The sequence below is a fragment of the Lithobates pipiens genome, unplaced genomic scaffold, assembly GCF_037356315.1.
Source record: "Lithobates pipiens isolate NorthernLeopardFrog02 unplaced genomic scaffold, aLitPip1_a1.2 Scaffold_13, whole genome shotgun sequence".
NCBI classification, from domain to species: domain Eukaryota; kingdom Metazoa; phylum Chordata; class Amphibia; order Anura; family Ranidae; genus Lithobates; species Lithobates pipiens.
The window spans coordinates 285,042,577-285,114,665 of NW_027507718.1; the positions used below are offsets into that span (position 1 = coordinate 285,042,577).

At 41.3% G+C, this 72,089-nt stretch overlaps 1 long non-coding RNA gene across 1 annotated transcript; it reads left to right on the forward strand.

Moving 5' to 3' along the window:
- Positions 1-15,922: 15,922 nt before the first annotated feature.
- LOC143976103 (uncharacterized) lies at positions 15,923-54,991 on the forward strand. The gene is made up of 3 exons (XR_013272509.1): positions 15,923-16,003; positions 30,332-30,459; positions 54,324-54,991. It is a non-coding gene; the product is annotated as an uncharacterized LOC143976103 (long non-coding RNA).
- The last annotated feature ends 17,098 nt before the right edge of the window (positions 54,992-72,089 follow it).

Consider the following 72,089-nt stretch of genomic DNA (forward strand, 5'->3'; position numbering starts at 1 on the left):
AGGGAATACTAAAAAGTCTATTTTATGACGCCGCATCCCCTGGCCAAGTTTCAGCCACAAGGCCCTTCTTACTGAATTAGTCAGGGCGGCTGACCTGGCTGTCATGCGGACCAACTCAGCTGAGGCATCTGCAATATACGCAATTGTCGCTGACAGAGTAGAAAAGGAGTCTAATATCTCCTACTTTGGGGAAACAGCAGTAATGTGCGCTTTCAATTGGTTGACCCAATGATCTAGATTCCTTGCCACACAGGTTGTTGCCATGGTCCGTTTTAAACTAATCATTATCGACTGCCAGGCTCTCTTTAGAAGGAGGTCCATCTTTTTGTCCATTGGCTCTTTCAAAGTGCCCATGTCCTCAAAAGCCAAGTCCGTCGACTTCGAGACTTGAGAAAAGGCAGAATCTAACTTAGGGACCTTGTTCCAAATAAACTTTGGACTGTCTTCCAAAGGGAACCTTCTCTTGTGGGCCCTAGAAAAAAATGGCTTATTTTTGGGCTCTAACCATTCCTTCTTGATCATACCAGAGAATGGACCAGGAAGGTGCGACTTCTGGAAAACCCCGCATACATATGATCATGCAGGGAGAGTTCTTTATTTTCTTCCTCAATTCCTAAGGTTGCATAGATCACCTTAAGGAGACCTCCCACTTTTTCTAAGGATAACTTATACTTAGAGGCAGCCTCCAAATCAAATCATTTTCTTCTTCCTCTGAATCAGGCCAAAGAGACAGAATCCTGAAAGGTGTCTTGTCACATCCCGCCCCGTCATCAACTGAGAACACCCCTGGAGCTCCAAGGATGACTGCGGGGGTTCTAGGCTCTCCTGACGTTCCTGGTCCGGTAAATTAGATCTGGATGCCTGAAATGTAGATTTGAGCTCATCCTTAATGGTTGTTAGTAAATCACCACAAATGGATGGGGATTCTTCCCTAACCAGACTTGAAATACAATACTCACAGAGAGTTTTGATCCAGGTTTCACTTAGTTTCTCCTTAGACAGGGCATCTACTCTTAACTGGTTGGGCAGCACTTTTGGCCTGGACAAACAGAAAAGAGACAAGAAAAAACAAACCACGCATTTAAACCCTGCCAAACTAATGCAGGTGACACCCAGGTGCATCTAGGAAAAAAACACACAATTCCCAGTGCCCAAGCAAGTGCCCTACACCCTACACCTTCAGCCTCAGAGTTAACACCAAGCTTACAGGTAAACAGCAGAACCCCGGAATGGGGGGGGGGGGGGTGTGGTGAAATGGGGGGTGATCACTTCCCTCCCCTCCACAGGAGAAAAATGATCTGGACAATTAAGAGACACAGCTCCTACCTTCACCTTGCTGGCGCCTTGGCTTGCCCTCTTGTCTGCATCGCTCTCTATCTCTAGCCCAGCCGACACGTGGCATCTGTTTCACCGGCGGTCCCGGGATTCAAAAACACCGCTGCGCCGACCCGGAACCGCAAATAAGGCGCCAGGTGGCCCTCCTCTCTCCCCCTGCGCTCCAGCGTCCGGAAATGATGCCGCGCGCCGTTCTGAAGTCCCGCCCCTTTCCCAAAAGCCCCTCCTGGCCACCAGAATGATGGCGGCCGCCTAATCCCGTGATGCAGCGCGCACTGCATGCAGAAAAAACAAACCCTGCGGCCGCCAGCTCTGAGAAGAGAAGCAGGGGAAAGGACGACCGGGCGTACTGGCTCTCCACGAGCACTGAAGAGGAAGAGAGAGCCCATGACACCGTCCCAGCTAGGAGGCAGATGGGAGGACCAGCACCAGAAAAAAACTGAAAAAACAAGTGAGAACCCGCTCTCTCCCAGGACCAGCCTGAGAGATCATGGCTCCCACCAGAGGTGTTCCTCCCAGATAGAGGAAACACAAAAAACTCAGGAGGCTGCATGGAGGCTTTCCTTTAAAGCTCTGATGGAGGAGGTGTTTCCTTTTGGGAGGTGGAGCCATGATCCCTCGGGTGGCTGTCCTGAAAGTCATTTGGAAATACTGTTTAGTGTGTGAACTAGAGGTGAACAGGGTGTAAACCGTGCACATGACTAGAAGTCAGGACCGGCAGCAGACAAGAGAGGAATCCATTAAATGTAGCTAGAGGCAAGTAACAGAAACAGCTGAGATATGATGCAGGGTAACAGAATCAAGATACAGACTGCAGGTGTAGTAGCAAGGTAACTGTAGGCAGGTGGCATACTGTATTGTGTGTTAGGTAGCTACTTGGATGCCAATGTCAGGGGAAAGGCCACTGTTTTGCCACCTTCCCAGATCATGTTTGTGGGCCTTTTCTGGGGTCTAGCATTACTTCTATTTGTACTCAGAGTCAATCTGTGGATAGTATGGAAAGGAACAAAGAGCAACAAAGAACATAGACCTGAAGTGTTCCGGGGTCAAATGGTCAATATGCCTAAAAGGGGGCATACTCAAGTATTAAATGTAATGAATGAAATGAAAAGAAAAAGGGAATGGGTGGGACACGAGAGCCAGTGTCCACGAGAGGAGGAGGCAGAGGAGGGCAGGCTTTATGCAGCCTGACTCCTCCTACAAACACAGGCTGACCTGCAGTCAGCCTTAACCTTGAACTCGGAGTCAATCTGTGGATAGTATGTAAAGGAACAAAGAGCAACAAAGAACATAGACCTGAAGTGTGCCGGGGTCACGTGGTCAGTATGCCTAAAAGGGGGCAAAAATAACACAGTAGGATGAAAGCTTAACAACCAGATTACACAGTGAATTAAAGTCTAACCTGGGGTGGCGGCAACGAAGTATGTACCTCGCTGCAGAAAGGGGAGCGCCAGGAAAGGCAGTAGAGGACCATTCCAGGGTTTGACAAACGTAACAACTAACCAAGCTGGCATAAAACCAACCCCAAGCACCACAACTTGCCAGGCTCCCAGAACCTGTTAACAGTACAGCCCCCGAATGCTGCGTCTCGAGAACATGCAGATGTAACAGAGAAGGCCAGGGTGCCAACCAGTTGATTGGCTAAAGTAAGTGAGACCCTGGGCCAGAAGCACCACTCCCCTGGCCTTAAGGACCACAAAAAGCCAGCTATAGCACTGCCTTGAGCCCCAAGATGGTAACCAATGCAAAAGGAGACCTGAGAGTATGTCAGATAAGACACAAAAATAAGACCCACAATGGGAAGTCAGCTGAGCACATCAGGGGGTCTACTCTGCTGGAACCCTGAGGACGGCTTCAATCGAAAGTGCAGAAAATAAAAGAACCTGACGAGTCATCCAACATGAAATGCTGAGACTCAACTCGATATGCCCTGAAAGTGTTGTGGGCCGATATGAGTTGGAAGAGGCAAAAACAAAAAGAAAATAGGAACTGGATGTTAACCATCAGGACTGGAAACCTAGACCGGAAAGCCTGGAAAACATTCCAAGCAGTGTCATGAGCCTTCCTGGTATTCAAAATAAAACCTAATGATCAAGGCTGCTGCGTCAGCCAAATGGAAAACCAATCCACCAAGAAACTGGAACTGAAGAGAGAGTGCGACGCCGGTACCTGCTTCCGAGACCCGAGCCTACTGATACCGGCCCGGGCCCTGAGAGGGTCCCAGGATCCACTAAAGCCCCTGAGCCAGTAGAAGCTGCGGAGCTGCAATAGGCTGACTTGCCAATCGTTCCATACCATTGCGCAACTCCTGGCCGGACGCAGCTAGGAAATTAAAGGGTAGTGTGGAACGACACCCAACTGGTCAGGAACACAACTAGCGAGAGAACCGTGAGCAGACAAAGAAACCTGTGACAAGAATGTAACCTGCAAGAAGGAAATGTGACTGAATGAGAAACATGAATAGCGTGAGCTGCTAAACGTGAGCAGCATAAGAACCGAGGTTGCAAGAAAACACCACCCGCATAAGAAACGCAGGTTGCATGAGAACGTGAATTGATGAAACCACGATAAAAAAACCTGGGGGCACAAGAGAAAACCTGGGGGCACGAGAGAAAACCTGGGGACACGAGAGAAACCTGGGGGCACGAGAGAAACCTGGGGGCACGAGAGAAACCTGGGGGCACGAGAGAAACCTGAGGGCACGAGAGAAACCTGGGGACACGAGAGAAACGTAAAATTGCATGAGAAACTTAAAATTGCATGAAAAACGTAACATTGCATGAGAAACGTAACATTGCATGAGAAACGTAATACTGCATAAGAAACGTAGCATCGCCCGAAAAAAGAAACATTGCATGAGAAACCGTAACATTGCATGGGAAGCCGTAACATTGCATGAGAAACCATAATTTGCATGAGAACTTTAAATTGTATGAGAACTTTAAATTGCATGAGAAACGTAAATTGCATGAAAAACTTACCTGCATAAGAACTAACCGCATGAGAAACTAACTGCATGAGAGACATGAGTTAGAACAAAATGTGAGCGGTGTAAGAACAGATGAGGAGCCACCGAACAAGCCAATTAAAAACGATCACCTCAATCTGTTAAACCCATATGTATGATGGGTAACCCATGGTGGAAGAACATGGACAACCCAGCTGTGTGAAAAAACCAGAAAACCTAATAAACATGACATAAACAATCCTGACTCCTCCTACAAACACAGGCCCTTACACGTGTTAAAACAGGGAAGACGTTTGGGTCCAGGGGGGCTTGAGAGAGAGTGGGAACCATGCTGAAGTTTGCTGGGACCTGTGGTCCACCATTGGAGCACTGAATCATCGGGATCCCCGAGACCATGAAGACCTCTATGCAAGTTCTTCCAATAATGGACTTTACCCACAAATAACTGGGGCAACCACAGTTAGGTGTAGTTAGGAGAAGAACGTTTATTAATGTTATGCATGTTATGCTGAATTTTCAGTACAAATTGTTTCAACTGCTTTGAGCCTGGTCTGAAGTTATTCAAGGGGTGCATGTTGGGGCTTGGTGTATTCCTAAAGAACCTGGGTCTGTAATAGCACTAAGGGGTATGAGTAACGACACCACAAGGGTAAATCGTCAAGGTGAAGAAAAAGAGGTAGTTGCCATGGGTAACCAAAACGAAGAACAGCTACCGCAACCAACCATTTGGACTGGTACCTGGTAAGGTGACCGTTGCTCAGGTAGCGAAAGGGTCCGTGCACTGACTCCCTCCCTAGCTGTCCATCTCCTCTAGTACCCAGGAGCAGACTAGCGTTTGAGAGATCTAAGGCCTGATTACTAGGTATAGGAAGTAAAGAGTTACCTTAGGACATGCATGAAACACGCGTGTGTCCAGTGGAGACTTTATTCTGTTACTGGGAGTGATGTAACAGAGGCATAGCTCCCAACTGTCCTTGATTTTGAGGGACTGTCCCTCATTTGGACCAAAGTCCCTCTGTCCCTCTTTCTTCCTCATTTGTCACTCATTTTGGTCTGATCTATATAGGTATCTATACAATTCACTATTTATGAATAAGGTTTAGCAATGGGAAACACTTTTTTATAATTTCTAAATTGCTACAAGTGTAAATTCCAAAGGCCAATGTATACTTGTGGGTTTAACCAATCTTTTTTTGTATAATTCTCCTTTAAGGAGGGTGTGCGTCCTATGCCTACATACTTTTGCTAAGAGGTATCCCTCATTCATATCTCAGAAAGTTGGGAGATATTCAGAGGTAAGTTGCACTGGCAGAGTGGCCAATGGCTCTTCATGTCCCTCTAAATGCAACTCATACATCAATTACAAGTGTGTAGTTACCTGGGAGGAAACATCTTATGGAGGAACTCTGTACATTAATGCTGAACACAAGTGACTCATCTCTGAGCCGGGCGACTGCCTTCACATGACCACAGTCTCCGCCTGATTCTGAGCATTGGGGAGCATGTCTTCAGGCCAGGTGCAACTCCCCGCATGGATGCAGTTAGACCCCGCCCACATACTGAAAACAGGATAAGTACATGATACAGATAGAATACCAGATGCAGGTACATGGCACTGGGACAAGATCAGGATCAGAGACAAGATCCTTTGATGAAGTTGGTCAGCTTAAACAAATATTGCAATATGTGTGAACTAAAAATCTCTGTGTTTCATTGCATAGTTTTCTGGAAAGGCTATATAGCAGTGTGCAGAGGGTCCATCCAGAATTTGTAGGATCGGGATCAGGGTTCATAAGCACAGGAAAAGAAATAGAATACAGAACACAGACTTAAAGCGGGAGTCCGCCGGGACTCCGCGTTTTTTTATTTTTAAAAGTCAGCAGCTACAAATACTGCAGCTGCTGACTTTTAAAATAGTGACACTTACCTGTCCAGCGCGCCCGCGATGTCGGCACCCGAAGCCGATCTCTAGATCGACACTCGAGTGCTGCCGCCGCCATCTTGGGTATGGGAATCAGGAAATGGAGCCTTTCGGCTTCATTTCCCGGTTCCCTACTGCGCATGCGCGAGCCGCGCTGTGCAATGAGGACGGTCCCCGCTGCCTCTGGGATCTGTGTGTTTCCCAGCAGGCAGCGGGGCACTTGCGGAAGGGGGCGGGCACTTGCGGAAAGGGGCGTAATGTACGCCCCTTTCCGCAGAGAGCTAGCCCGGAAGTGGGTGCAGTTACCTGGATTATCCAGGTAACTGCACCCCCCTCCCCCCTGAAAGGTGCCAATTGTGGCACCGGAGGGGGGGAGGAATCCGATGAGCGGAAGGTCCATTTTAGGGTGGACCTCCGCTTTAAGCTGGATACACACTATACAGCTTTTGTTGTTCGATTTTGTTGTTAGATTTACCTTCAACTATGTAGTCAAGTGCCTACCTGATTGCATACAAATAATTGAAAGTGTTTAGGTTTGACCTCATATTATATGGTTTTGGTAAATCTAAAGGAAAAAATTTGAAAGAAAATTTTATAGTGTGTATCCAGCTTTAGGTGCTGGCATAGAAAGAACTATATATATTTTAATTATTTTGCACTTGCCCACCCAACAGTGCAAGTGATACCATAAAAAATGTTATGTGAAAAAGTGATATACTCAAAACATAAAAATATTAGATAGGTATATATGCTGCTATCTCCTGAAAAAAAATGAAATACTTTATAACATATATATATATATATATATATATATATATATATATATATATATATATATATATATATATATATATATAAACAAAGGAGATAGCAACTTTTGATGCTGCTCCTCACATTCTGCATTGGTAACTAATCAGATGCTTCAAATCTGAGTAGGAGAAGTGAGCTTTAATAAAGCCAGATATCCTCTTACGGAAATTGATGGACCCTAAAGTATAAGGTTCAAACTCGCCTGATATCAGCAGCACTCGGCAGTGACATTTCCTCCAGTCCGCTCCAAAAAGAGAGGCAGCCCCTCTCCCCTGTCAGGAACAGCAAGACAGATTAATGATTTTCTATTCACTCTGGTAACGACAGCAATCAGCAGTGATATTCCACCCAGTCTGCTCCAAAGGGGATAGCCGCTCTCCTCTGTCAGGAATAGCAAGATGATTTAATAACTTTCCTTTTGCTCTGCTCGGTGCTCCTCCAAGTAGGTATTTTAAAAAGTTTTAAAAGAAAACGAAGAGAAACTATCACGTACCTGGTAGAAGAACCTGATTGGACAAGGAAGGCTTCCCTTAGACCCCTTTCACACTGAGCTGTCTAGGGCTGCCTAGGGTATCAGCGGTAAGTGGGCGTCACTGGAGTGAATGGAGCCGCTTTTTCCAGGCACTATGCAGGTGCTATTTTTAGCGCTGTAGTGCCTGAAAAATGCTGGCAGTGTGAAAGGGGTCTTACACCTCTGACTCGGGGGCCCTGATAGTGTGAATAGATGATGCAGGAGTGCAGAGTCACACTAGTGCCAAAGAGTCTTGCTGGCAGCAGGGCGGATATCTTCAGCGGGCTGGTGTAGTCACCGGAAGGTCTCAGCAGACTGGCAGGCTGCTGCAGGAAAACATCAACAGAAAGCAAGGTCAGGCAGGCTGGGTCACACACGGCAGAGATAATCAGATACAAGGTACAGGCAGGAACGTAGTCAGGAGGCAAGCCAGGAACCAGATCAGTGCAAACAGGAGCCCAAGGAGAAAGCAGAAGATAGGTCACAGGACAAGCCAAGGTCAATGCAGGTGGAGTCCAGGTGGTGGTCAAGACAAGCTGGGTAGATAACAGAGATCAGGATACAGGTTTCACAGGTAACAGGATGCGCAGGAGCTGAAGACAAAGTAGCACTGGAGCTAGGCACTTGCTGTGTATAAATAGTCTGTCATGCGTTGGTGCACACGAGGATGCGTGACGGCTATTGTTTGCGTGCCAGTTCACTTCTATGCGCCAATGCCTGATTACTACAAACAAATGGAAAGAGTGTTCTTCTGCATCTCAGAGTTCTTCTAGGGGTGCAAACTTATTCGCTGGCATGTGCACCTTGACAGGAACTAGGACTAACAGGACATAGTGCAGAAAATCGTAAAAATTTATTCCAAAGATTTCTCATGCACAGCTGGTGCGTGGTGACATCACAAGATTCTCTCCAACCGACGCGTTTCCCTGTAACAAGCATCGACTGGGAACGGAGATACCTGAGACTTTAAGCACCACGTAATTTATACTAAGCAGGAGAGAAACCAGAGGTGCAGAAATAATATGCTTCTCTCCGGTGTCTCACACATTACAGATACTTTTGCACAATAAAAAGTTATTTTTTCATAAAAATGTCAATAATTATTTATAAAAGTTCAAAACTCACCATCCTAAACATGTCATAATAAGCTGAGTTTTGAAAAGCATTATAAAGAAAACATTCTAAAAATATATTCCTAATAATTTAGGATACATTTTATGACAAATTAGCTATCACATATCATTCTTTATATTATACTTAAGAACCTATTGATAAAATGTGTGTGCTGCCTTTACAGGCTAATTAAGTTATAGTTACTTATATAGAATGTGTAGTTTACCACTGCCATCTAGTGGCTAAAATCTGTAGTGGCTTTATCTTTAGTTATGTAAATTTATCAGACAGGAAGTGACGCTTGGTTTAGGAAGTTCTTCAACCATTTTAGATTGTCATTCTATATGGATGCAGCATGTCTGTTTCTCTCCTAAGGGGCTTGAGACATCATCACCTATAAGTGCCTTGCTGTTGTGTCATCTGTCATTTATGCCAGACTAGTTACTCTATGTGTACTGATATCTTGTCATTGTATCGTATTGCAGTTTCACAAAGAAGTAAAATAAAGTTTGATTACTTCGGTAGACAAATCAAGCATTGGGCTTCTGTTTACTGGAGTCTCTGACAAGTGTTTAGCTGTCTGTTTAGAACCACACGTAGTCAATGTTTTGAGAGTGGAACCGTGTAAAGGTGTAGCGCAACGAGCCTGGAGATATTAGTCTCTGCACAGACAGAATTAATCTGAGCCCTTGTACACACGGTCGGACTTTCCGACGGAAAATGTCCGATCGGACCATGTTGCCAGATAATTCGACTGTGTGTGGGCTCCATCGGACTGTTTCCGTCGGAATATCCGACCGACAACGTTTTAGAGCTGGGCTATAAAACTTTCCGACAACATGATCCGATCGGACTTTGTCCGATTGTGTGTAGAGAATTCCGATCGGACAAAGTGCCACGCATGCTCAGATCACATTCCTAGACCAAAGCTATTGGCTACTAGCCTGAACGTAGTCCCATCGTAACGAAATAACGTTACGTATGTTCGGATTTTCCGACAACTTTGTCCGACCATGTGTATGCAACACCAGTTTCGGACAAAATCCGTCGATATTGTTGTCGGAATGTCCGACCATGTGTACAAGGGCTAAGATCAGGAAGACGGTATAAGGCTGAAGATCAGCTACCCGGATCACATCAAGACAGGGAGAGCATGCCAAGTGTCCAGCAAGACCATACACGCTCACACTCGTCTAAATCAACAAGGTCCAGTCAGATTTCATCAGCAAGTGCCCTTTTAGTCAGAGCTTGCGCCAAAGCAGAGGCAGCTCGTGTTCAGCTAGAATTTGCTGAGAAAGAGCCTGCGATTATGAAAGAAAAACAGAGGCAGCTCGTGTTCAGCTAGAATTTGCTGAGAAAGAGCCTGCCATTATGAAAGAAAAATCAGAACAGGAAGCAAAGTTGCATATACTTCAGCGTCAGTCTGCAGCAGCAGAGGCCGCAGCTTATGCTGATATTGAGCGGTCTGGAAGTTGGCCTATCCACGAAGGCCCAGATGTGCCCAAGAAACCCTGTTGTTCACTAGAACGCACAAAGGAGTATGTCCAAGAGCTTTTAAACAGCAATGCAACAAAACTGTTTCCCAATCCATTGTGAGCTACAATTTAAACCAGAACCAGCAGAACCCCTGAGTGTACGAAACCAAACCCATGAAATCAGCAGTGCCAGAACAATTAAAGATGAACCATTAGAGACATATAGGAACAGGCCAAGTGAATCCATACTACAGCAATCCAAACACCAGAGCACACAAGATGTCAGTAAATATCGTATCCGTAAAGAAATGGTTAATTCAGGCTTTCTCAAGTTTGATGACTGCACCGAGAATTACTGGGCATGGAAGTCTTCTTTTCTGAATGCAGTCAAAAACTTAGACTTACCAGCAGCTGAGATGCTAGACCTGATGATAAAATGGCAGAGCATGCAAGAAGGATGTGCAGGATACACATATTTAACCCTTCAGCAGGATTTGATATGGCCTGGCAAAGGCGAGCGGAAAGATATGGATCACCAGAAGCAATTGAAGGTGCTCTAATGAAAAGACTGGAGTCTTTCCCTAAGCTAAACAGCAGAGACAATTTGAAACTGCAAGAGCTGGGTGATATTCTTTGGGAAGTCCAGTGTGCCAAAGAAGAAGGCTATTTAAGAGGACTTGCACATTTAGATACCGCTAGCGGTATTAAGTCTATAGTGGAGAAACTACCTCACAACCTACAAGAAAAATGGTTAAGTGTTGGGGCCAAATACAAAGAAGATCATGATGTCCCCTTTCCCCCATTATTTGTGTTTTCTAGGTGTGTGCAGCAGCAAGTTAAGATCAGGTGTGATCCCAGCTTTTCCTTTATCACCAACAGTCAACTGCCAAAAGCGGAAAAGCCACCTAGAGCCTACAGTAGGACTTCAGTGATCGCCTATAAGACAACTGTACCCTCTGTGGACCCAGACTGTCTAAGCAGCTACAAGGTAAACACCTCTGAAGGCCCTGACAGACTTTTCCCACTTCATAAAAAGCCCCATCTCCTAAACAAGTGCAAAGGGTTCAAAGGTAAACCTATCAAGGAAAGGATAGCCTTTCTTAGACAAAACGGCATCTGCTTCAAGTTTTGTGGATCCACTAAACATGTAGCCAAAGACTGCAAATTACAAGCGGATTGCTTCAAATGTGACAGTAACAGACACATCACAGCTTTACACTCTGATATTTTGCATCAACCATTAGAGGTCACTGAAGCCCCAAAAGATGGAGGCAGGTAGCAAAAAGATAATTCATATACCCCAGTAATGTCCAAATGCACTGAAATCTGTGGTGACAGTATAAATCCACGTTCATGTTCCAAGATCTGCTTAGAAACAGTGTACCCCACAGGGGAAAAGCAAAAAGCAGTTAAGATGTATGTGGTTCTGGATGAACAGAGTAACAGGTCACTGGCAAGGTCAGACTTTTTTGATGCCTTGAACATTACATTGAGTGCAGTTTCATACACCCTAAAGACATGTGCAGGAGTGATAGAAATTTCAGGAAGAAGAGCTACTGACTTTACTATCAAGTCTCTTCACAAGAGTCCATCTCTCACTTCCCACTTTGATAGAGTGTGATATGTTACCAGACGATAAAGCTGAGATCCCTTCACCAGAAGTGGCCATTCATGATCCTCATCTCAATTCAATATCTCACCTTATTCCAGCTATCCAGAAAGATGCCTCTATTCTTCTACTTCTGGCAAGAGACATTCTACAGGTACATAAGGTAGGCCAACAAATTAATGGGCCCTTTAATGCCCCCTATGCTCAAAAACTTGACCTAGGGTGGGTTATAGTAGGAGAAGTTTGTCTAGGAGCAACACATCGGCCTGACAGCATCAACCTTTCAAAGACATCTGTGCTAGTGAATGGGCGCATGTCCCTTCTTAGTCCATGTCAGAACAGCTTTGTTGTTAAAGAAATCTTAAAACCATATTGTGACTCTCCTTCTAATTACAATAGAGACATTAGTAGTGGACTTTAAGGAACTCAGTGTTCCACAAAAAGATGATGACAAACAAGTAATGTCCATAGATGATTAAGCCTTTCTCAATATTATGGATAAAGAGACTTTCTAAGATGAAAACAACAATTGGGTAGCTCCTTTACCTTTTTGCACACCCAGGTGTTATTTACCTAAAAACAGAGAACAAGCCATGAAGTGTCTGAATGAACTACGTAAAACTTTGCAAAGAAAACCTGAAGTGAAAAAAGACTTTACAGAATTCATCAAAAGGATGCTTGACAATAATCATGCTGAAGTAGCACCATCAGACCAAATAAGAGTTGTGTTCGATTCCAGTGCTCAACATAAAGGTGTTTCTTTAAATCATGTTCTGCTGAGTGGCCCAGATCTAAACAACACACTTCTGGGTGTCCTCTTATGCTTCTGAAAAGAGCCTATTGCTTTCACAGGGGATGTGCAACAGATGTTTTATTGTTTTCTAGTGAGAGAGGACCATCGTTATTTCCTGCGTTTCCTGTAGTACAAGGATAATGACACAGATAAAGAGGTGACAGAATATAGAATGAGGGTGCATGTTTTTGGTAACAGCCTTTCTCCTGCTGTTGCCATATACTGAATGCGCAAAGCTGCCCAGAAAGGTGCAGAACATTATGGTCAAGATGACAAACACCTTGTGATGAGACATTTCTATGTAGACAATGGACTTGCTTCAGCTAACACACCTGAAGGGGCAATCAACATTCTCAACAGAGCAAAACAAATGCTGGCAGAGTCTAATTTGCGACTACATAAGATAGCCTCTAACAGTAAACAAGTCATGGAAGCTTTCACCATGGAAGACAGAGCTAAGGATCTCAAAGACCTTTGGCATAAACTTCTCCTTTACTGAAGAATTTATGCCTAAGCTGGGATATAGTGAAAGACTGTTTTGTTTTTCAGGTTTCTTCAGTAGAAAAGCCATTCACGAGAAGAGGAATTCTATCCACTGTGAACAGTCTCTACGATCCTCTCGGGTTTGTAGCACCTGTCACCATGAAAGGTAAGGCCTTAGTTTGTGTACTGTCAAGTGGAGAAAATGAGTAGGATGCCTTACTTCCACAAGAGAGACTCAATGAGTGGGTCCAATGGACAGAGTCTTTACATGCCTTACAATGTTTACAAATACCCAGATGTTATGTTCCTGTTTCATTGTCACAAGCCTGCAAAAGAGAACTGTACATTTTTTCGGATGCATCTATTACAGCAATAGGTGCAGTTGCTTACTTGAAGGTAAACAATGCAGGAAATGTCTGTCATGTTGGATTTGTTATGGGAAAATCCAAAATGAGTCCTAGGCCGCCACATAAAATTTCACACCTAGAGTTATGTGCAGCTGTACTAGCAGTTGAACTGTATGAGCTAGTGAGAGACAAGATGGATCTAAACCTAGATGCTGTGAAATTCTTTACAGACAGTAAAACAGTCTTAGGCTATATCTGTAACACTACAAAGAGATTCTTCTTATATGTTTCCAATCGGGTGAATAGGATCAGACAAGCAACCTGTCCAGAGCAATGGTTCTATGTGCCCTCAGAACAAAATCTTGCAGATTATGCTACCAGGCCTACACAGATAGCTTGCCTTCAGAACTCTAGATGGTTCACAGGCCCACTTGTTCTGTATCAGGCAGTTGTAGATAATCCTGATAACACTGATGTTTACCCTTTAGTGGAACCTGAAGCTGATCCTGAAATTAGGTCAGAAGTAGTAAGCTTCAGTACTAAAGCTGTTGACACTAGACTTCAGCCGCATTGTTTCAAAAGATTTTCCAACGGGAAGAGACTAAGCAGGGTTATAGCAAGACTAATTCATGTTGCGAAAAGCTTCCAGAAGAAAACCAATGATGATCGACCCAGAAACTGGGGAGTTTTCCATGAAAGAGTCAGTTTAGAAGAACTTTCACAAGCCAAGACAGTCATAATTTCTTCTGTACAACACACATATTTCAGGAAAGAATATGACTGCATTGAACAACAAAAGACGCTTCCAAAACATAGCCGTCTTACAAAACTCAGTCCCTTTATAGATCAAGAAGGACTATTGAGAGTAGGTGGCCGTTTATCCTTTGCCACGCTGTCAGATGAGGAGAAGCAGCCTGTCATCATTCCTCATGATCACCACATTGCTACTTTGATTGTAAGATATTATCACAGTCAAATAGTTCACCAAGGGCACCGCATAACAGAAGGTACAATCCAAGCTGCAGGTTTCTGGATTCTTGGTGGAAAACGTCTAGTGTCTGCAATCATTCACAAATGTGTCATGTGCCGTAAGCTCAGAGGGAGATTGGGAAGCCAAAATATGGCAGAGTTACCAAAAGATAGAGTCAATTCTGAGCCTCCATTCACTAGTGTGGGTGTTGATGTGTTTGATCGCTGGGCAGTTTTAACATGCAGAACTAGAGGAGGTAGCGCTGACAGCAAATGCTGGGCTGTTCTTTTCATGTCTTTCTACAAGAGCAATACATATAGAATTGATTGAGTCCATGTTAGCATCCGGTTTCATCAATGCTCTAAGAAGATTATTTTCTGTTTGTGGTCCGGCTAAGTTAATTCACTTGGATAGAGGTACTAAATTTGTAGGAGCATGCAAGGAACTGTATATATGTTCAAATGATGTAGAACTTCTAGACTATCTTGAAGACAAAGGATGCACATGGATCTTTAACACTCCACACGCATCTCACATGGGAGGTGCTTGGGAAAGGTTAATAGGTGTGGCTAGGTGCATTTTAGATGCAATGTTACTCCAAGTTAAAACTACTTGTTTGACTCATGAGACTTTGAGTAGTTTCATGGCAGAAGTTATGGCCGTCATTAATGCAAGACCTTTGGTACCACTATCTACAGATCCAGATAATCCAACAGTTCTTACTCCTGCTATGCTCTTGACCCAAAAGGTAGACTCTTTGTCGGCTCCTTGTGGAGACTTTAGTACAACAGAATCTTCATGTAAAGCAATGGAAACAAGTCCAGTGTCTGGCTGATACGTTTTGGAAGAGATGGAGGAGAGATTACCTGTTTACCTTACAAAGTGGCAGGAAATGGGCTAAGACTAGTCCCAATGTTAAAGTTGGAGATGTTGTGTTGTTGAAAGATAGTCAAGAAAGTAGAAACAACTGGCCTATGGGAATTGTCACAAATAGTTTGCCAAGTAAAGATGGCAATGTCAGAAAGGTTGAAGTCAAAGTGATGAAACAAGGGACTGTTAAAGTGTATGCCAGACCAATTTCAGATGTCATTGTTCTCCTTTGAACAGGTACCGCTGTTATGTTGTTGACACAATACATAACATAGAGCTTGTCACTGACAGCTTTCAGACGTGACATTCGCCATGAGTTAAAATCCATCCTGTGGATTACAATTGGCATTGGAGATAGTTTGGCCTAGTGCGGCTTCTCCAATCCGAAGATGGATTTATGGACAAAACTATTTCTTCATGTGGGCTACCAGCTTGAAGTACCATAGCCAAGAGACACTGATATTGTGGACTCATGTTTTAGTTTATGTATGTATTTTCGTATTAGTGTGTTTTTCCCTGTACATTAGATATGTATAAGTAGTGATATAATGTATTATATCAGACAGGGAGTGTGTTGCCTTTACAGGCTAGTTTAGTTATAGTTACTTATATAGAATGTGTAGTTTACCACTGCCATCTAGTGGCTAAAATCTGTAGCAGCTTTATCTTTAGTTATGTAAATTTCTCAGACAGGAAGTGGCACTTGGTTTAGGAAGTTATTCAACCATTTTAGATTGTCATTCTATATGGATGCATCATGTCTGTTTCTCTCCCAAGGGGCTTGAGACATCATCACCTGTAAGTGCCTTGCTGCTGTGTCATCTTTCATTTATGCTTGACTAGTTATTCTATGTGTACTGATATCTTGTCATTGTATCGTATTGCAGTTTCACAAAGAAGTAAAATAAAGTTGGATTACTTCGGTAGAAAATCAAGCATTGGGCTTCCGTTTACTGGAGTCTCTGACAAGTGTTTAGCTGTCCGTTTAGAGCCACACATAGTCAGTGTTTTTAGAGCGGAACAATGTGTTTGAAAATTACATTAAAAAATGCATATCTTCCCCAGAAATATATCTCACCTAATTCATATACCTTCTGGTAATTAATAATATCCCAGAACAGTATTAATAATGCCTAAGCTAAATGGCAATACCACTAGCCCCAGTTCTTATTATTCTGTCTTGTGATCTAGGGGAACTTCATATTAAACGTTCCGTATTAGAAATAATTTTTTAGCAAAGATCAATAAAATTTATATAAAAAATATGTAAACAAAGGAATAATGGTTGGTATATTCTGGTTATTCACATACACCAAAACACTATAAATTCTAACTCATTATCAATATCCAACAATAATATAACCTATAAATATATAGCTGTCCGCCTGACAGCCCTTAAGAACGGAAACGGCACCATCTATACCACAGAGAACATGTATATTTTTTCAGAAAAAAAACAATATTTGTATGGAGAATTTTAGGGGAAATTTTAATTTTAGGGTTCAACTGTTGTTAATGTAGCAGTTAATATCCCATTCTATATTAAGACCCATGGGGTGGTAAGAACAGAGGTCAAAAATCCATCTGGTTTCTCTTCTGAAAATCTGTCTCTTCATGTTACTACCTCTCCAATGAGCGGAGTACTTCTCAATGGCTATAATTTTTAATTCAGAATGATCCCTTCCCTTCCATTCACGAAAATGTCTATGCACTGTGTCCAATAAATCCTTTATGGATATTGGTCAAGTGTTAATTCTGACATTTAGAGCTTGTGTGTTTCTCCCCACATATTGAAGCCCACATGGACAAATTAATAAATAAATAACTCCTATTGTCCCACATGCGATTAACTTATCAATCTCATATCTCCTAGATGTAACGTTAGAGGAAAAAGAGGACTTTCTCATTGTTTTAGATGTTTTACACATTTTGCACCTTTTGCACAGAAAAACCCCTTCGTATTTCCAAATATGTCTATTTTTGTTTCAGGCAGATTGATACTGCTTGATTCCAAAAAGTGTCTTTAAGTGCAGTGTTCATCCTAAAGAGGACATTTGATTTTTCTGGGCGCTTAGGTCCCAAAATGTTGTCACTTTTTAGTACTTGCCAATGTTTTTTTATAATTGTATTAATCCATATTGGGAAGAGAAAGTTGTGACGAAAGCCCACTCATATGGATTATTTTCCCTTTTATTTTTGGGATTAATAACTGACTTCTGTCCATATCCCTGACTTTTTCTAACTCTTGAACCAAGATAGTTTGATTATAACCTTTTTCAAAAAAACTTTGGTTAGGGTCTCTGCCTGTGTTGAAAAATCCTCCAACTTAGAGCAGTTACTTCTGATTCTTTGAAACTGCCCCTTGGGGATAGCTTTCAACCAGCTGAGGTGATGACAACATTCTATTGGGATAAAACCATTCCCATTCCGATCTGTAGATTTGAAATTTGTTTTAGTGAACAAAAGATTCCGTTCTTTATAAATCACCAAATCTAAAAATGGAATTGAGGACGCACTAAACTGGTAAGTGAATCTGACACCCCATTGATTGCAGTTCAGATACCCCATAAGCACATGTAATGACTCCACACCCCCCCCCCCCCCATAAAAAGGAGGAATCATCTATGTAACATCTCCAAAAAAGGAGACGTGAATCCCCCCGTGAGGATAAAAAGTAATTTTCCCATAGGGTCATAAATAAGTTGGCTAGGCTCGAGGCAAATTTTGCCCCATCGCTACGCCAGTGGATTGTAAATAAAATTCCTCTCCAAAGTAAAAATGATTATGTTCCAAGGCAAATTCCAAAAGTCTCAAAATAAATTATTTCATGGGTTTCTTTATAGTCTGGTCTTTATTTAGGAAAAATCTAACTGCCATATATCCTATCTCATGTGGGATAATCATATATAAAGAAGAGATGTCCGCTGTAACAAGCAAGACCTCTTCTTCCATATTGAGGGCAGAAATGTCATTAATAATCTGTCTAGAGTCTTTCAGAAATGCTGTAGTTTTACCCACCAGGGGTTGCAAGAAAAATCTATAAAATTTTCCTATACGGGAAGTTAATGAGTCAATTGCACTTACTATAGGTTGACCTGGAGGTTTAAAGGAATTTTTATGCACTTTTATCAAATAATAAATGATAAGTATCTTCGGGGCTAAAGGAATTAAAAAAAAATTTTCTTTATCATTTAAAGTCCCTTTCCTAAATCCTTCCTGTATTAAGTTGTTTAGTAATCGTTTATACTGATTAGTTGGATCTTTTTGAAGAATTTTATATGTATGTTTATCTGACAATGCATTTTCCATTTCCTCTAGATAATCCTGTTTTTTTAAAAGTACAGTTACCCCACCCTTATCTGCTGGACGAATAGTTAGGTCCTTTCTCTCACAAAGGGATTTTATGCCCTCATTAATTTTACTTTTTTTTAATGGTTTTTAAAGACCCCTTTTTGCAAGTCCTGTAGAACCAAATCTTTAAAAACATCTATGCTGGGCATCTGTTTTCCAGGTGGGTTAAATGTTGATGCATTCCTTAAACCTGTTCCTGTCGAAAAAGAACTATCACAAATCAAGAGCTCATGAGACCACCAAAGTCCTTGATAACACCATTTTACCATATTATCTCTCATCTTCAATGCATAAATATCCCCCTATTGTTCTATTAACAAAAATGTCTGTCAATTGCTTCACTGGCTTCCAATCAACCCAAGTATAAAATTCCACTTGCTATGCTTTGCCTTTAAAGCACTTCACTACTGATCCCTCACCTATATTTCTGATCTCTGGCACACATCTAATTACCATTCTCAGGGCTGTCTTTAAGGCAGGGCAAAAGGGGCAGCTGCCCTGGGCCCTGTCATTGTTGTAGGGCCCAACGCAGCTGCCTCATACTTGCCAATTATCCCAGTTTAAATTCCCTTGCCCATTGAAGTTTTAGTCCCATGCTATGTCCTGATATCTCAGTGTGAAGTGCTGCTACTAATGCTGCTCAGCTCTGCCCTATTGTTGTGTACAGATGATTCTGACATCAGACCCTATGTTTATATGTAAATAACCATCATTCATATGTAAATAGCAGCACAATTCATATGTAAATAGCTGAGGCCAGCGGCATTGATATGTAAATAAAGGTGGCATTTACATGTATATCATGCCTGCAATGGGGAGAAGATGTGCTGTAACCTATAGCAACCAGTGAGCAGTATTACTGTACAGTAATCTCTAGCAACTAATCAACAAGCAGAAATTATGTGCTGTAACCTCTAGCAACTAATCATTGAGCCTTAATGTGTGCTGTAACCTCTAGCAACCAGTCAGTAAGCGGTAATGATATGCTGTAACCTCTGGTAAACAATCGCTGCCTGATCTGATACAGTAAACTGATTTTAAGTCTAACTGCTATTTATTGTATGTCTCAGAGAAGGTGAAGAGCAAAATTGCATGGGGGAAGGGGGCCCCAAGAATTTTTGCCCGGGGTCCAATCAATATTAAATACGGCCCTGACCATTCTGTTCACTCTTCCACTGACAAAGTAATGTCCTCTTTATTCAAAACCTCTTCCAATGTACATGTGTAGGATTCTTCTACAGCAGCTTCTAGTTTCCAAAATTCCCTGCCTCATACTGCTAGACGAGCCTCTACCCTAAAAAACGTTAAAGGGTCCATTAAAATCCAACTGTTTAAAATTACTTATCCAACTTCCTTTCTACTACATCTTTCAAAGCAATGTAACCTATTGCGCTTGCAGTCAAAGCAATTTATCTTACCTATTTTATCTAATATTTCCCCATCTCCTAGACTGTTAATCTATACAGACAATGCACCCTTATTATCCTTTTTCATATATCTGTATTGCTTTTCTCTGATGTGTGTAATTTGTATCCTTTTATAATATAACATATAGCACTAAGTATTTTGTTGGTGCATGAATAATAATAATAATAATAATAATACTATACTTGTATTTTTATAAGCAGAATATTGCATTTAACGTTTGCATTTTAAATGTATTTAAATGTTTTTTACTTAGAAAATCCAGAACTTACCATTATGTTAATTTTCCTTTATATATACAGTATATATATTTTTTTGTCTTTCTAATATTTGCTTAATTTTATGAGGCTCCTATTCAGCTTGCATTGAAAACAATTTCCACTAGATGTCCCTATTATACTACTAAAGCATGGGGTTTGAATGTTGATTCTTTTGCAGTGCTTGCTTCCTCAAATTAAACCTTTCATAATGGATTCTTTTCCTCAGTAACACAAACAGAAGGGAATTGGGACCACAGCTCACATCACCTTTGCAGTCAAGAAATAACAGTGGAACTGATCTGAGGCTAGAGAGACCTTATGTGATATGTTGCTGTTGTCTCCTTTGTAAATAGGTGTACTGGGATGATGGTAGGATTACCACTAGAGACCACCAAGTCAGCAGCTTTGCATGACTTTATTAAAACTAGGGAAAGTTCAACCTACCTATTCAATAATAACGGCAGTCATTTACATATGCGGTCATAATGGTGTTAATGCATTTAAAATGGTTTTAGAGTGTATTATTCGGTAAATGCATGATACAAAATTAGATCTCATCTTGAAACACATTGCTATGATGGATAATAGGAACAAAAATATACAGTATTTGATCACCATTCAAATACATTGAGTTTAATTTGTACCCCCCATTAAAACAAACAAAAAAAGTATGCTCATTGAGCATGATATAAAGCACAACGCACATTTATCAAAACCTTTAAATTCAATAGCCTGAAATGAAACTTTCTATAGGCAGAACAGACAGATACAGCAAAAAAATAAAATGATATATATATATATATATATATATATATATACAGTGGTGTGAAAAAGTGTTTGCCCCCTTCCTCATTTCCTGTTCCTTTGCATGTTTGTCCCACTTAAGTGTTTCGGAACATCAAACCAATTTAAACAATAGTCAAGGACAACACAAGTAAACACAAAATGCAATTTGTAAATGAAGGTGTTTATTATTAAAGGTGAAAAAAAATCCAAACCATCATGGTCCTGTGTGAAAAAGTGATTGCCCCCCTTGTTAAAACATACTATAACTGTGGTTGTCCACACCTGAGTTCAATTTCTCTAGCCACACCCAGGCCTGATTATTGCCACACCTGTTCACAATCAAGGCATCACTTAAATAGGAGCTGCTTGACACAGTAAGGTCCACCAGAAGATCCTTAAAAGCTACACATCATGCCGAGACCCAAAGAAATTCAGGAACAATTGAGAAAGAAAGTAATTGAGATCTATCAGTCTGAAAAGGGTTATAAAGCCATTTCCAAAGCTTTGGGAATCCAGCGAACCACAGTGAGAGCCATTATCCACAAATGGCGAAGACATGGAACAGTGGTGAACCTTCCCAGGAGTGGCCGGCCGTCCAAAATTACCCCAAGAGCGCAGCGACGACTCATCCAAGAGGTCACAAAAGACCCCACAACAACGTCCAAGGAACTGCAGGCCTCACTTGCCTCAGTTAAAGAGGAAGTAAACCCTGATGGGTTTACTTCCTCTTTTTTTCCCTGCAAAGGTAAAGCATAATGGACTACTATGCATCGCATAGTAGCTCATTATGTGTCACTTACCTGACACAGGAGCCAGCGAAGTCGCCGCTGATCCCTGTAGTCCGCCGCGTCCATCTTGCTGGTGGCGTCTCGCAGCTCCGACCAATGACAGCGGCGAAGCCGCGATGACGTCACTCCCGCGCATGCGCACGGGAGTCGCGCCTCGCAGCTCCGCCGCTGTCATACGGCGAGGCCGCGATGACGTCACTTCCGCGCATGCGCACGGGAGTCGACAAATTTGGCAAATCCATTCTTGGATTTGCCGCATTTAGTGCGCATGCGCGCCGCTGTCTACGGCGCATGCGCCGTAGACAGCGGTGCCCATTTTCGGGCAAATATCTCCTAAACCATATAGGTTTAGGAGATATTGCTTGGACCTACAGGTAAGCCTTAATCTAGGCTTACCTATAGGTCCAAGTTGTTTGGAAGGGTTTACTTCCTCTTTAAGGTCAGCGTTCATGCCTCCACCATCAGGAAAAGACTGGGCAAAAATGGCCTGCATGGCAGAGTTCCAAGGAGAAAACCACTGCTGAGCAAAAAGAACATCAAAGCTCGTCTCAATTTCTCCACAACACATCTTGATGATCCCCAAGACTTTTGGGACAACATTCTGTGGACCGATGAGACAAAAGTGGAACTCTTTGGAAGGTGTGTGTCCAAGTATATCTGGCGTAGAAGGAACACTGCATTTCATAAAAAGAACATTATACCAACAGTAAAATATGGTGGTGGTAGTGTGATGGTCTGGGGCTGTTTTGCTGCTTCAGGACCTGGAAGACTTGCCGTGATAAAAGGAACTATGAATTCTGCTGTCTACCAAGAGATCCTGAAGGAGAATGTCCGACCATCTGTTCGTGTACTCAAGCTGAAACGAACTTGGGTTCTGCAGCAGGACAATGATCCTAAACACACCAGCAAGTCCACCACCGAATGGCTGAAGAAAAACTAAATGAAGACTTTGGAGTGGCCTAGCCAAAGTCCTGACCTGAATCCTATTGAGATGTTGTGGTATGACCTTAAAAAGGCCGTTCATGCTTGAAAACCCTCTAATGTAACTGAATTAGGACAATTCTGCAAAGATGAGTGGGCCAAAATTCCTCCAGGACGCTGTAAAAGCCTCATTGCACGTTATCGCAAACGCTTGGTTGCAGTTGTTGCTGCTAAGGGTGGCCCAACCAGTTATTAGGTTTAGGGGGCAATCACTTTTTCACACAGGGCCATGATGGTTTGGATTTTTTTTCACCTTTAATAATAAACACCTTCATTTACAAATTGCATTTTGTGTTTACTTGTGTTGTCCTTGACTATTGTTTAAATTGGTTTGATGTTCCGAAACACTTAAGTGTGACAAACATGCAAAGGAACAGGAAATGAGGAAGGGGGCAAACACTTTTTCACACCACTGTATACAGAGCTTTTTTCAGCAGGAACGTGGGGGAATGCAGTTCCAGCACCTCCAGCAATGAATGTATTTTATAGCAAGAAGTGCATGGGTGTGCTGGACAGTCTATTGATACTGGCTGCTGGTGGATCTATTGTTGCTGAGGGGAAACTATTTTTGTGTGGGGGTCTATTATTTCTGGGTAGGTCTATTGTCACCGGTGGGGGCTCATTTATTGAGGGAGGGATCTATTGTTATTGATGGAAAGGTCTACTGTTTCTAGCTGCTGGAGGGTCTATTGATGCAGGCTACTTGGAGATCTGTTGTTGCTGCTGGGGGTCTATTGTTGCTGGGGTGGTATTTTGTTGCAGGGGGTCCATTAATGTCGGAGGAGGACTATTGTGGTGTGTGTGTGTGGGATCTTTTCTTGATGGGGGGTGAATATTGTTGCTGTGGCGGGGTCTATTGTTGCTGGGGGGATTTACTGTTGCTGGGGTGGGGTCTATTAAATTCATGCAAATTACTTGGTAGCACAAAATGATACTGTGTATGTATGTGTATATATATATATATATATATATATATATATATATATATATATTCAGCCTGCTGAATGGCAGAACTAAGGCCTGATTCACACCTATGCCTTTTAAGTGCTTTTTGCAGATTTGCACTACAGAACGAGTTCCATAGGAAACCGTGTTAAGGCTGGATTCACACCTATGCATTTTTAGTGCTTTTTGCATTTTGCAGATTTGCACTACAGAAAGTGTTCCATAGGAAACCATGTTGAATGGGCTGTAGTGCAAATCTGCAAAATGCAAAAGCATGAAAAATGCATAGGTGTGCATCAAGCCTAAGACTGGGAAAGAGAAGGGCAACACAAGGTACCAATCGAGTTATGCTGACAAGCTAAATAGTTAACAGGAGGAGAAAGTCTGTCTGTTTCTTTACTGTCCACTCAGACTGACCTAGGATTATGTAGACAAGCTGTACTGCTTAACTGCAGTGGAAAACAGTCAGGTCACGGGCTATGCTGTCTGAGTCTGTGTAAATTTCTGTACTGGAAAGACAGTAATACAAATACTTTGGGTGAAAAATACTAATATATCTATCTATATATATATATATATATATATATATATATATACACACATTGTTTAGCTTTAAAATCGCATTTGTCTCAAAAAAATTCAACACTTTCAATTATAAATTGTATTCAGCTGTGTTTACAGCTTATATGTATTAGTAACATTTTAAGAAGTATATTATTTGTATCTAGATCAATGTCCAAATATTTGGTTTAGTACTATGGAAGCTGGCTATATACTATATATTTAAGATCTTTGTTTTAGAATTAGAAACATGATACAGGATTCCCTTAACACCCAGGTTTCATGGAGAGTTAAGCCCCATACACACTATATTTTTTTTCTGCTGAGTTTTTCCTTCAGATTTACCAAAACCATATAATATGAGGTCAAACCTTAGGTGTTTCAATTTGTATGCGATCAGGCAGGCCCTTGCACTACATGGTTTTGGTAAACCTGAAAAAATCAACAGAAAATCTGATAGTGTGTATGGGGCATAATGGATTTAGTAAAGAGATTCCACAGCAGAAGCTGTTTGATTTTGAACTCTCTCTCTTTCTTTGATTGAAAGTTTGTAAAGAGTTGTTTCAGTTTGTATATTTTTGAGTTTGATCTTTTGAACTCTGTAAACAGCTAACAGGTCAAACAGAACAACTAAAAAAATACAGTTAAAAATGTGAATATTTTATATGTGGTAAAAATATTGATTTAAATTGCAATTTTGTTTAGTTTTGAACATAATAAATAAATATCTAAATCACATAAGAAAAAAAAAACACTATACATTCCTGTTTGTGTCTCAATTTATGAATTTCATTTTAAATTAAAGGAATAAAGTGTTTTTGTTTCTTAACTTGTTATGGCATCTTAACATACCCAGGTGGCTTATTATTAATATTATTATTATCATCATCAATACCACTACTACAACTACTATTACTCATCATTAAAATAATAATAATCATCATAGTCGTTATCATCATCATCATCATCATCATTATATAGGGCTGCACCGATATCGTTTTTTGTTGCCGAGTACAACTACAGATACTTTTGGCAAAGCACTTGCTGATATCGAGTACTAATGCCTTTGCAGTATGTTTTGAACTCATAGAAAACGAAGGGCTCAAATCATGAAAATGCAGTGCGATTCCTGTCCAAGTAACATGGGATTTCCCCCACCAATTCTGTATAATCCAGGTTATTAAATTTTTTTTTATGTTATCACAACTTACAAGTACATAATATATCTTTCAGCATCAGCATTTCAAATCCAAAACCACAACTGCCTGCGGTGCTTACAAGGATGGAGGAGATGCATGGACGGTCCTCTCCCAAGCTGACATCACTTCTGCCTATACCCACTGGGGTCCAGGAACCTCCTACATCTCCTCCAGCAGTAAGACTGTAACTTTGACAACCTTTTGACTTACGAAAGAATATCATTTTTGTGATGTTGTGGAAGTCGAGGTTGCAAGACTTCAGGGGGTGTATTTCCCAAACATTCACCTCGGGTAAACAAATCACTGTAATTTAAATACAAGTATCAGGAAGATACACATGCGGTGAGTGTTTGGTGAATCTTTGATTTGATGTGACCATTCATTTCTTTATAAATATACCCCTTAAAGATGTTCTGAAAGTGAGGAATGGAGAAGAGGACGATAGAGTCAAAAGTGCTACTAAAACAGGGAGGATTATTATTTAGTTTGTTTGGCAATGTAAATAGTTGTTGGGGCATAAATTGTGTTTTTGGTTGTCAAATGCAGAGGCAATTTGAGGCATAGAAGTGATGAACAGGTACTGTAAATGTTCCTTTATATGGCTTAAAGAATGTCATTCACCACTTGTTAGTATGGTTTGTATTAAATATAGTTAAATATAGGGGAGCTAGTCTGTAACATTGGGCTTGGTTTATTAAAGGCAAATAGGATGCTCACTTTGCAAGGGAATGTGCACTGAATGCAGGACTTTAATTCTCAAATCATGCAAGCAAAATTACAGTTTTTTTTCTTTCTTCTTGCAGATACAGGCTCATCCTGATATGTGTTTTTAGCTGGCGACTCTCTCACTTGTAAAAGTCTTCCTAGTGGCTGTTTAGCCTCTGGACTGCTTTTACAGGCAGTAGGAGGGGACACCCCCCTTCCCCCCTCACTGCTCTCCAGTGTCTCTTCAGGCTCTCCTGTGCGATCAAGAAGCTGGAGATCCAAACTGGAGGTGCCGCTGATTTACCAAAGAGCTGGCCATGGACCAATTGGTCCCCGGCCTTCTCTATGACCCTGGGAGACCGGAAAGCGATGTCATGACATCACTTCTAGCTCTGGTAGATGTAAAGCCTTGTACACACGGTCAGAAATTCAGACCAAAAAGGTCCAATCGGATTATATTGTCGGAAAATCCTATCGTGTCTGGGCTCTATCGGACTTTTTCCTTCGGAATTTCCGACGGAAAAAATTTGAGAGCTGGATCTCAAATTTTCAGACAAAAAAATCTGATCTCACTTTTTCTGTTCGTTTGTAGAGAATTCCGATCGGACAAAGTGCCACGCATGCTCAGATCAAATTAAGAGATCAAAACTATTGGCTACTAGCCTCAACGTAGTCCCGCCGTAACGAGCGAACGTCATCACGTTCCGAACGATTGGATTTTGTCCGACCGTGTGTATGCAACACAAGTTTAGGACATAATCCGTCTGAAAAAAAATGATTTTGTTGTCAGAATGTCTGACCGTGTATACAAGCCATATACACTGCCAGTTTTTTTCCCTGGAAAGCAGAGTTCAATGTTTTTTTTTTTTTAAATCTTATGCTTTCCAGGCTAGAGAAGATATCTGGGGTTTCAGTGATCCCAGATGTCTCCAAAAAGAGGACTTGTCATGCTTTATTCCTATTACAAAGGATGTTTACACTTCTTGTAATAAGAATAAAATTTATAAAAAAAATGTAAGGGAAGGTATAAAACTAAAATAAATAATAATACATTTTTTTAAAGCGCCCCAGTTCCCTCCTGCTCACACGCAGAAGCAAACACATATGTAGGATGCGCCCGCATATGTAAATGGCGTTTGCACCACACATGTGAGGTATCACATGTAAAGGCAGAAGGTTCTATCCATTAAGTTAAAAAGCTTTCTGTGTGCAGCTGCCCCCCTCAGCCCCCATAACACCGAGGTCCCTCTCTGTCCAGCAATGTTCACAAATGTCTCAGCCATCTAAGATTCTCCTTTCTGATTAGCTGATGCACAGCAGCGGCGCCATTGGCTTCTGCTGCTGTCAAAGTTCAGGGGAGAGAGGGGGGCGGGTACCGGCTTGGGCTCCGTGTCTGAATGGACACAGGGAGCTGTGACTCAGCTAGGGTGCCCCCATAGCAAGCTGTTTGTTGTGGGGACACTGAACAGGAAAGAGGGGCCAGGATCACAGAAGAGGGATCAGAGAAGAGGAGGATCTGGGCTGCCCTGTGCAAATTTACTGCAATAGAGCAGGTAAGTATTACATGTTTGTTATTTTTATAGGAAAAAACTGAGACTTTACAATCACTTTAAGTACTGAAGTTTGGCGCCATTCCACAAGTGTGCGCAATTTTAAAGTGTGACATGTTAGATATCTATTTACTTGGCATACCATCATCTTTTATATTTTACCAAATAATTGGGTTTTATATATAAAGTGCATTTTTTCCCCAAAAAATTGTGTTTAAAAAATTGCTGTGCAAATACTGCCTGTGACATAACAAATTACAACGACCGCCATTTTATTCTCTAGGGTCTCTTCTAAAAAATACATATAATGTTTGGGGGCTCTGAGAAATTTTCTAACAAAAAAATTATGATTTTTACATGTAGGAGAGAAATGCCAGAATTGCCCTGGGTGGGAACTGGGTAAGCTAAGGGGAAATTCTATTGCAAAGTGAAAATTCTCTTGGCTTTTAGAAAATTCACCTCCAGTAGTATAAATGCATATGAATGCCATTTTGTTTTTATTAAACAGATACTGTTTTATTTTAGTATTATGCTTGACTGTTCATCTTTGTGATTTCATGTGCCAGTAAGGGCAAAGCTAGCCATTTTCTTCTAAATTCAACTTGCAATAATCGTATTCATAACACTAGACCCAAACCTGGCCTTGACACTGGCCTAGTCATAAACCAAATTCTCACCCTAACCATCTCTCACTCCAGAAACAAGCAGGAGCTTGTGGACTAGCTAATATATGATCTTGTGACAGCCTGTTAAAAAAGCGTATCTAGGGCTTTGGTTGGAAATGTTCATGAGTGTCACGTCAAATCAGAGCCAGTGAAAATAGGTATGCTAGATATTTGAAAAAATATCCTACGTACTTAGGTCAAAATGTCCCAAGTTCATAGCTGTCCAACTAAAAATCAATGCGAAACTTAGATGCAGAACCTTTTTTTTTTTTTATTTTACTGACTTCCCATTATTTTTGTCATAGTTATTATGAATAATACCTGCATTCTCCTGGCCTTGACTGCTGCAAAGAGGTTATCCCGACCTTTAAAATCTGATGATTGTATTACTGATGTTTCCTGTTTCACCCATATCTGAATGCTTCATATTGACCTATAAAACTTTTCTATGCTTTTACCACATGTTCAGCTACTCAAAGTAGACAGAGCTGGTCATTTCTGAGGAGGCTACTTGCAATTCTCAATCTATCATCAGAACATCTACTTATGTTTCCATGCACATACATATTTTTTATTCACATAGACAAAAGAAGAGATTCACAGTCACAACATTTGTCAGCAAAGACAGTGTCCTCATAGTCCCCAATAAATCTGTCTCTTTGCAACCAACTCCTAAAAATACTTCCTCTAGATTAAGTGTGAACAGAAAAAATCTGCCACGTGAAACTATAAATTTCAGGGGAAGTTCTCAAGTACACCTACATCCATCTGCTCTACTCCATACAGTGCAATAACATCTGGGCCCATTTCAGTGAATTTAGTGTACAGGAAATATTCTTACACTTTGATCCCTTTAAATGAAACCTAATAGGAGCCCTCAGTAGCCAAACACAACTACAGTTTGTTTGCGCTGTAAATAATGCACAGCTTTCATATGCATGCAGGTTTGTATTTGCTAATGACTTGGAAGGAAACGCAAACTAATTAAATGCAGATTAAGCATACAAGCCTTATGGAGTCTGAGAGGAGGTGGACAAAACATGCAGCCCCCATATAGAGCAATCTGATGCATTAATCAGCTGTACAGCCATGGGATCTGTTATGCATAAAGCCAAAGTGTTCTCAGCCAAGTATGGAGAGATTTGCTTCATCCTTATAAAACACCAACACTGATTTTCCAGTTCAAGATTAATTTCCATCCAGCTCAGCATCCCTCTCAGTTTCCTTGTGCAATATCATATTTAAGTTATTTTAATTGACATAACAGCAGTCAAATAATTAGAAAAGATTGTCCATCCAAGCTAGAACATAACTACAACAAGAGTTGCAGAATGTGCAGCTCTCCCCAGGCCTTTAGGTTCATGGAACCCAGTAATAAATGCTGTTTGCCTTTAATTACCAGCTGGGTAACCCATATAATTCATGGCAACTTCATACACCTAGGGTGAGTTTTTTGTCAGTGGGCAAATGCTTATGGTGCCCCCCACAAGTGCCTTTAACGTAGGTAGCCTGTATTTCTCTCTATTCTGTATTCAGACCACAGGTAAAGAATTACACTAACCAGACTAATCTCTTTAAGAGCAGGACTTGGGCAGGATTTGCTAAAATATAAAAGATAATGTTACGCCAAGTAAATCGCCGCCATTACTCTACTCTCGCCATCATTACTACTACTTTAAAAAAAATGCTATAAATCTATCTCCTATTTTGTAGATGCTATAACTTTTGCGCAAACCAATCAATATACACCTATTGTGATTTTTTTTACCAAAAATATGTAAAAGAATACATAATGGCCTAAACTGAGAAAAAATAAGCTTTTTTTTTTAAAAAAATGGGGATATTTATTATAGCAAAAAGTACAAAATAATGCGTTTTTTTCAAAATTGTTGCTCATTTTTTGTTTATAGCGCAAAGAATAAAACCGCAGAGGCGATCAAATACCACCAAAAGAAAGCTCTATTTGTGGGGAAAAAGGACGTCAATTTTGTTTCGGTACAATTGCAATTGCCTACCCTTACATTATTGCAGTTAAAAGGTATTTTGTTTTGTTTTTTATATCAGAAAATTTGCTATATTTCAGATTAATATAATTGTCATGGGCTACAAAGTGTTCAGTAAATGGCATTATAGTGTTATAGAAGAACCTAGAGTGGTGTTTTATGTAAAGAAATAAAAATAGAGAGAGATCCAGATACGCCAGCTCGAAGACCCAAGTCTAGCCCAATACATCAGTTCCACTCTGTGGATATCGAGTTCTATCCTTACAAAGAGGCAGGGTTTTTGGGGTGGAGGATCTCTGAAAAAATATGGATGAGCACAGAATCAAACCAAACGTTTTGGGATAAGTTTAGGAGAATGAGAATTATAATGTGGACATTTCCTTTTGCTTCCTTTTTATGAATTTAATGGACATTCAGAAGCCATACAAGAGACTTTTTTTGTGCTTTTCTTTGGGATTATTTTTTTATTTGGCCTAAAGGCTGTCATGCCCCTGTCACTTGCTTTAATGGACCATCACACCCCTTCCCCCTTTGTATTCCATGAACAATTGCTATGCAGCTGAGATTATGTGTTCATCGTACTCTATTTTTACATAATTAGGATAATGGTAAATTTGTGGGAAAGTAGTCCAGGTGAATATCGGGGGCATATTGGGGGCAATAGGGTTTGTGATTGTCACGTTCATGACAAAAGAGAGGATTGAAAGGATCGTGTAAAAAGTCACTTGTGTTTTGTAAACTCATATACGAACTGCGCCTTTTTTAATAATATGAATGATCCATCATGACTCCATTTTTGTATAACCCACCATTTTGTATGCCCCTTATTATGCAAGTTCAACTTTGTGTAGGAATGCTTGCACAGCATCCCCCCCCTTTATTTGCTCACTGCGTTCAAAGCTGCCCCTCAGAATGTATATCCTGTTTAGCCGTAAGCGATCAGCAAAGATATGTGACTAATGACCAGATGTCCAATCTAGCCTCTGATAGATATATATTAGGTAACAAGGTAAAAAACTTGCATAACCCTAGATACCTATGTATTAAACTAACTACTCCCCCTCCTTTGTTCTATACTGAATATAAGCTACTTTTGCGCTCAATAAACTCAGACATTTTATGAATACACAACCGGCCTCTCATTCATAAAGTGTCTGCAGATATCTGAGGGCCCTATTGGTGTACCTACAAGAAGGGTGGACATCCAGAATACCTACTATTTCCTTTCACTATGGACTTGCAAAACTGCACTTTTGTTTTGAAGTTTGGAGTCTGCAAGCTACCGTGGGCAGCTTCCCCCAATCCCTTCCCTGCTTTTCTTATCTCTCTTTTCCTCCCTTATTGTATATGTATATGCCCTCTTTTTTCATCTCCCACCAGGTTTTGACTGGTGGACTGCCCTATCCCATGAAGTAGATTGTTTTCCCTCACAGCATCAGTGCAGTTCTCTGCCTTTGTTTCCTTGTGTAACATTATGTATCTGTGGGAAGGGGGGGAAGAGGACATCTGCTGCTGCTATGTGGCCTTCCAATACATCCCAGTGGCACAGTCTTTTTGCCTTTAGTAAAGCCACCACATAGTGTGACCCTGCCTTCCTCTCAGGACAATACAATGGGGGAATTTACTAAAACTGCAGCAGACAGAATCTGAAGCTTCTGTGCATAGTCGCCAATCAGCTTCTAGCTTCAACTTGTTCAGTTAAGCTTTGAAAATGAAAGCTAGAGGCTGATAAGTTGACACGCACAGTTGCTTGACATTCTGGATATACCAGCCATGAATTTTTGCCTGTGAATCCCAAAGTTAATTCTGCCAGCCCTGCCTACTTAATTTCCTATGTATTTCAAAAACTATGGACCGCGCTTTTCCTCCTGTGTTTTCAGCCCATAACAGGACTTGGGAGAAACTAAGTGTATTTCTTAAATATCAATAGTCTTTTTGTACTTGCAGGGTCTTTATTAAAGGAATAAAGCATTGGAAAATGTGTATGTGTTGCAGAGATGTACGGCACATGTTTTATATTGCCTTGCCTTGGCATACACGGTATGTTTGATGCTGCATTTTAAAGTATGGTAAAATTAGTTGTGAAGTTCAGAATACATTTTATTAGAAAGATGCATATAGTAAAACAGCCAAAGTTTTTTTGGGGGTTCAGAAGGTCCTGTTCATCTGAGCTTAGTAGGTATTGCTAGAGGTATATTCATCAGGACTTAGTGTTTACTGCAATAGATATATTCTGGATAATAGAAATTTTAATAATTCTTAGTTAATATGCTCAAGTAGGTACTGCAGTAGATGTATTTTGAATAATAGAAATTGTATGAATGTCTCATTTGCTAGTTTACTCCAACTTGAGCCTATTTTCAAAGTATTATTACTGCTCTGTTTTCCACAATACACCTTTTGCAGTACCTACTAAACCCCCATAAAGGTGGACCTTTCAAACCCCCAATTGGGTTTTCCTGTATGCATCTTCTGAATTTAAATGTGTATTGGATTTTACATGGTGCTTGTCTTCTGGGGAGCTGCCTAAAGGGAACTCCTCTATACCAAACAAAACATTAAAACTTCTATCCAAACTCACATAAGTGCCCAACATATCTATTAGTTTACTAAACTGAGAGCAAGGCAGAATTAAATAATCTTAAGTAGCTAAGTAATGAACTAAGTAGTAATACAACAGTACATTTTCAATAATTCTAATTATGAAATAATTTTTGTCATATTTCAAACAACTTTATAGGGAACTTGTCAAGAAAGATACATGAGAAATACTATTTCTCATACAGATATAAGAACATGTTCACCTGAATTGGCTATTTATGGTCAGATGAGGGAGCATTCATGTATCTCTCAGCTTTCCCTCCTGTCTGAGCAGTGGGTGAGAATTTAGTAGACAGTTGTCTTTTCTTCCTATGGCTGCAGTAGCCATGTAGGCCTATTGTTCTAGCAAGAGATCCTGCGGTTCCATATTAGAATGCTGGTCTCATACCTGGGTCTTTTGAGAGGTCTGGCACAAACTGCAAAGTAAAGAACGAGCTCTATCTTATGCTTACCAATACAGAAATTATAAACTTTTTTCCCCAGAGATAAATGGACAACTTTATTGCATACAGCTTTTACAACAATCTGGTTGCATAAGCCTCACGTTATACCTATCCACATAAAAGAGCCTGTGAAAGTGAGAATTCCAGGATGAAATGAAATAGATAGTGGACATGTGTGAAATATGAATCAATGACCCAAAGCAACCAGGATTAGAAGCCAGCTAACATCACATGCCATAGGTGAGCACGTTATATCATTCTTTTAAGGATAAAGGTGCTTTTCAAAGGAAATATGAGTTTTGACATAGAGTAAAGATCAACAAAGGTGTTTCCCTGAGAGTGTGCCATGATGCAGAAAAAATTAAGACTTGTTTGCCATAGCCAGCCTTTTGCATGACCTGTGGGTAAATCTGCCTGGGTTCAATTTGCCAAGGTCTCAGCAAATGCTGTGTGAAATTCAAAAAATGCCATTGAGGCCTGTGGGGAATGAATCTTGTTGGTGTATTCTGGTCAAACTACTCAAAAACATGTACCAATGCAAAAAATGTTTTTAGAAAAATACTGTACAATGGGGAGACAGTCTTCAAGTGCAATGCTGAAAATAAACAAATTCCTTAACCACTTCCCGACCAACATATGTAAATATACATCCTCGATAGTGGTGCTGATATCTCAGTCATAGCTGCAGCTGCAGTCACGATCCAGGTATTATTTTTTTTAGAGCCAGTTATCCCCTACATGGCAAACTATGTGCCAAAAAACATGTGCCAATGCAAAAAAGTTTTTAGAAAAATACCATGCAACACACAACACTAAATAAACAAATTCCTTAACCACTTCCCAACCGACATACGTATATATACATTCTCGAGAAGTAGAGCTGATATTTCAGTCATGGCTGCGGCTGCAGATCAGATCCAGATATCATTATTTAGAGTTGAAATGTCCCTACACAGTAAAAGTGATCTGAGCTGCTTTACAGCTGTTTGATCACTTTTACAGGTGGCAAAAGGGGATTAGGAATGTTATGTTATCTGCCATTTTTATTGTGACTGCAACATTATGGTTGACACATCAGACAATTTTGACACATTTTTGGGACCATTGGCATTAATTCAGAAATCAATGCTATAAAAATGCATTGATTACTGTAAAAATGTTGCTGGCAGTGAAGGGGTTAACACTAGGGGGCGATCTAGGGGTTAACTGTGTTCCCTGGGAGGTGATTCTAACTGAAGGGGGAGGGGACTGACTAGAGGAAGGGACGGATCGTGGTTCCTAGCTAATAGGAACACACGATCTATCAGAATAGAACAGGGAAGCGTGTCTCCTGGTCACGATCGCTCATGGCCTGCGGTCATCGCGGCCAGCAGCCACGAGCATCAGCACCCCCGCTGTGTAGCAGGCGTGTGCGCCTCTGACGGTGTGCACATGTCTGCTATCCTGACCCCGCAAGCCGACGTATAGCTACGACAGCTTGTGCACGGGAGCCAACCTGCCACAGTATAACTGCAACGGTTGGTTGGGAAGCGGTTAAAGTCAGACTCCAACTGAAACAATCAAAATACCCTATACATAAATTTAAATGCTACTCCTCAAAATTTGTATCTGATCAGATTCCTAAAAAAAAAAAAACATTTGGGATCAACGCCTACATGTAATTTATCAGTGACATGTCACATTCCCCTTTTAATGTTTTCAATTAACTATGCATCGGGCATGGGCTTAATATGTGCCCAACACATTTCATGAATAGACTGACACTAGTTGCAACATTTTAACAATAAACATGTATTTTTAATCTATATAGATAACTTTTCTGAATTAAATCCTTCTTTCACATTCACTCTCCACCTGACTGTCCTACCTTACAGTCAGTGTACCTTCACAACAAACTATGTTATTACTTCTATGTGCGACAGAAAGAAAAGCAAAGATTTAGCGGGCAGTGTTGGTTACCTAGTTGGTTACCTAAATACTCTTACCAAAAGGATACTGAAATGCAGTTTCTAATATACGGTGTCTTAAATAAAGACTCAGGTCTCGCAAAGACCCTAAAATGTTACACTCCCGTGAGTGTGTCTATTAAGGTGTGGTTCCTCCTACCTTTCTCTTAATTTTAAAAGGCTAAGACTTTAATCAGAGCCAGGGTAAGAAAGAATTTGTCGAAATAGACAAAGGTCTACCCACCGTGGATGATTGTCTTATCTGGGACGAGCCCCCATTTGAAAGGAAATAGTAAGTATTCTGGATGACCACCCTTCTTGTAGGTACACTAACAGAGATATCTGGAGACACTATGAATGAGAGGCAGGTTGTGTATACATAAAATGTCTAAGTTTATTGAGTGCAAAAGTAGCTTATATTCAGTACAGAACAAAGGAAGGGGAGTGGTTAGTTTACTGCATACGTATCTAGGGTTATGCAAGTTTGTTACCTGATATATATCTATCAGGGGTTAGATAGGACAACTGGTCATTAATCATATAACTTCGCTGATCGCCTACGGCTAAACAGGATATACATTCTGAGGAACAGGTTTGACTGCAGTGAGCAAATAAAGTGTGGGGGGGGGGTGCTGTCCAAGCATTCTTAGCCCTTATACACACAGTCGGAGAATCTGTTGGAATGTGTCCTATCGGACCGTGTCGCCAGATAATCCGACTGTGTGTGGTATGCATCGGACTGATTCCGTCGGAATATCCGTCGGACCCAATTTTCCAACATGTTGGAAATATTTCCCGACCAACTGGGCTGATCGGACATACTCCAATCATGTGTAGAGAATTTTGATTGGACCAAGTGCCACGCATGCTCAGATCAAATTCCTACATCAAAGCTATTGGCTACTAGCCTGAATGTAGTCCCATCGTAATGAAATTACGTCATCGCGTTCTGAAAGATCAGATTTTTTCCCCAACTTTGTCCGACCGTGGGTATGCAACAGTTTTGGACAAGATCCGACGGGCAAAATCCGACGAATTTGGTTGTGGAAATCTCCGACCGTGTGTACAGGGGCTTACACAAGTTTGAACTTACACAATAAGGGACTTCATAAAAAATGGCGGGGGTATATAAAATGGAGCCATGATGGTTCATTCATATTATTACAAAAGGTGCAGTTCGTATATTAGATTACAAAACAGAAGGGCCTTTTTACATGATCCTTTCACATAGAAAGAGAAGAAAAACCTTTAAGATATTAACAAAATTTAGAAGTGAGCATTGCTGACAATTGGTGGTATCTTATTTGTTCCTCCATCCGCATCAGGTAATTAAGTCTGTTAATCCATTCCCTTTTGGATGGGAAAGTTGTAATTTTCCAATGTCAAAGAAAGATCATTCTTGCTGCAAAAAGGAAGAAACAGAAGAGATTCCTTTTTATATTGCACAGAGAACCAGGGAGCATGAAAAGCAAAGCTCCTTGAGGGACTTGAGGCACAATAATAGAGGTTACTAAGGTGTAGGTATCAAATACCATGTTCCAGAACGGTGCAATCTGAGGGAAATTCCACAGTATATAGGTCATCATGCCTGTATGGGCTGAGCATCAGCAGCATTTGTCAAAAGTATTGGGGAATATCCTATGTAAAAACAAGGGTACCAATACTATTTTGTGGGTATCATAAAAGGTATTTATTGCATCACACTGGCTATGGTGGGTTTGTGCAGTAGAATTTATGACTTATGACCTATCATTGTCTATAAATTTACAGCCAAGCTGTTGTTCCCTGCTCACTTGGTTCCACTCTCCCGACACTCCTCTATTGAATCAGATTGCAGATCGCAACGTCTGATGGTTCGGTCATCCAATGCTCCGGGATTCAAACTACAGAATCCAGTTGTGATAGCTCAGAACAAACACCAGGCAGGCTGTATGTAATTTCAAACAGGAATCTCCCGTTTATTGGATGCACACAACACACTTTTATACATAGTAGTTTGAACACCCCGCCCAAACAACCACTTTCCTATTGGTCAATAGTAAAATACACTCTAGTCCTCTTGGCCATGTAAATGAGGACTTGAAACAGGATCAGCAGGAATTGGTCCGATAGCTTGAATAGGAGGACTGATGTGTGTAATGATACAGAGAAGCCCCATTAGGTAATTAAAGTACATAAACAAACAAACGGTCAAACACAGAACAATGAATTCTTTCCAGAACACGGAGCCCTCTGGAGGGGGTTATCCTTAAGACAGGGCAGAAGACCCACCACTGTGTAATAGAATCAAAGGAGAATTACCTCAATATTCCAAGGTTCATGACACCAATATTTCATGTATGTACAGTATGTGTGAGCTAACAGTGTTTTATGATGGGCAGAGATATGTTTGCAAAAGCCAGATGACTGGACTCAACAAGAGGTAGTTCTCTGTGTAATATGGCTTGACTCTGCAAGGTTGTGTAGAAATCTATTAGTTGAAAATAAAATAACCAGTGTGCAGGTGAATATTTCAATACTTCTGTGTGCAATGCCAGTATTTTGAAACCAGAGTGGATAAGGGCATGGTGAATGGGGGGTGGTTTAGCAGTGGTTCATGTGAATAAAAAATAGTGAGAAAAATCTGGTGGAAAGGCAGGGTTTCTCAATAGTGGGAATCATTGGACCTACATGTGAAGATAGCTTATATGTATTAACAAGGGTATCCCAGGGTTTAAGGATTAATGGGGCGCATATGGGTAAAGTTTAGACATGTGCATTTCGTTTTGTTCCGAATCAAAATTTGGACGAATTTTCATTATTCGGACATTCGGATGCATCCGAATGACCGAATTACAATGCTAATGAATTCAAACGAAATTCGAATCAAATGCGAAAAATTTCATTTTGTGACCCGAATTTGGGGCCACTTATAGCTAGGAACCCCAAATTTGGTATGCAAACACAGTAGAACTACAACATCTCCAAATTTGGGGCTGCTAGCTCCAAGTGACCCCGAGTTACGGTGCCCCAAATTCGGGTCGCAAAATGTCATTCTCTGCTGCAGAAAAGTGCTTGACATTTTGCGACCCGAATTTGGGGCCCCATAACTCGGGGTCACTTGGTGCTAGAAACCCCAAATTGGAGATGTTGTAGTGCTAGTTCTACTGTGTTTACATACCAAATTTGGGGTTCCTAGCTATAAGTGGCCCGAGATACGTGGCCCCAAAGTCGGGTCGCAAAATGTCATTCTCTTCTGCAGAAAAGTACTTGACATATTGTCCATATCTCAGGGTCACTTGGTGCTAGGAACCAATTTGTGGCAGGTGACGTGGCAAGTGGACAATCCACAACTTGGTCACGTGGCACTCGTGGCAGGTGTCATGGCAAGTGGACAATACACAACTTGTGGCAGGTGATGTGGCAAGTGGACAATACACAACTTGTGGCAGGTGAGGTGGCAAGTGGACAATGACATACAGCATATGTACTTGCCTTGCGATCGACATCCGTGACTTCTTCAATCAGGCATGCTGACAACTTCATTGATGTGATAAATATAAATGAAATAAGATGTGTGTGTTTTTTTGCACTGGTACACTGCAAGTATGAGAAGTTGATGTGACAGATGTATATAAGTAACTAACCATCTTCCAAAATTTCTAATTTAAATAGAAAAGATTAGAAAAAAATATAATTTAATAGAATAAAATAGAAAGAATATACAACCATCTTCTGAAATTCAAGTTTCAAATAGAATAAATTTGAATTGCGAATAGTATGAATTCAAATTTTTTAATGAATTAATTTTCAATTTGGATAGAAAAGATTATAATAAAATAGACTAGAAAAACGATAGAACAGAACAGAATAGAATAAATTATATTTTATTCTGTTCTGTTCTATTGTTTTTCTAGTCTATTCTTTTATATTCATTTATTTATTTATATTTATATTTTATAAAAATCATTATCTATATAGAATTATATATATATATATATATATATATAATTATATATAGAATTATTCATTCTATACAAAATTCGAATGTCGGAAAGAAATATATATATATATATTACAGGGCTCGACAAACCCCAGGCGCCAGGTCGCCAATGCAACCAGAAATCGCAACCTGGCGCCTAAGCTGCCACCAGCCCACTCACATTCGATGCCCCAGACAGCACTGACTGCCGTCCTCCTCCCTCCTCCACACTCAGCAGCGCCGCGCTGAGTGTGTGAAACTGACAAGCAATGGAGAGAGGAGGATCTGTCAGCCTGATGTCGGGGGGGGGGGGGGCGGGACCCGGCCGGTGTGGGCGGGACCCGGCCTGGGTGGGGGTGGGACCCAGCAGCTATCAAACACCAGACAATGGGATCTGGGCGGGCCGCTATGTGTATGTGGCCCGCCCCTTTTCTTAAGCAGCTGGTGTTTGATAGCTGCTGAGTCCCGCCCACCCCAGCCGGGTCGCGCCCACCCCGACATCAGGCTGAAATCTGACATCCGCCTCTCTGTTACTTGTCAGTTTCACACCCCGGCTGGGTCCCGCCCATTCCGACATTAAGCTCAATTCTGACAGCTCCTCTGTTACATTTCAGTAACAGAGTGCTCCGTGTGAAACCTACCAGTGCCACCGCCAATCAGTGACACCTGCCAGTGTCAGTGCCACCTGCCACCGCCAATCAGTGCCACCTGCCACCAATCAGTGCCACCTGCTAGTGCCAACCAGTGCCACCTCCAATCAATACCACCTGCAACCACCAACCAGTGCCACCTGCCACTGCCAATCAGTGCCAGCGCCAACCAGTGCCACCTGCCAGCGTCAACCAGTGCCACCTGCCAGTGTCAGTGCCACCTTCCACCGCCAATCAGTGCCACCTGCTAGTGCCAACCAGTGCCACCGCCAATCAATACCACCTGCCACCACCAACCAGTGCCACCTGCCACTACCAATCAGTGCCACCTGCCAGTGCCACCATCAGTCAGTGCCACCTGCCACCGCCAATCAGTGCCACCTGCCACCGCCAATCAGTGCCACCGCCAATCAGTGCCACCTGCCAGTGCCACCTGCCAGTGCCACCGTCAGTCAGTGCCACCTGCCAGTGGCAACCAGTGCTACCTGCCACCGCCAATCAGTGCCACCGCCAATCAGTGCCACCTGCCACCACAAATCAGTGCCACCTGCTAGTGCCAACCAGTGCCACCACCAATCAATACCACCTGCAACCACCACCCAGTGCCACCTGCCACCACCCAGTGCCAATCAGTGCCACCTACCAGTGCCACCTGCCAGTGCCAATCAGTGCCACCTGCCAGTGCCGAGTGTCACCGTCAATCAGTGCCACCTGCCAGTGCCATCTGCCAAAGCCAATCAGTGCCACCTGCCAGTGCCATCTGCCACCGCCAATCAGGGCCACCTGCCACCGCCAACCAGTGCCACCTGCCAGTCCCAACCACTGCCACCTGCCACCACCTACCAATGCCACCTGCCACCACCAACCAGTGCCACCTGCCAATGCCAACCAGTGCCACTGCCAATCAGTGCCACCTGCCACTACCAATCAGTGCCACCTGCCAGTGCCACCGCCAATCAGTGCCAACGCCAATCAGTGCCAACTAGTGCCACCGCCAACCAGTGCCACCTGCCAACACCAACCAGTGCCCCGCCAATCAGTGGCATCTGCCAGTGACAACTAGTGCCATCGCCAACCAGGGCCACCTGCCATCACCAACCAGGGCCACCTGCCAGTGCCAATAGTGCCACCTGCCACTGCCAAACCAGTGTCACCTGGCAGTTCCAAACCAGTGTCACCTGCCAGTTCCAACTAGTGTCACCTGCCAGTGCCATCTGGCAGTTCCACGTGCCTTCCAGTGGCAATCAGTGCCACCTGCCAGTGCCAGCCAGTTCCATCTGTTGCCAGCCTTACTCTTTCTGGTCAGCCCATACCCCTGATGTAACAGCGTTTCAATGGAGTTATTGACTGGGTGCTCCATTGTGAGTTAGGGATAGGGGGTGAAAATTAGTGGCCTTACCCCGGGAGCTGAAAAAAAAAACTGGCTTCTAACTTTTTTAACTGGCTCCTAAATTCAAAGCAAATTTGTCAACCCCTGATATATTATAAAACCACCATCTTCTGAAATTCGAATTTAGTATATAATGATTTCGATTTTAATAGAAAAGATTTTAGAATATAAAAGAATAGACTAGAAAAACAACAGAACAGAACAGAATAAAATATAATATATTCTATTCTGTTCCGTTCTATCATTTTTCTAGTCTATTTTCTATTTTATTATAATCTTTTCTATCCAAATTTAAAATTAATTAATTAAAAAATTTGAATTCATACTATTGAAAATTCAAATTTATTCTATTCAAATTTGAATTTCAGAAGATGGTTGTATATTCTATTTTATTCTATTAAATTATATATTTTTTTCTATTCTGTTCTAATCTTTTCTATTTGAATTAGAAATTTTGGAAGATGGTTACTTACTTATACTTATATATATCTGTCACATCAACTTTTCATACTTGCCGTGTACCAGTGCAAAAAACACACACACATCTTATTTCATTTATATTTATGGTATCAATGAAGTTGTCAGCATGCCTGATTGAAGAAGTCACAGATGTTGATCGCAAGGCAAGTGCATATGCTGTATGTCATTATCCACTTGCCACAAGTTACATATTGTATTTATCCACTTGCCACGTCACCTGCCACAAGTTGTGTATTGTGCACTTGTCACGTCACCTGCCACAAGTTGTGTATTGTCTACTTGCCACAACACCTGCCATGAGTGCCTTGTGACCTGCCACTAGTGATGGCCGAACGGTTCACCCGGCGGTCGTTTCGAATTTCGGCTGTTCGCGGTCCGCCCGTTCGGCGCCGTTCACCTGGCGGACTTCCGTGTTTACTGTGTAAAAGAACTTTGACCTATGATGACACATCCATCATGGGGTACAGGACAGCCAATTGAGACATTACAGCACATGGACACTTAGACATTCCCCCTAACTTATAAATAAACCCGATCCGGCGGCCATTTTACATTCTTTCTTCTGTCACTATAGGGAGAGGTTGCTGTGTGGAGCAGGGAGAGATTACAGTGACCCAAATCGCTAGCTATTTGGTACACAAAAGTTATTTTCAGGACTGGTATAGGTGTTAGGTGTAGTTCAGGATAGGCAGTGCTGTGCTAGTGATTGTTGCAGCAGCCTGAGTGTCTTTTGTCAGTTTAGAGAAAGGGACAGGACGGTGTGTGCTGCAGGGACAGCCAGTTTAGTCATTAGCTGTTACTATCAGGTCCACAAAAGTGCTATTTCAATTATTGTTCCAGTAGCTTCTGTTGTCAGTTTATATAGGGACAGGCAGGAAGCAGTGTGTGAGGCAGTGAGGGTCAGTTTAATCAGTAGCTGTTACTATTAGTTCCACAAAGGTTCTTTTCAGGACTGGTATCGGTGGTATGGTAATAGGCTTGTACACGTATAATATTCTTTCTTCCAAATATAGAAAGAATATTATACTTGACTGCTGCCCTTCTGCTGCAGTCTGCTAATCATTCACAAACCACTTGTTCCACAAAGCTCCTTATAAGGACTGGTAACTTGGTCTGTCTAGGGTGCTACAGTACATAGGGTTGAGTGAGGTACAGTCTGCCATTCTATAAGGACTGGTATCGGTCCACAATACATAGGGTTGAGGTGCACTACTGCTGACCGCTGCCCTATACTGCAGCAGTCCTTCATCGTTATAGGGACTGACGTACAGTCTGCTAATCACTCACACACAACCTACTTGGTCCACAAAGGTCCTTATAAGGACTGTTAAGGTATAGGGTACTACAGTACATAGGGTTGAGTGAGGTACAGTCTGCCATTCTATAAGGACTGGTATCGGTCCACAATACATAGGGTTGAGGTGCACTACTGCTGACCGCTGCCCTATACTGCAGCAGTCCTTCATCGTTATAGGGACTGACGTACAGTCTGCTAATCACTCACACACAACCTACTTGGTCCACAAAGGTCCTTATAAGGACTGTTAAGGTATAGGGTACTACAGTACATAGGGTTGAGTGAGGTACAGTCTGCCATTCTATAAGGACTGGTATCGGTCCACAATACATAGGGTTGAGGTGCACTACTGCTGACCGCTGCCCTATACTGCAGTAGTCCTTCATCGGTATAGGGACTGACGTGCAGTCTGCTAATCACTCACACACAACCTACTTGGTCCACAAAAGTCCTTATAAGGACTAGTAACTTGGTCTGTCTAGGGTGCTACAGTACATAGGGTTGAGTGAGGTACAGTCTGCCATTCTATAAGGACTGGTATAGGTCCACAGTACATAGGGTTGAGGTGCACTACTGCTGACCGCTGCCCTATACTGCAGCAGTCCTTCATCGGTATAGGGACTGAGAGTTTTGTCACAGGGTCATTTAAAAAACGACAGGCAGAGGAAGAGGCAGGCCCTTCCGCAGGGGTGGTAGGGGTAGGGCAGGAGCAACAGGCTTGAGCCAAAGTGGGAAGTTGCCGAAGGTGCGTTCAATTACTTTAAAGGACGCACCAGACTTGGTTTAGTGGCTCGCTCAGCCTTACTCTTCTGCACCCTCCTCATCCTCTCGATCTGCACCCTCTTCTGCACTCTCTGCTATGTGCACCCCCAAAGACACTACCACCAACAACAACACCACCACCACCACCACATACCTTCTGCTTGAGTCACAGGAATTATTTTACCATCCATACCAAGACATTTCTGATGCGCAGCCACTCTTGGTATTGGATCAGGAAGAGGAGGCATCAACAACCGCTACTCAGCAGTCTGACGACAGTACCCAGATCAGCCCATGGAGGAGGTTGGTCCCCGGTGTTGCTGCCTACTCCGAGATCTCTACTTATAGCGGTGGGGAAGGTGACGTTGATGATGACGTGTCTAGTGATGTCACGTGGGTGCCCACAAGAGAGGAAGAGGAGGGGAGTTCAGAGGGAGATATGGACCAGCAGATAGGGAGGAGAAGCAGGAATAACTTACATTGCACAGGAGGGACAAAGCAGACTGCAAATGTATCAGGAGCGAGTCATCGACCATGTACGGTCACATCTGGCGCTCCCAGGACACCGGCACATGGCTCCGCAGTGTGGGCTTTTTTTAACGTGTCCGCTGCTGACAATAGCGTTGCCATCTGCAATCTTTGCAGTCAACGCATTAGTCGCGGTAAGCCCAACACTCACCTAGGGACGACCGCCTTAAGAAGGCACACGAGCAGCCATCACCGAGCTGAGTGGGAGCTCCATCCTCCTCCATCCTCCTCCCTCTCCTCCTCAGCTGACTCCTCCTTTTCCTCTGCTAGCGTCTCTTCCGCTGCGCCGCCCAAGCTCCCCAGAACCTATTCGACATGCCAGGTGAGACGTTGCCATGCTGTGCTGCGTCTGTTGTGCCTGGAAGCCAAGAGCCACACTGGCCCGGCACTCCTTTCAGCTTTGCGTTCACAGGCAGATCAGTGGCTAACACCGCTCAATTTGACAGTTGGTAAAGTGGTGTGTGACAACGGTGCCAATCTGCTAAGCGCATTGAAACAGGGCAAAATCACGCACGTGCCATGCATGGCACACGTCCTAAACTTGGTCGTGCAGCGATTCCTTGTCAAATACCCTGGGGTCCAGGACATCTTGCCGCAGTCAAGGAAAATCTCTGCCCATTTCAGAAGATCTTACACGGCCATGGCTCGCCTTGCTGACATTCAGCGGCGACACCATCTGCCGGTCAGACGTCTTATTTGCGATTGCCCGACGCGATGGAACTCAACCTTCTATATGCTTGATAGGCTGCTCCAGCAGAAACGTGCAGTTAACGTCTACCTGTATGAACTCTGCGGCAGAACCGGTTCTGGGGAGCTGTTTTTTTTCACCGCGCCAGTGGCTGCTCATGCGCGACGCATGCAGACTTCTGCAGCCATTTGAGGAGATCACCAAACTGGTCAGTTGCAGCCATGGCGCCATCAGTGACATGGTACCTTATGCCTTCTTTATGGAGCGTGCATTGCGTCATGTCATTGATCAAGCTGTGGAGGAGCAGGAGCGGGAAGATGAGGAAGTCGCAATGCTGGATGAATTCCCAGGGGGGGCTACTCTATCTGAGACAAGTCAACAACAGGAGTCTGAAGAGGAGTCAGAGGAGGATGGTGCTGGGGCGGATGAGGAGGAGCAAGAAGAGCATGCTTTAAACCTTTCTGGGATCCCTGTTGTGCGTGGATGGGGAGAGGAGAATGAAGAGGATGACATTATCCTGGATGATGAGCAGGAGCCAGGCCACCACACCGCTTCCACTTTAGTGCAAATGGGGGCCTTCATGCTCCAGTGTTTTAATAGGGACACCCGTATAAAAAGCATAAGGGTCAAGGACCAGTACTGGGTGGCAACGTACTTAGACCCCCGGTACAAACACAAAATGGCGTAAATGTTACCGCCGTCACAGAGTGCTGTCAGAATGCAGCACTTCCAGGCCTTGCTTCGAGAAATGCTGCATTCTGCTTTTGCGTGCGCTGGCAGAGGAGCAATTCCCACTCCCAGAGAAGGAGTTGCGGGTACCAATCCAACAGCGCCTGCAAGAAGAGGCCGGTTTGAAGATGTGTTGGTGACTTCAGATATGAGGTCATTCTTTCAGCCGACCCATCGACAGGTGTCATCCGGATCCAGCATCAGGGAACTCCTAGACCGTCAGGTGTCCGATTACATCGGGTTAACGGCCGATGTGGACGCTCTTTGGAGTGATGAACCCCTGGACTACTGAGTGGGCAGGCTTGACCTCTGGCCAGAGCTTGCCCAATTTGCAATCGAACTGTTGGCTTGCCCCTCATCCAGTGTCCTGTCCGAAAGGACGTTCAGCGCAGCAGGGGGGATCATGACCGATAAGCGTACTCGCCTAGCTCACGACACTGTTAACTACCTCACATTTCTAAAAATTAATGAGGCATGGATCTCGGAGGAATTCAACACATGTGACCAGTAGACCATGTATATGTCTATAAACTATTTTTTTAATCGAGCACAGAGACCTTCTTTCTTCATTTGGCTCACTTCCTTGTCCAAAAAAAGCACACCGTACTATATGCCCGTACCCTCCTCTTTGAAGAGGTTGAGCGGTGTCATATTTCTACTGGGGGCTGCTTATTATGAGGGGCTCCCACCATCCCTGTGCTGTGCTGACATCCTCCTGGGGCTGTACCTCTGCTGTGCATATTATGAGAGGCTCCCACCATCCCTGTGCTGTGCTGACTTCCTCCTGGGGCTGTACCTCTGCTGTGCATATTTTGAGGTGCTCCCACCATCCCTGTGCTATGCTCATTATGAGGGGCTCCCACCATCCCTGTGCTGTGCTGACTTACTCCTGGGGCTGCTTATTATGAGGGGCTCCCACCATCCCTGTGCTATGCTGACATCCTCCTGGGGCTGCTTATTATGAGGGGCTCCCACCATCCCTGGGCTATGCTGACATCCTCCTGGGGCTGCTTATTATGAGGGGGCTCCCACCATCCCTGTGCTATGCTGACATCCTCCTGGGGCTGCTTATTATGAGGGGCTCTCACCATCCCTGTGCTATGCTCATTATGAGAGGCTCCCACCATCCCTGTGCTATGCTGACTTCCTCCTGGGGCTGCTTATGGTGCAGGTGTCAGTGCTTTATGTCACGCTGCTGATGTCAGTGCTCTCTATCACGGTGCTGCTGTCAGTGCTGTATATCACGATGCTGCTGTGAGTGCTTTATGTCACTCTGCTGATGTCAGTGCTCTCTATCACGGTGCTGCTGTCAGTGCTGTATATCACGGTGCTGGTGTGAGTGCTTTATGTCACGCTGCTGATGTCAGTGCTCTCTATCACGGTGCTGCTGTCAGTGCTGTATATCAAGGTGCTGGTGTGAGTGCTTTATGTCACGCTGCTGATGTCAGTGCTCTCTATCACGGTGCTGTTGTCAGATCACTCTATCACGGTGCAGGTGTCATTGCTGTATGTCACTCTGCTGATGTCAGTGCTCTCTATCACGGTGCTGCTGTCAGATGGCTCTATCGCGGTGCAGGTGTCATTGCTGTATGTCACGCTGCTGGTGATCATCTCCTGCACCCTCTTCTTTGCCTACCCTGGTCCCTGACCTTCCCTCTCCTCCATTGCCTTCATGCGCTCCACAGTCCTGAATTGTTACAACAATTTCCCATATAAAAAAAGAATGCTTGTAGTTGTCCATCCCAGATTCACCTCATACATGTGTTATGTCATTGGCCATGTGGTGGGACTATGTTTGCACAGCTATTAATTATTTTGTGGCTGCAAATTTGACCTGTAGGTTTGCGAAGTTCGCCTCCCATTGAAGCGTCCCGTCGGAAGTTCGTCCATCACTACCTGCCACGAGTGCCACGTGACCTGACAAGAGTGCCACGTGACCGGCCACCAGTGCCACATGACCGACCACGTGACCTGACACGAGTGCCATGTGACCAGCCACGAATGCCATGTGACCAAGTTGTGGATTGTCCACTTGCCACATCACCTGCCACCAAGTGACCCCAGATATACGCAGTATGCCAAGTACTTTTCTGCAGCAGAGAATTACATTTTGCGACCTGAATTTGAGGCCACATATCTTGGGGTCACTTATAGCTAGAAACACCAAATTTGGTATGCAAACACAATAGAACTAGCACTACAACATCTCCAAATTTGGGGTTTCTAGCACCAAGTGACCCCGAGATACATGGCCCTAAAATCGGGTCTCAAAATATTTTTAAATGCGGTTGAAATAGTTTCGAATGCGGTTGAAATAATTTCGAATCATGTTGAAATCATTTCGAATTCGGTAGAAATATTTTCGAATTTGGTTGAAATATTTTCAAATGTGACCGATTTTTTCAAATTCGGTAGAAAATGAAACGAAATCCGAAAACGAATTTAACGAATATAACTAAACAAAATTAATTAATTAATTAACGAATTAAAATGAAACGAAACGAAACAAATTTTTTCCTTTTGCACATGTCTAGTAAAGTTGCGGGTGATGAAGAGGTAAAGCCCAGGGTAGGGAAATCAGTGTAAATGAAGCTAGATGGTTTCCTAACTGGACCAACTGCTTAAGAGATGCAGTTTATATCCAGTGTATCAGCCTGGCCTCTTGGGTGGCTTTGTAATAACGTTCCACCTGTGAAAGATCTAAATCACCTGTCTGTTTTGGTTCTATTAAGATATTATAATGCAGGTGGGAGGGTGAGTTGACTAAAGTATAAAGCAGTAGAGTTGATTATAGTGTGTGAAAGAAAGGTTTAGGGATGCCAATGGCAATGGTTTGAAAAACATAAAACAAGAGCGGTAGAATATGCATTTTGTAGAGTGCCACTCCATCCAAGTGTTTATTTTTTTCAGTTTTAGAGAGATGTGAATCAGCTGGGGTTTGGATGATATACAATACACCCAAATTAATGACTGATGACTACTGCACAAATGGGAAGGAATAGGGTAGGTGGCGATCCTCCATTATTGATAAAGGATTTTTTTGTGATCCAGAGAAAGAGATCATCTGCATCGGCTCAACTTGTAGTCATGTTGGTTAAACAATAGACGAATGTTGATGAATTAGTTATAAGGGATGGCAGTGGTTAAGTGTTTCATGGTGTGTCCCAGGTAATATTTTAATCAAAGTTGCAGAATTTTAAATATTGAAAATGTATTTGCAAATTACATAAGCATATTAAAGCTAAAATGATCAGTGACATTCAGTAGCATGGGCTACAGGAAAGGTACAGTATGTATACTCTTCATTTTCGGGTACACTTTAAAAAGACAAAACAAAAAAAAAACTTTAGCTTAGTGACAGTTTTGCTTAAACAAACAAGTCAGCTGCTATGTTTCTATATTAATTGGTTACTTTTAATAATTAGTCCAACAGAGTTTATCAGTAGAGCTTTCTTGGGTTGTCCAAGCCCCGCCCAATTCACAGAAGATATTCAGCATAATAGTCTATAAGCATAAGGCTACAACAGTACTGGATGCAAAGTTCTTGAACTTTGTAGTAAAATATTTTCTTTTCTAAAGAAAGTGTCAATACATACATAAAATCTGAAATCTCAAGGTAATTAAAAAACCCAGATAAAAATATTACACGTCTGTGTTTTCCAAATTCCGCCTTAGTAAGAAATGTTGGAAAGAATACTCAATGATGAATTAGGCTGTTTTGGGATAGATTTTCCCATCTAAGTCTTACAGAAAGGCTCTAATGAAATGAGCTTTGTAAAAACATTGAAACCCTCAGCACAAAACCACCACTCACAGTCTGGCACAGAATGGTACTTTTAGCTAACAATCCTTACGCCAAGGGAGCGATTGAGTTACTGAAGCTTTTACACTTCATTTTAATTTATTGTGCTCAGAAACTCAAGGGGACGAAAAATGGACTTATCAGCAGATGTCCTCTGCATCTGAAGGAAAATATGTATTTTAGAATTAGCCGCTGCTACTGTCACAGTTATTTTATAAACATCTGAAAAATACCATGCAAATGAAATGACTTATACTGTATTGCACTAAGTAAGGTTGCATGGACTTATTTGTTTGCTACAAAACTGATACACAGGCACACAAACATAGAAATATTCCAACATACAGAGAAAAATGAATGTGGTCTGTGGCACCATGAGTGATGATCCTTCATCCCTAAATATATATTATATATATATATATATATATATATATATATATATATATTTAACCCCTTCCCGCCGAGCGTATGCAGATCTGCGTACTCATTTTCCAGGGGGTATACCGGGATGATGCCCACACCTGCAGGCAATCATCCCGGTACCGTTTTTTCCAGCAGGCGATTGGCTATCCAGCCATAACAACCGAAGCAGCTAAAAGCCGGTCAGCTGTTATGCCGGAGGAGCGGGAGGGAACGTCCCCCCCTCCCGCCACCTCCCGCCGCTGTTACCGGTGCTCCCGCTCGATCGGGAGCACCGATTCAACATCCGACGCCTCCGGCTGCTGGGGAGGAACTGGAACGAAGCCTATTTTACTAATAGTAAACACGGAAGCGACGTCATGATGTCACTTCCTGTTTACTCGGCTGCCAAAGCCGCCGGTTTAAAAAAAATATACGGTATTCAGAATCGCCATTTTCATCGTTTTGAAGTGTAAAGGAGGGATGGGGGGTTTATAAAGAGTACCTGTCACCACCTATTACTGTCACAAGGGATGTTTACGTTCCTTGTGACAGCAATAAAAGTGATCAAATTTTTATTTTTTTTAAACAATTTAGTCATTTTAAAATAAAAAAATAAATAAATTTCAAAGCACCCGCCGTCCCCGCGAGCTCGCGAAGCAAAGAAAACGCATACGGAAGTCCGCATATGTAAAGGGTGTTCAAATCACACATGTGAGGTATCGCCGCGATCGTCAGAGCGAGAGCAATAATTCTAGCACTAGACCTCTTCTGTAACGCTAACCTGGTAACCGTAAAAAAATTTTTAAACGTCGCCTATTGAGATTTTTAGGTACCGTTTTTTGTCGTCAATCCACGAGTGCGTGCAATAATAAAGTGTGACATGTTTGGTATCTATTTACTCGGCGTAACATTATCTTTCACATGATGCAAAAAAATTTAGCTAATTTTACTGTTTTTTTTTTTTAATTCATGAAAGTGTCCCTTTTCTCAAAAAGTTGCATTTAAAAAAACGCTGCACAAATACCGTGTGACATAAAATATTGCAACAATCACCGTTTTATTCTCTAGAGTCTCTGCTAAAAAATATATATATATATATATATATATATATATAATGTTTGGGGGTTCCAAGTAATTTTCTAGCAAAAATATGGATTTTAACTTGTAAACACCAAATGCCAAAAATAGGCTTAGTCATGAAAGGGATATATATATATATGTATATATATATATGTATATATATATATATATATATATATATATATATATATATATATATATATATATATATATAGGTATATATATATATATATATATATATATATATATATACACATACACACACAAATATATATATATATATATATATATATATATATATATATATATATATATACAGTGGTGTGAAAAAGTGTTTGCCCCCTTCCTCATTTCCTGTTCCTTTGCATGTTTGTCACACTTAAGTGTTTCGGAACATCAAACCAATTTAAACAATAGTCAAGGACAACACAAGTAAACACAAAATGCAATTTGTAAATGAAGGTGTTTATTATTAAAGGTGAAAAAAAAATCCAAACCATCATGGCCCTGTGTGAAAAAGTGATTGCCCCCCTTGTTAAAACATACTATAACTGTGGTTGTCCACACCTGAGTTCAATTTCTCTAGCCACACCCAGGCCTGATTATTGCCACACCTGTTCACAATCAAGGCATCACTTAAATAGGAGCTGCTTGACACAGTAAGGTCCACCAGAAGATCCTTAAAAGCTACACATCATGCCGAGACCCAAAGAAATTCAGGAACAATTGAGAAAGAAAGTAATTGAGATCTATCAGTCTGGAAAGGGTTATAAAGCCATTTCCAAAGCTTTGGGAATCCAGCGAACCACAGTGAGAGCCATTATCCACAAATGGCGAAGACATGGAACAGTGGTGAACCTTCCCAGGAGTGGCCGGCCGCCCAAAATTACCCCAAGAGCGCAGCGACGACTCATCCAAGAGGTCACAAAAGACCCCACAACAACGTCCAAGGAACTGCAGGCCTCACTTGCCTCAGTTAAGGTCAGCGTTCATGCCTCCACCATCAGGAAAAGACTGGGCAAAAATGGCCTGCATGGCAGAGTTCCAAGGAGAAAACCACTGCTGAGCAAAAAGAACATCAAAGCTCGTCTCAATTTCTCCACAACACATCTTGATGATCCCCAAGACTTTTGGGACAACATTCTGTGGACCGATGAGACAAAAGTGGAACTCTTTGGAAGGTGTGTGTCCAAGTATATCTGGCGTAGAAGGAACACTGCATTTCATAAAAAGAACATTATACCAACAGTAAAATATGGTGGTGGTAGTGTGATGGTCTGGGGCTGTTTTGCTGCTTCAGGACCTGGAAGACTTGCCGTGATAAAAGGAACTATGAATTCTGCTGTCTACCAAGAGATCCTGAAGGAGAATGTCCGACCATCTGTTCGTGTACTCAAGCTGAAACGAACTTGGGTTCTGCAGCAGGACAATGATCCTAAACACACCAGCAAGTCCACCACCGAATGGCTAAAGAAAAACAAAATGAAGACTTTGGAGTGGCCTAGCCAAAGTCCTGACCTGAATCCTATTGAGATGTTGTGGTATGACCTTAAAAAGGCCGTTCATGCTCGAAAACCCTCTAATGTAACTGAATTAGGACAATTCTGCAAAGATGAGTGGGCCAAAATTCCTCCAGGACGCTGTAAAAGCCTCATTGCACGTTATCGCAAACGCTTGGTTGCACTTGTTGCTGCTAAGGGTGGCCCAACCAGTTATTAGGTTTAGGGGGCAATCACTTTTTCACACAGGGCCATGATGGTTTGGATTTTTTTTCACCTTTAATAATAAACACCTTCATTTACAAATTGCATTTTGTGTTTACTTGTGTTGTCCTTGACTATTGTTTAAATTGGTTTGATGTTCCGAAACACTTAAGTGTGACAAACATGCAAAGGAACAGGAAATGAAGAAGGGGGCAAACACTTTTTCACACCACTGTATATATATATATATATATATATATATATATATATATATATATATATATATATATAATATATATAAAAACGAGAACATGGTCATGGGACTTTAAATGAGGCTAAACACTTGAAAACAGAATAGAATACATGATTACAAATTTATTGCATAATAGTGATATATATATTGACAATTTGATGGGCATAATAAAATACCAACAATGAACAAAAAAGGAATGTAGTGAGCTCCATAATAAGTAATCATAATAAACATAGTAAAAAAAGTTGTTGATGTTCATATACATGATTTTTGATGGAGATACATGATTTTGGCAGAGGGAAATGCATTCATAAAGATCCACAAACTCCTGTAAACGAAACACGCCTAAAAACGCGAGTTACCGCGTTTAGCCACATTTGGTGTATGAAAGGTCAGAAACTTCGGGGTCTGAATTAATTTTTTTGCCTTCAAAGAAAAGCCTATAAACGCAACTGCCTAAAAACAACATTAAACGAACCTGTGTACATGTACACATAAGATAACATTGGATGAGTTCAGGGGCAGCTGAAAAAAGCAGCCAACTGCCTCTGAACGTCCGTTTACCAGCAGCAGTGTACACAATGCCTTACTGTCTGTCTTAATGACCATTATCACTAAAACAGAAGGCGATGAGAAATTCAAAATGATGTAGTTATTATCAGAACAAGAGTTGAAATAGTAATTTAATAATAATTTTACTCTATGCAGAGTTTTTCTTTCACCTCCGGCAACTTTCGTAGAACAGGAAGGGACTAGAAATCCCCAATGAGACATGAAGAACAAAATTTACACTGACAAAGTTTTTAAAGCATATTATTTTCCAATATTTCTGTTTATTAAGGTATCACTCTTGCAAATTCCAATTTCTGGATAGCAGTGCAGCGTGGGGAAAAAATATTATTATTCAGTTAATCTGGATACAAGCAGTGAAGCTTCTTGTAAAAACATGTCATTTCATTTATAGAAACATCACTTCGAAAAGTGAGAACCAAGTTCTTAAGCAAATATTTTTACTGTATACAAATATACAGGATTTAATCTTGCAGTTGTTGAAAATCCCTATTTAAGGTCTCCAGTTTAAAAAAGGCTAAAGAGATTGCGAAGAACTACATATGGGATTAACTTGTTATGGTCAACTACGTATAGAACTGTGCAACCCTGACACTTTCATCTACTCATTTCAGCAAGGACTCAGAAGGAGATGTCCAGAGTTTGCACTTAGAGTGAGTCTCAAAGAGAGCAAGACTTGACCAAGGGACTACATGACTAGGGTGAGGAATTCAAGGGCTAAGAAAGGGTAAAATGCTTGTGGCCAGTTAAATCTAATGTTACACATTCTTTGTTTTATTGTGGGAATTTTGGGGGGCAATGTCTAAAAGAGATGTATGGGAATCTGTTTTCTCTTTTTTATCATACTTACCTAGGTGGATGCAGCATCGAACCAATGCTGTGTCCGTCCCCCAGTGCCTCTAACAGTGATCAAACACTGCCGATCGCTGGGTTCTCACAGCTCCCTGAGCAGAGAGCAGGTGACTGTCAGTCATCAGCTCTCTGCTCTGCCTCCCCTCCCCTTGCTCATTGGAGCACTGGACTGTGGAGGGGGCCAGAGCGGGCAGCTCAGGTTCTTAGCGGCTCGCTTAGAGGCTGAGCCAGGTGTCGGTCCAGGCATGTGAGTGGATCCCGTCTTCATTGTCATGATCTTGCCCCAGCCTGGGCCAGCTCTGTGACATCACAAGACAGTGGACTTCAGCCCGCTGTCAGGTCAAAACGGGTCACAGGTGTGCAAATAGAACTGCACTCCTGTGATCCATGAGCTTTGACTGTACTTCTTTGAGAGACTTAATTAGCGAATCCCTTCAGTCCTGTAAGTAATGACGAAATTAATAAATGAATTTCAGGTTGTGGCTTTGCTAACTAAAAGATTAAAAAAAACATGTCTAGGTGATTTCCAGTAGATCTTTATGGTATATAAACCAAGCACTACATTTTAGTAGTTTGGATTTATTTTTGTAATAAAACAATTGTTGTTTTAACAAACAATTTTTTAAGGAAGTTATTAGCTGACAATATTTCTGGCAGAACAACCAGGTATTTTTTTAACTTATCAAAGAGATACAACAAAGCACTTTAAATTGTTGGGCCTTACATACCCTTTAACACCTTCCCGCCCAGCCTATAGCAGATTGACGGCCGGGCAGGTGCTTTACCATCCTGACTGAACATCATGTGAGGTCCTTCACATCACGCCACTTGTGCTCGCCCCCGGGGTCACAGCACATCACCAATCAGGGTAAAGAGCCAATGATGTAGGCTCTTTACCATGCAATCAACTGTGTGCAATCACAGTTGATCACATGTAAACAAATGCCAGTTATCAGCATTTCCTTTCCTCGGCGCTGTCAGTGTTTGAGGAAAGGAAAGCTGATAACTGCCTTTCCAGTTACAGGGGACATTTACACTAATAATCTGTGCCCTGATGCTCAGTGCAGCCCCATCAGTGCCCTCAGTGCAGCATATCAGTGCTACCTTTTAGTGCCCATAAGTGCAGCCTCATCAATACCCATCAGTGCAGCTTATCAGTTCCCATCAGTGCAGCCTCATCAGTGCCCATCAGTGCAGCTTATCAGTGCCTCATCAGTGCCCATCAGTGCCCATTAATGCAGCCTTATCAGCGCACATCAGTGAAGAAGAAAAATGACTTATTTGCAAAATTATTTTACAGGAATGAAGAAAAGTGTTTTATTTTTCAAATTTCTTAGTGTTTTTTAATTTGTTTAGCAAACATAAAAAAAAAAAAAAAAAAACAGTGGTGATTAAATACTACCAAAAGAATGCTCTATCTGTCTAAAACCAAATGATACACATTTCTTATGGGTACAGTGTTGCATGACCATGCAATTGTCATTTAAAGTGTGAGAATGCTGAAAGCTGAAAAATTGCCTGGGCAGGAAGGGGCGAAAGTGCCCAGTGTTAAAATGATTAAGTTAGCAGCCATGTGACAAAATATAGTTCACATTACAGTGAAATTTTAAGTGTATTCAATAAATGCTTGTTCAGTGCAACATGCTTTTGATCTGCTTTAGGTATCTCTTGCGCTAATTTTGCATTTCCATTATTTTATTAGTATGGGGAAAAACTGTTCTGGTACAAACACAGGCCTTGAGCACAAGTCCCAAGGCAGGCCAGTCCAAATTTGTGTTGCATTCCATCTTTAATTTTTCAGCAATCACCACTAGTCAGAACGTTGAAAGCATGTTACATGTCTATGTGGTAAAATGTCAAATACTCCATGGCTGGTCACAAAATGGTTCAGACACTCATATAGTTTGCATCATCCCTGGAGGATTTGTCTCCATGCCTGCAATCAAGCTGTGGCAGATTAATTACTCTAAGAAACCAATAATACATGGAACATTCAGAAAACAATATAATTGCAGAGATTAGCAGATTTTACCCATAGGTGAGGAAGTTGCATTATGATCCATCATTTACCAGACAGGTTACGAGATCATTGAAAACCCCCCGTGAGAAGCAAAGCTCACAAGAGTAGGAAGAATTGAATCACAATAGTTAACATTGTTGCTATTTCTCTCTCTGGTGGTGACTGTATACATAAAAGAATGCCAGGGGTTTCTCAAATACTTTGCGTTTCCCGAACAGTCAACCACCGATATGACTGTTCTGCTTTGCTAACTATTTGTTAATTATTCCACCTAGTATTTGCTGTCAGATGTTGTTATGGCTTCACTTGTGTGTACTAGTCTTTATAAACTTTACTTCTGAATATGTCTCTCTTGCAAAAATCTTTTTTAGCTTATCATAACAAACCGGATTAATTGAGCAAAAATAAATCCATCATTGATCTGATCATAAAATGCAGTATAATCCTTCTCGGTTTAAAACTCCAGGGTGACTGATTCTTGCTACGTGCAAAATCCAACATTTATTTTTGGCGTATTATGAAATATAAAATAAATTTTATAACTGTCACAGAGTTCATGAACATGACCTGTTTATTTCATACCCCATATTAAAGTTTGCATAAACTTTTGTTTATGGGATATACAACAAATTTAAGGAGACTCTAATTCAGGGCAATATGGCAGTGTCTGTTGATTCTCCAGCCAATCGGGCAAGGTATGCTCACCCTCCATCAAGGAATCCATCATTCACCGCTGAAGGAATCCACCACCATGCACCATTCATCGCTGAAGGAATCCACCATGGTTAAGCTCTGGATGGTATGGAAAAGAAGAAAAGAAGAAAGGTAATAGCGCTCTCTGCAGGAACAACTCAATCCATACACCAGGTCCACTCACAGGTGCCAAGGCTCAATGTGTCCCAACACACTCCAATGCAACAGTAGTAAGAAGAGCCGGCAACACTGTAATCCTTGAATGTCGTTTATTGGTACATCAGAGTGACAATAAAACAATTACTGACGCGTTTCGGCAATAGTCTTAGTCATTCCGGTGTTGGATGGTATCAAAGCTTAACTTGGTGGATGATGTTTCTGTCCTGCCTATGTGACAACTTTCTCCACTGCCACATGGAAGAGGTCACATACCCCCACATACCAGAGGGGTTGTGATGGAGCACTACCATTTTGTCCTGAATGGTAAAAGAGAAAAGTAACATTTTGCTTTAAGAACTTCAACACAATTCATGTATGGGTACGGGGATTGTTGAAGCTGAGATAGGGAGATATATCTACCTTTGTGCTATGGTGTGAAGTTCTGCTTTTGTTCCTTGAATTCTGTTCCTGCCTAGAAGGATCTGTGGATCAGAAGACTATCGAGAATATCGGGCAGTATCAACTGGTTCAATAGAAACCAGCCAACATTGGGCCCGTGTCTGTGGCATCTGGTCTGACAGGAGCCTGCTGAACATCCGGCTTCTGTAGAAGGGGCATGCCCGAAGGTGGTGTCCCCATATCCCCCTGTCAGAACACAATAGCTTAGTGGGGAGATCACTATATTAACATTAGATTGTTAGTACAGGATCTCCTCCTAAGATTTTCAGGGTTTTTTTTGTTCAGCCCACTGGGTTGAATAAAAGAAAACTGACAGTGTGTACTTGGCTTTAGGCTGGCCATACATTATACAATTATCTTGTATAATTTTCCTTTAGGTTTACCAAAACCATATACAATCTATTTCAATTCTTATGCAATCAGGCAGGCCCTTGTGGTACATATTTGAACGTAAATCTAACGGAAATTTAATAAGAAAAGCTTTAGAAGGACATAGAAGAATTCATAGAAGAATTCATATGGCATAATTATGTTTAGTGGCAGGAATGGGGCTTAAGCCCACTACACATATTACAATCTGGGTTTTAAATTGTCTATATATTGGATTTTATTATATTATGAGCACACTTTTTGCATTTTGGAGTGCATGCATCTGTTTTTCATGCATTTTTAAATTGTTTTTAATGCATTTCTGACTGCATTTTCCAGGGATTCATCTCTTGCAATACAGTACGTGAAAATGCTGTGGGGATACAGGCATCTGACACACCTGAATATGTGGATGAAAAGATTCTGCTAGTGGATATGATTGGCAGAAGTGTGAAGATATAAGTGATATATAATATATATAAGCAGTGAGACAGATACATAAAAAAAAAAAAAAAATTGGTTTTGCAGGGTGTTCCTGTTTAATATCATAAATTGGTGACATACTGTAGCTATTTTAAATAGTTACTAAGACCTGATCAGTCCTTATTTTTTTGGGCAAATTTGATATTTTATTACTAAGTCTTTTCACTAAAACAAGTATTAATTGCATTTGCTCTTCTACTTTACCGACAAATTCAAATTTCTTCATGAAAATACTGATGTCTAGCTGCAAAATGAAGTGGCTAATTTGCATACTTTCATTTGTGGTTTCCAGTTGTTTGCAAAAGACGTTTATTTTTCCAGGGAGTGACAAAGACATGAGAGGATCAACAGCCACATCATTTGTGAAAGAAGTTTTCTGCAAACAGGATTTGTGGCTGATACTGTGGGGGCACAGTACGCCTACGTGAGAATATCGTTAGGTACTGGAACCAGAGGACGAGTCAGTAAGATATCACTCAAATCCACATGTTTATAGCATTATTATTGTTCTTGTGGTTTCAGTATAAACCTTCCAGTAGGATGCCCAAATACACATACCCCCTGTTCAGCTCACTGGGTATATGGCACCTTTTATTCAGAATAAATTGGTGGGTTCAGTCTTTGACAATGAACCCTTCAAATAAATCTGAACTAGCCTAAAACATTTGTAAGGCAACACCAGTACGTATATTACAGCTCGGTTTTAGCTAAAATATTTTAGTTTTCTATAGTGGAGAAAAAAGTCTGGGTTGACACTTGGGTGACCTCCCCATTTCCTGCACTGGTTGAACCAGGAAAAGAAATGAGGTGGTGCAGGTGTCACTAGAAAAGGAGAACTCCGACTTCGATTAAAACAGATGCTCTAACCTCAGCCCAGTCTATTAAAAAAAAAAATAGGAAACTCCTGGCCTGCCAATCAAAGGAGGCAAAATAAGCGGGTATGCCACACGGAGTCTGAGAATCCCGGGTCATCCCATTATGTTGCTACTTACATTTACAGGAACTATGCAGGGCTGTTATAAGACTGTTGGCCAGGGGAGAGTGGGAATTGCGGTCACCAGTCTTATGGATAAGGCTGAGCTCAGGCATGTTCAGATCCTATCTGGTATCCACCTGAACTATCCTGCTAGGAAGCTGTTATTGCGTATTAACAATCATAAGCAACCTCCACTCAACTGCACGTATACAAATGTGGTGTATGCGAGAAGCTCAGGAGGGTTCACATTAGCATCTGGACATGTCTGAGCCCATCCGTGCTCATGAAATGATAATAAAGGGGAATGTTCCCTTATGTTCCCTGTTCTGCCTATGTTCTGCCTATGCTGTCCATCTGGATCACAAGACGGGCCAATCATACAGTAATTGCACATCTTTTTTTACAGGCAAATCACTTTGTACTTGTCTTTCAATTGTGTATTTAGTTGTTTCTCAGGAGTTCAGCCTAAATGATTAGAATTTTTCTACTTTTTTTTGTAACACTTATGCCGCATACATACAATCAGTCTGTCGACAATCCGATCGTGTGTAGGCTAATCCGATTCCTTTTCGTTAAAAAAATCAGACGGACCTAGAAATAGAACATGTTTCAAATCTGTCCGACAGACTCAATTCCTATCGGGAAAACTGTTCATCTGTATGCTGGTCTGACGGACCAAATACAACGCAAGGGAAGCTATTGGCTACTGGCTATTGAACTTCCTTTTTTAGCCCCGTCTTACGTCATCATGTTCAAAACGAACGGACTTTCGAACGGACTTAGCCCTTGTACACACGGTCGGACATTCTGCCAACCAAATCTGTTGGATTTTGTCCGACTGATTTTGTCCGACGGATTTTGTCCGACGGATTGTGTCCGAAACTGTTGCATACACAAGGTCGGACCAAGTTGTCGGAAAATCCGATCGTTCAGAACGTGATGACGTTATTTCGTTACGACGGGACTATGTTCACACTAGTAGCCAATAGCTTTGGTGTAGGAATTTGATCTGAGCATGCGTGGCACTTTGTCCGATCAAAATTCTCTACACATGATCGGAGTATGTCCGATCGGACCAGTTTGTCGGAAAATATTTCCAACAAGTTGGAAAATTGGGTCCGACGGATATTCCGATGGAAACAGTCCGATGCATACCACACACAGTCAGATTATCCGACAAAACGGTCCGATAGGACACATTCCATCGGAATCTCCGACCGTGTGTACAAGGGCTTAGTCCGTTTGTGTGTGGACAAGTCCGTTCGTTCGGAAAGTCTGCCAGAACTCTGCCGAAAGTCCATCGGGAAGACCGTCAGACCTAGTCTACCGGAAACTCCGGTCGTGTGTATGTGGCATAAAAGTTTGGTTAAAAATATGTGTATATTTATATATTTATATATTGAAGTATGTATGCTTAGTTTAGTCCTCTAAATTTCCAAATCCCTTCCCTTTGGTTCTGTGATCCAGCGTCTAGTTAGAAGGTGGCTAGGTTTATTCTCTCTTGTCCCACTCTATGTAGAAACATAATCTCCATTGCTCGCACCCGAATGTATATAGAACAGTGCACATGACTTAAAGGGGTTGTAAAACCTTGTTTTTAAAAAAATAAAACAAATAACAAACATGCACATTTTGCACAGAGCAGCCCCGATCCTCTTCTTCTGGGGTGCCCTGCTGGTGCTCCAGGCCCCTCTTCTTCGTTGGGTGCCAGAAATCCGGAAACCAAGCATCCACGGAAAGCCACTTTTCCTGGGGGCACCTGTGCGGGTGCATTTTTCCAATGAGGATAAAGACAGTGGTTGGAGCCACTGCACTTGTGTAAATTGCTGGATCAAATCGGGCTCAGGTAAGAAAAAGGGGGTCGGGGGGGGGGGGGAGCTGCAGCATAGAAGGTTTTTCACCTTAAAGAGAGTGATCCTGGCTCCTCCACTTCTACGCTTTCCATGGGGGCACCTGTACAGGCATGCTCCCGAGTCCTGTCTGCTGACACAGACAACAGGACCCACCCCGACTCCCATGTCACTGGATTTGATTGGCAGCAGCTCCTGCTGCTATCAATCCATCCAATGAGGGCCCAAAACAGCAGCTGCTGTGCTCATGCTTGTCGCTGGATTGATCAGGTGAAGGGTAACAAAAAGTGGGGTTGCTGCATTACAGAAGGTTTTTCATCTTAATGCATAGAATGCATTAAGGTGAAAAACCTTGAGACTTTCCAACCACTTTATACTAACATACACTGCTCATTCCAATCAAAAGCAGGTCATGGATAAAGGAGATGTTTGGGAGCTCATGTAGTATGTTGTAAGGAGGCAGAATGATACATTAACCTACCTGGCGGTATGATTATGTCGGATTTTAGGTGCTGAAAGCGGTACAATTATTTTGCATGGAAATTTGGCATTTTATATTGTAGGCCTGTAATTCTTAGGAATCACAAGCAAAATAGTGTAGCACTAATTACTGCAAAAAGAATATATATATATACATGTGCTCAAACAGTGACAATATAGTACAGCACTACAAAAAAGTAAATATACGCCAATGGTGCGGGTCAAAAAATATTTTAAACTTTATTCACATCTTACAGAAAAACAGATGTGACATAAAATGTGATCTCATAAACTATATAAAAGCAATGTGGGAAGCGTAAGATAAGCGTAGTCCGATGCGTTTCGACACAATAGGTCATCGACTGGGGCGTCATTCCTGTTCAGATATTCCATTACAAGAAGTTTGGCGTGGACTGGTGCTACCCTCCATGATGGTCGCCCTGCAGCCTTGATCGTTTGGCTCCGTCTTCTCTTTGCGCTAGTGGTTCTAGCGTTTCAAGCCTGTATGATACATTGCCATATGGTATTTGTATCCAACATATCTGGTAAGAGTGTTTTATCTCTCCATCTGATTTTCACTTGTGAAGTTTTGAGATCGATTCAAGATTCACTCCGACCACATCTTTGGGCAATTGAGTTATAGATCACTTGATTGGACTATCCATTGTGTGGGACTTTTTGTTATATCATTATTGTGGGTGACCTCCTACGTGGTTTATGCATGTATATAATTTGTACACATTGATTCACAATTTGTTTTTGGCATCACATACAATGCTGTTATTTATATATATTGTCACTGTTTGAGCACATTGATTTATAATATTTTTTTTTGTTGCAATTAGTACTATACTATATTGTCACTGTTTGAGCACATTGATATATATATATATATATTTTTGCAGCGCTACACTATTTTGCTTGTGATTTTTGAACTTTGTTTGAGTGTTAGCCGCTTTTTATCTCACTGTTTTAGGTTTAGTGTAGTATTTTTTCACTCCAATTCTTAGGAATAACTCACATAAATCTGTCCAAATCAGAGTCTAGTAGACATCTCGGGTATGATAAAGTTTGAAAAATGAAATCATAAATCATAATATAATAAATAACTATAAATAATTATACCAAATAATAATATAATAATAATAAAAATGATTCAATAATGTAATCAAATCAAAAACACTGAAATTTGCTCAGTTGCAGTTGCAATTGTCGCTGTCAATACTTAAAGTGTTTGATGGCGGATCTCCCCACAATTCTTATTTATTATCGCTGTTGTCTAGCTGGTCTAAAACCACTTTTGATGTAAAGGGACAGTTTTGGTTGCGATGGACAATCTCCAGTTTCCAGGCAGAAAGAATAGTATTTATAATACATGTAGCAGGGCATTGGACAAACCACTAGGGACAAAAGGGATGTGAAATAATTTCATACAGCAATGTAATCTGTAAGATTACATTGTACTGTATTTAGTGTGTGTTTCACTTTTTGAATTTGGCACTGTTCTCCGTTCCCACGAGTCGCAACGCTCACAGGGAACGGAGCCCGGCTACATGATGAATCAAGCGCAGGATGAGCCGCTCACACTGCGGGGGGACATCGCAGGATCCAGGGGACAAGGTAAGTAAGCTCTTCGGGGTTACCACTTTTGGTTCTGAAATTGCACCCCGAGCCAGATTTGGTAATTCCGCCAGGGTGGTTAAGGAACAATTTCATGAAAAATAGATTACAGGGCCATTAAAGCGAAGTTTCACTCATTTTTTTGCTTATTAAAAGTCAGCAGCTATAAAAAGTGTAGCTGGTGACTTTTAATAAACACACACTCCCCTGTCCCACTGTCCAGCGTTGTGGCCGCCTGAACCCTCGCTTCTCTCCCTCGCCTCTTTCCACGGCTCCGGAATTGCAAGTGTGGGCACCCAGCTCTTACAGCTTGCGGCTTCACACCTGGATGCACACTGCGCATGTGCATGTCGTGCAGCACCTCCCTAGTGGTCGGGCCTGTGACCTGTGACAAGGAGGGAGAGGAGAACTTCCACTCGTGCTGCCTAGGTGGCTCTAAGTGGGAGCTGGGTACCTGTCAAAACTAGGTACCTGTTCCCCCCCCCCATAAAATGACATGCCAAATGTGGCATATTTGGGGAGTGCTTAAAGCAGAACTTCCCCTTTTGTGTGGAGCTCTGCTTAAAATAGTAGATGTGTATGAATAATAATATCCATTGATGTGTATGGATAATACTGTGCAGGAAAAAGTTTTGGTTCTCTTTTGATTTCCATGCACATTATTGTGTAATCAAAGCTTTCTTTATTTGATTAATTGAGCTGAGTGAACATTTGCTTTGCTAAGTTAACATTCTCTGCTTCTTTAGTAAATGAACCCTATTGTTTCTGTACATGTGGAGAATGTAAATCTGCTCTTCTTCCTACAGATAGACCCAAAGCACCCAAGCATATATTGTGTGTGTTACCACAATGTGTGGCAACACAAGTCACGTGCATTGTGGTGGCATTCATTTTATGATATCCAATGCCCTAAGGCAACATACAAAACATGCACATGAAAGTGAATGTCACTTCCAATTTTTGGGATGTTGTGGTGTATTGGCAGGCAATTCAGTTTAACAGGCTGCCTTATAGCAACACATATTCTTTAAAGCACGGAAAAAATATAAATGGGCCCTTAGCAAAAATGATGAGAAAGCATCAAACAGAAATTCCAGTTCAACTTCAGGTGCAATCCTGTTTTTGTGATGTTAAAAATGAAATTGAAATCTTGGCTTCATCTTAAAATAATTTATGGTAGAGTCATGATTTACAGTCAGATTACATCCATTTTCAATATTTTTTCTTCAGATAACCTCTTCAGTGTAGCAGGTCACGGTTTTAATTTATTGGTCACCTCCATCTTCCCTATTTACAAAATTTCTGCCATGAAATCTGCAGCAATCTTTTTACCTCTGTGCCCTAATGTCAGAAAGAGCAGAAAACCATTGAAGCATGTAATGCTTTGGTAATAGATTCTATGTGATCCCTAGGTACGCTGGAATAAATATTTGTACATTGCACATAAACGTTTTTAGCCTTCTGGAACCTTTTCATTGCAGATTCTCAATGGTACACTTGCTCCCCATGCCATGAATATGTTTAACAAGCTTATCATGAAGCTAGGTTGGCAAAAGTTCTTGCTCAGGAGTCTGTGCAATAGGCACAACTGTCTGTTGTGTTGCTGTATTATAATGAAATTAAGCCTACATTCCAAATTGTAAGGAAAAATGCTCACTAGGCAGTATGTCTAAGCTGTAATATATATATATATATATATATATATATATATATATATATATACATTATATATTTGTATATATATATACACACACACACACACACACACACATATATATATATATATATATATATATATATATATATATATATATATATATATATATACACACACACACACACATACACACACATGCCACATTTTATATACATATATATATATATATATATATATATATATATATATATATATATATATATATCTTTAATAGGAAAAGCATATAGCTTATTGAATTTCCATGCTTATAAAAAGTAAACAAAGTATGAAAAAGCAGAGCCAGAGTCAACCTGGTCAAGACATTATTATTTGTGCTGACTGTAAATATAGTTGCAATATCTTTATTTTTTAAAAACAATCAAAATATTAAGATCCAGATTTGTAAGCAGTGGACATTATATGCAAATCTATACTTTTCCTGTATAGCCAGGTTTGGTCGATCCTCCTCCTGATCTCTTCATGGTCAGCATGGTCACCCATAACTAGGGGAATTGCCTCATCAAGCGCCTTGCATGGCAGGATAATCAGGTATTATTTTAAAGCTGGAAATTTATAAAGATTAAAAATCACTTTTAAAAATGCCATTACCATGTTAAAGCTTATATGTGAATTTTAGTAAAAATGCATATCTATTATAATATATTTTAATAATTTAAAATGTAATATTTAGTAAGCATGCAATTATAAAAATCATCAAGGAAACATATTTTTATATCTAATATTATTATAATTATACTCTGATTCCTCCTATATTAAATTGTACTGTAATCATACTCTCTGCCCTCATTTTGTAAAGCCTTGTACATTGTTGGTACTAATATAAATACTGTATAATAATAATAAAATATTTTGCCAATATCTTTTGTGCCAGTAGAATTTGTAAGAAAATTATGCTTGTAGAAACTTTCTTAAATTGGTCGGTTATGCATATGCTAAAACGTGCTAGTCTTTTAGGGTTTAAAGGATTTATATGCTTGCGGGTCTGAAATGTGCTACTAAAATTTTATTAGATGTTTATCGTTTAGCTGCGCTTATTTATAATATCTATGCGTACATTGTTTGAGGTTATGAGAAAACATTTATTCAAAATATAGACTATAATATTATTTAACAGAAAGGCATTGCTTATTTTAATTAGCTTTATTATTAGCCAAAAAGCTCATTTTGAGGATTTCCTTAGGGCGTCGGAAATTAGGACATGACAATTAGCTAGATAGCATAAAATATTTCAGGTACCTTGAGAGACCTGGAGTTAACATTTCTTTACTATCTGTATAAAAAGAGTACATTACATATTTAACAACCTTAGTTTTTATATAAACTTGCTAAAAGGTTTGGGGATTAAGGCAAAACAGCATCATCAACAAGCCCAAACACGCATAGAAGTTACAATTATTATTTTTATAGGTCTGAGAAAATAGCACTTGCTTGGTAGTGATACACCGCAAAAACCACTGCGGTGTTTGAAAACATCCAGTAATTATTATTTATGCAGAATGACAGAAAATGAGCAATGCCAAGAAGCCAATATGGAACCAAATATTTATTCCATCCATACAAAAAAATCCATAGAGTGGCAAGCACAGATAGTGAAAAATAATTATATTGCCAGGAGGCCAGTGTCCCTGCAAACCAAAATCCCAGCCATGGTGGAATAGATGCTGTCACACATCATCTTCACACATCATTATATGCCCCTCTTTAAAGGAACTCTAGCCAAAAATAAATATAAGAAATATATATATAATATAAATATAAGAAAAATATGTATTGCTAACCTCCACCTGAGAATGCTAGACCACTCAGGAAATCGCAACAGGAAAATATAAGAGGAAAATTAAACATATTACAAATCTCGCTGCCCAAAAGTTAGCAATACACAATGTATTGGACTTGATTTACTAAAACAGTACAGAACATTTACACAGCACTGTGAAACTATGGGGTAGACTTACTAAAACTAGTTCACTCAAAATCCGGTGCAAGTGTGCATGGTAGCCAATCAGCTTCAAACCTTAGCTTGTTCAATAAAGCTTTGGCAATAAAACCTGAAAGCTGATTGGTTTCTATGCAGAAGTGAACCTGATTTTGCACTCTCCATTTAATAAATAAACCCATATGTGTACCTTGAATACCCAATTAGAGCAAGGGTAATTAAAAAAATAGGAAATTGCTTTGCATATGATGGGATGATTGAAGTGGACACGGCTTTACTTTATTCTTTAAACTTTTTGGACTTTTTTAGTAAAAAAATCTAAAGCAGTAACTTACCATATTTTCCAGCGTATAAGACGACCTTTTACACTTAAAAAAAACTAGGCAAAAAGGAGGGGTCGCCTTATACGCTAGGTTAGCTGCTGGGATGCCTTCTGGATGTGCGGTAATACTGTATGTAGCTTTGGCTACATACAGTATATACCGCTGAGCCAATCCCAGTGAGCGATGTATTCAAATGAATACAGAGCCTGCTCGGATTGGAGTAACAATCTCTGCCAATTCGAGCAGGCTACACACAGTAGCCTGCTCGGATTGGCTTTGAGAGTCAGAGAGGCGCGGGCTGATGATGTTACAGCCTCTGCCAATCCAAGCAGGCTTTGTATTCATTAATAGAATACATTGCTCGCCGTGATTGGCTCCAGCACCAGCAAGAAGGAAGAAGGAAATGGCTCCAGTAAGAACGAAGAAGAGGGATATGAAGTGTCGGAAGCCTCGGAATGGGGGGGTCGTCTTAAACGGTGAGTACAGGCAAAGCATTTTAAAAACCTGTACAATTAGGGGGTCGTCTTATATGCCGGGTCGTCTTATACACCGGCAAATACGGTATTTTTGTTTCTGTTCATATTTGGAAGATGCATGTAGAGGGAAACCTTACATTTTATCCCAGTTACCTGCACATATCTGCAGATGCCTCCAAAATCCAATGGCCTAATAACGGCGCAATTCTGGCAGGCAAACTTCTGCACAAAATTTGCATGCCAATCTGAATCTGTTGGCCAATAAGGCAGTCCATCGCATTGATGGGCCAAAAGGAATTTGTGAGGAATGGGAGGTAGCAGAAAATTCTCACACTACCCAAAAGTGCTAAGAGTCCTGTCAGGATCTGTCAGATACCACTTTTTAACTTTAAAGTGGTTCTAAAGTCAGAAGGTTTTTTATTTTAATGCATTCTAAAACCTTCTGTGTGCAGCAGCCCCCCTAATACATACTTGTGCCCCATCTTGATCCAGCGATGTTTCATGAGAGCCTTGACTGTCCGTGACTCCCCTCCTCATTGGCTGAATCACAGCAGCTCCTGCTGCTGTCAATCAAAGTCAGTGAGCCAATGAGGAGAGAGAGGGGGCTGGGCCGAACCACGGCGCAGTGTCTGAATGCACACACAGAGCAGCAGCTTGGCTCGGGTGCCCCCATAGCACTGGATGGACAAAAATACTAATTCTTTTAGCAGGCAAACAGTTTAGATATTGTATTTTCATTTATTTATTTAGCTGTTTGCCTGAGGGTCTGCTTTAAGGAAAAAATAAAAACACAGGGGTCATAAACAAGAAATGTCTTTGTATGGTATTATACTGAATTAAAGTCTTTTTTTTTTTGTATAAAAATAACAAACATGTTATACTTACCTGTTCTGTGCAGTGCTTTTGCACAGAGCAGCCCAAATCCTCCTCTTCTCGGGTCCCTCGTGGCCCCTCCCTCTTGCTGAATGCCCCCACAGCAAGCAGCTTGCTATGGGGGCACCCGAGCAGAGCTACTGCTCTGTGTGTCCATTCAGACATGGAGCCATGGCTTGGTACTGCCCCCTCTCTCTCCTCATTGGCTCATTGACTTTAACAGCAGCTGGCGCCAATGGCACCCACTGCTGTTTCAGCCAATGAGAAAGGAGAGTCCCAAACAGCCGAGTCTCTCCTGCTACATTGCTAGTTTGAAATGGGGCTCAGGTTAGTATAGGGGGGCTGAGGGGGGCTGCTACACACAGAAGTTTTTTTTTTTTAATCTTAATGCATAGAATGCATTAAGATAAAAAAGCCTCCTGCCTTTAGAACCAATTTAATGTGTGTATTGTGTGCTGCTTTTTACAAAAAATCTCTTTTCTCCTTCCCCCTGCTTTGCAGGGGAAAGAAACAAAGAGATTGTTCCCTCTGTACAGAGCCCTGTGTTGTTTGTCAACACAGGACTCTGGGCTGTGATTGGGCACAGAAAAAATACCGCTGTGTCTAATCACAGTGGGAGTCGGCAGAGGGGGGAGGGCCCATGTGCACCATGTACCCGGGAGAGGCCAGCGACGTTCAGGTATGTTGTTGTGCCTGTAGGAGCCACCCACCTGCAGTACAGTGTTGGCAGGAGGTTCTAAAGAGGTTAAAGCAGAACTTCAATGAAATAAATATTTGTGATTACATTTATGTGAATTGTTTTACTTGTCAAAGAATTTTTGCTTTTCTGCCACTCTAGTGATTCATACACCTACCAACCTTTGGCAGGCTAGGATAATTCACCCATAAAATTTAAATGTGAATTTAGCTGCAATGTTTTACTTTAAAATCCAGTAGTAGTTGTCAGGGTATGAGGTTATTTTACTTGACAGAGGCAGTAGGCATTTTCCAGTTACGCTGGAAACCTCTTTTTAAGTTACCGTACATTTTGGTGAGGGTATGTGCTGTGGTTTTTATTAACATTCACTCTATGGGGTTAACCTACTAGTATTGTTCACATTGTTAGCTTAACTGCCCTAAATATGTAAACTATGTTAAAATGAAACACTCTGATTGGAAGACATATTCCAATAGCAGATTTCTGGCAGAAATGATTATAAGCATTCTAAGTTTGCAGTGATTAGCATCGGGAGCAGATGATAAAGCAATGGTCAGGTTTCATTTGCAGAAGCAAGTTCGCACAGGGCACATTGGAATGTCTGTAAGTGGATTTCAATACACAAGTTCAGCTTACTAGGATAATAATAATCCTCCTGCAAACAATGTATATTGCTTCAAGTTCTTCTGTAATAAAAATATTTTAGTAACACAAGAATCCAAGGAGACAGGAAATGAGAAAAGGAAGGACAAAGCATCTTCCATTTTTGAGCAATGGTAAAATTAGCTTGTAAAGTAAGAAGATATGGCATTCATCTTATTTCAGCAAAGTAATCAGAGACTCTCTGATTTCGGGTGGTTAAACAAATACTAGATTTAAGACAATAATCTGCCACTTACATATTCAACAACTTATTAAGTCTATGTTTCATTCCTATCAATTTTATGAATGTTCTATATTTTGTCATGTATTGACCCTTTGTAGTTACCGTATATTGGGATAACATACAATTGCTTACAATGCCATTATATTGATGCTGAATGCAAACTGATATTAATGTAAAGTTGAACTCCTGGCATATATATCAAATACACAAAGTAATGCATCACTGTATTTATTAATAAAACAAAAAAAAAAAATGTGTATGGTTAAAAAAAGTTTATGGACTAACATGACTTAAAACGAGAATATGAAATAACAGCGTTAGCAAACACAATAATAGTGAAAGAAAAAATATTCATTAACAACAAAAAGTGAAAGTCCATCTAAAAAGACTGATGTGCTCCAATTCAACAAAAGTGCAAAATGCTCCAAAGTTTTCAAGGTGTACCACAACACCCCCTCCTGTGTCCCCACTCACCAAATAAAATAGATCTTCAGCTTTTCAGTCTAGGGGTCACTTCAGGCTCAATAGTGGGGACCAGGAATGGCAGCTTGAACATCAGATCATCAAGTAGATTTCCCTCCTTAAGGATACTCATCCAGGATAACAGGTACCCAAAAAATGAAAGGAAGGGACTGATAGTGAAGTACCGCTTGGTAAAGAATATATTGCGCATAAAAGTGGATACATACAAGAAGTATGGTTAAAACACAGGCATAAAAAACATGGAGCTGTGAGTACAAAAACAGCGTGCGGTCCACAATACCGGAAGTGATGTCAATAGGAACCGAAAATTACGTCATTTAACTAAATGGGCGTGTGGGTGTCACTGGGACAGGAAAGCATAGGAAGCAAAAAAATTATAATCCTTTCCTACGCTTCTAAAAATGTGTTTTCATTTTTGTCTGTGTCCTCATCAGAGAGAGTTATACAGGAAGTAATAGAAAACACAGACAATAAGAAAATATGACAAGGGCCCTTTGCATTTTTCCTGCTCACTGGTGAATCTAGTTAGGGATGTAATACTATGGGGTTGACTTACTAAAACTGGAGAGTGCAAAATCAGGTGCATGGTAGCCAATCGGCTTCTAATTTCAGCTTGTTCAATTAAGCTTTGACAAAAAAAAACCTGGAAGCTGGTTTATGTGATATATATATATATATTTGCATCTGTAGAAAATAGATAAAATCAGAGGGCGCACTGGCCTAGTCCTAGAGGGCAGCAATACTCTAAAAGATTGATTTACACTACAGCACGTTTCCTATTTGGGCCATCACACCTACTGTATGTATGCGTAGAAGACTATCATCATCATTGTTTTTATTGCTGTCTGTACCTTTCTGTGTAGGTGTCAACCACTCCATCTGTTTGGTTATCACGGCAATAGGAAGTGAAGGAAAAGCTCCCCATTATAGCTATAGATAGATATGATTGAAAATGGAAATTTTAATTCTTCCGCACTATCCAAGACAAAAAAAAAATTGGCTGAGTTTGGCGGTACCCTTTTTATGTT